General features: G+C 49.3%; 1 protein-coding gene across 1 annotated transcript; it reads left to right on the top strand.

Annotated features, from left to right (window-relative positions):
* Positions 1-23,476: 23,476 nt before the first annotated feature.
* IQSEC3 (IQ motif and Sec7 domain ArfGEF 3) lies at positions 23,477-59,978 on the top strand. The gene is made up of 14 exons (XM_074983779.1): positions 23,477-23,607; positions 33,419-34,180; positions 34,253-34,512; positions 39,167-39,328; positions 48,586-48,708; positions 49,863-50,029; positions 51,075-51,214; positions 52,093-52,218; positions 53,808-53,907; positions 55,630-55,791; positions 56,448-56,540; positions 57,498-57,541; positions 57,625-57,704; positions 59,859-59,978. The coding sequence occupies exons 2-13, from the start codon at positions 33,425-33,427 to the stop codon at positions 57,697-57,699; spliced, it is 2,208 nt and encodes a 735-aa protein (XP_074839880.1). The 5' UTR covers positions 23,477-23,607; positions 33,419-33,424; the 3' UTR covers positions 57,700-57,704; positions 59,859-59,978.
* The last annotated feature ends 11,207 nt before the right edge of the window (positions 59,979-71,185 follow it).

The following is a 71,185-nucleotide window of genomic DNA, read 5'->3' as shown; positions in this document are numbered from 1 at the left end:
TACCCAGCAGGGACCATCTTTTGTTCTGTGACTGTGCAGTGCCTAGCACAAAGGGATTCTGGTCCCTGCCTGGGACTCCTCAGCACACTTGAAAGACAATAATAATGATGATAAAGTACACTTCCTGGGGGAGACCTGAGCTGACAGCCCTGCCGTCATAATAGGTCTGCACTTGGGCTAGCCAAGGCCAGGCCCTAGAGCATAGGGGAGTTCATGAGACGGTACTGAAAACCTGCGCTGCTCTTTTGCTGAGTGCTGCTTAGACTCTGATTTGACCAACCCCCCAGTTTCACGAGGCCACTGCTCATTTTGTGCTGGCTTCTGCTGTTAACAACTGCGCTTCATTCTCCAGATTTGAATAGCCCGGTAATTGCGTTCCTGCTTATCCCAGTCTCACACAGTGGAGTCTGGTGTCCCAGAACAATGACCTTAAAACGGGTCCAGGAGCAGCCCCTTCCTAATGGGATTACACACCATTTGCCTTTGTGAGAGGTAATGGGACTGAGATGAGAAAGATTTGTTTCTATTAGAGTAATGAGGGGAAATGCTGGAATCACTTCTGGAGGGAAAAGCAAGTTCATTCAGTTGCCTTTCCAGGGCTTTTTGGAGGCTGTCCAGTGCTTCCCTACAGAGCAAATGGGCAGAAAAATCAGCTGCATCAGTAATGAGAAAAGTTCTACAAACCGCATTAAGAAACTCCAGTGGAATTGCTGTTGTAATGAACTTTGAGCTTGTGCTGGAGATAGGAGCAACCCTGTCCCTAAGCAGAATGGAGAGAATCACATGTATCTTTGGGTTGGTGGGAGGGTCTGAGATCTTGGCTGGGTTAATAGGTAAGGGAGGCATTTCCTAGCTGTCTATGGGGTGTGGGGAGAGGAGATGGGATCTGAGTTGGTTTTGGAAGGCAACGTGGCAGTGGGATATGGAGGTCTCTCTTGGGACATGGAGGGGCTGGGCTCTGAGCTACCTCTAGGAAGGGTAGGTGTGCTGTGGCTACAGGATCCACATGTTCTGTAGTGGTTTTCTTCTGAGATTTAATGTTCTCTGTATAAAGTGCTGCTAAGAGCTGGGATGAAACATGAGCAGTGCGACTGGCAAGTGTATACTTCTCAATTACAAGAGCAATTAAATCCTAACTCAATACAGCTGAGACTTCAAACAGCTGCATACCCATTCCTAAAGTGCCTGGCAGATTAGTCACTGCTACAGCCTGGCCACTGCCTGGCATCTCAGCACCAATTACTAGGGAGGAAATGAGCCTAAGGTGACACCTCCAGGTCAGCCTCCCCTGCGACCAGGGTGCAATTCCTTCTTGCCACCTCTCTGAATTGCAAAGTGTTCAACATATGGGAACAATCCATGTGCATGGCACCCTGTGACCACACCCAGAGGGGTAGCAAGTGGGTGGATAGGCTATGGGCAAGGTCCTTTCAAAAACCACAGAGTCTCAGGCTTTTGGCCCGCAGACACATGGCCTGTCATGCAGCAATGCACTTTTCTAGGCTGTCTGAATGGATGTGGCAATGGAGGGGATGGGTCTTTTGTGCAGTGGTTCTGTAACTCTGATTTCCTTTTGTCCTGGAAGCTTGTTTGTCCTCATCTCTTTTTGTGTCTTCACCTGACCTGTTTGTATTTCTTCTCTCCCTGGGAAGAAACAGCCAGCTGTAAGCATTTGTAATGCCAACAGCCCCTGGATGTCTGCAGGCAGAATTGAACTGGTGATCTCTGGTGCTTACTGCGTGAACCTCTACAACAAGAGCTGAAAGCTGGCTACCTGATGCTAACATTGTAGAGCACACTCATTATTTGTTCTGTAAGTGGTCTTGGTGCCACCATGTATGGCAGTAGAGCACATCAGAGAGGTGTGTGTGGGTTACACAGAGAGAGACATTAACACCAGAGAACTGTGAATGCTGACTGTGGAATTGTCTGCCAGGTTTTTGGCTTATGGGATTGATAATAGGGTATGGAGCCTGGTACCTTGAGAGCACAGATCCTGCCAGCGTGGGTTTGCTGTGAGCAATGGTGGTTATCTTCTGGGGGTTGTTCTCTTCCTTCTTTGCTTTCTACCCTCCATCAACTCTGCCCCCTTCCTGAACTAACCCCCCCTACCCTACCAGTCCTTGAGCTGCACAGCTGCTCAAAGTGGCCACTAGGTCCCTGCAGCCGCTAAGTGCCCGGGTGTTTAGGGAGGTGATGTATGCTGCCCCCTCAAGTGGAGGCTCTGCAGCTCCCATTGGCCAAGAATCACGACCAATGGAAGCGGTGGGGGGAGTGCCTGCAGGCACGAGGGCAGCATGTGAATCCTCCTTGTGCTTAAAGGCCACAGGGACCTGGCACCTGCTCTCTGGGGGCCATGGTAAGTGCTGCTGGGACCCTGCACCCCAAACCTTCCCTTCATCCCAAAACCCTCATCCCTGACTCTACTCCAGAGTCTGCGCTCCCAGCTGGAGCCTGCGCACTCCCACCTCTGCCCCAGCCCAGAGTCCCCTCCCATACCCAAAACACTCCACCACACCTACCCCCAGCCCCAGCTTGGGGTCCTCCTCCTGCACTCCAAACCCCTCTTCCCCCACCCCACCCCAGAGCCCACGCTCCCAGCTAGAGACCTCGCCCCTCTCCTGCACTGCAGCCCCCTGCCCCAGTTCAGTGACAGTGAGTGAGGGTGGGGAAGAGCGAGCAGGGATGGGGTCTGGGAAAAGGGGTGGGGCACGGTAGTGGCCTCAGTGAAAGGCAGGGTGGGGGTCCCCAAAATTTTTAAATTAAAATGGGGGCTTTTGGATTGCTACAGTTTGAGAATTGCTGCTCTGGCCTATGCAGTAGTGGTCCCCAGTCTGCAATCTAGAGGATCTAGTGCCTGCCCACCAGCCCCACAGCTGTCACTAATGGGCCATGTCAACAGGAGCTTTGAGATTGCATGGATCATGGAGGATAATGCACAGAGTTTGGCCCCTCCAGGTCAGGGTGGAAGCACATTGGCAGGGCAGCATGGAGAAAGTTTGCATGGCCACTGCCCACATTATAGCCCTGAGGACTGGGAATGTCAGTCTCCAAGGCTGTTAATCTGGCTCATTGCCCCACAACTAAATTTAGATGCAACGTTGTTTTCCAAAAGAAATAAGATACGTTTCCTCAACAGTTTTACCTCACTAGCACATCTTGTTCGCACTGTTTTCTCCTCCTTCCTTTCCCTGACTGAGGTCACCAACATGAAGATGGGATTTTTGTTTCTGAGCAGCTCATCTATTTCTTATTTTTATCTCCCTTTAGACCTAATAATCTTCTGTTTGAGGCACAATAGTTGCTGCTGTGGAGATGCCCCAGACAGAGAGGGATGAATCTGCAGAGTACAGCCATAGAGCAAAATGTTCTCCAGCTCGGTGATGCACGAAGGTTGACTCCAGCCCATTGCAGAGATATGAGCTAGGTGTGGTGTTTGGATCCAGCTTTGAATCACACAGAATTTGGGGGAGTTCAGATACTGGCTTTTTGAATTTACTTGGCAGTGATAGAGACACAGGCTGGCCTTGAGATTCTGATCATAGCAAGATTCAGATCTGTGCCATGGCAAAACTTTGGGTGTGCTCTAACCTAGGGTTTGGGCCCATCTCTGTAAGCACAGAAGCTGTGTCTACACTGCAGATTTTTGTTGACAGAGGTCACTGTCGACACATCTTTCCTGACAGAACCCCTGTCTATAGAACATGTCCACACCTAATACAGGCTCCCCCTGTCAACACCCGCTGTCAACAGAGAGGAGCCAGACTGCCCAGCCCTCTGTCAACGGAACAGTCAACCAGAAGGTCGGCAAACAGGGCAGCCTGGTGAACCGGAAGCCCTCTCTGTCAACAGAGGCCCCCCAGAGCGTCCACACTATTTTTTTGTCGACAGAGGGGCTATGCCTCGTACGGAAGAAACAGAACTCTGCCGGGAAAACTGCTGTGTTCTGTCAACAGATTCTCGACAAAATGCATTTGTAATGTGGATGCTCCCCATTTCTGTTGACAGAAGGCCTCTTGTGTTGACAGAACTCTGTAGTGCCAACCCAGCTGCAATGATCATGATTATACCAGAAAGGCAGCAAGGTGGAGCATATAAACGCCTGAGGAACAGAGACCTTGTTTTAACGCTAATGTTCTTAATAATACAGATCTTTAACTAGGTAGCTGCTGAACATCTGTAATGCTCGTTGAAATCAATGAGCGTGACTGTAGTTCACAGATGGATATTCTATAGCTCCTCCAAAGAGGAATTATTTCTATAAGGAACAAATTTAACATTGTTTCCCACCGGACACTGGCATCTCTTTGGAGTTTTTTGTAGGGAGTTACTGTTATTCATTAGAACATTGTCCAGAAAATTGCAGCTGATAGCTTTGAAGGCAGTAACAAAAAACACCAGGTGAGTTCTAAACACAAACACACAGTGGCTCTCTGTTAATGGGGGCTTGGTGGGACTGAATGGTTGACTGAAGCCCAAAAGTGGGCAGCTTCCTGTCCCTGTGTCCCAGCAGCAAATGCAGCCATTTGCATCCCTGTCAACTTGGGAATCGGCACCCAACCTTCAGGTGAGGGGAGGGAACTGCAGAAGTGCCAGCCTTTGAACAGAGAATAATCTCTGGCAGCAGCTGTAGTTCTGCTTGTCACATCCCCCTTAGGTTTGCCCTTCATCCACTCCTTCCAGTGGGAAGAAGACAGGAGTCAGGGTCCAAAGGAAACCACACCTAAGCCTCACACTGTAGATTCTGAAAAATACACATCAGACAAGGTCTGCATTTTGCAGCCAGCTCGCTCGGGGAACCTGAGGCTGGGAAAGTCACAAACAGCATCGTGGCTTGTCAGTTCAGCCAGGTTTCTCTTTCCTGTTCTTTCTCTGTGTTTTCTTTGCTGCATATCCAGGGCCTTCCATAGGAAAGCCCACACACAGGGGATGAGTGGCACATGCTGATAGTCTCCTACACGCAAGCTGTGAGTGTACCACGGATTTGTACAGAGGCAGTATGATATTTGCTATCTCATTAGCTGTTCCTTCTCAATTCCGTTTGCTTTTTTGACTGCTGCTGCACACTGAATGGTTGTTTCCACAGTGACCCCCAAGATCTCATTCCTGATTGGTAATAGTTAATTTAGGGAGAAATGGAAAGCTCAGGCCTGACAGCCTAAAAGGGGAGCATACTACAGGGCAAATAAGAGCTGTCTCTTCAGCCTCTTTAAATAGCCAGCTGAGAGTGGGAGGGTTTGCCTGGCACAAGTGCCTGTCTGCCACCATGCCAGTCTATGAGCAGCAGGTGAGTGGGGAGCCATCCTGTCTCTCTGGCAGTGCGCCCCCTGACCAGGGGAGATTTGCAAAGGCACAAATGGGAGTTCAAATTCAGTTGGATTTGGGCACCCAACTCCCTTTGAAATGCCTCAGCCCTAGTGCCCATACAGTCCTCACTATGAAAAGTGCTGCTGGACTGGAGGAAGCGGGTGGTGATGGGACAAAGATGGTAGCCAGCTGTGGTAGTAGGCAGCATGGAAAAGAGGAGGGTGGAGATGTCACAGACAATGACCATATCAAGGTCATTGCAAGCAAGCATCCCACAGGGGTGATGTAGATGCTGCCTTGCCCTGCCGTGAGGGGGCAAGGGACTGGACGTGATAAACTCTGTGCCTGCCTGTGTGACTGGGTTGACTGGTCCTTCTCCCACCCTTCTGCCTCTGGGGCTGGATACCCTGGAGAGCACTGCTGCACGTATTGCTGGTGCTGCTTTGTGTACACAGACATCCTCTGGGCAATGTGGCCGTAGGGGGCAGCAGCCTGCAGTCTCCCAGGAGGCACCAATGTCACAGTGTGCGCAAAAGTGGTTGGCACATGACTCTTGTGAAAAATGCTCACATCTCATTGGGATTGGATGAGCATGTTATGAGCTGGGTTTTAGAGCATAGTTGTGCTGACAGGGCTAGGTCCTCCCCCGGTGACAATTAGCAAATGCCCAGTGAAAGCTATGCCAATTTACACTGGCAACGGCTCTGACGCTTCGGGAGGCAGAGCCACTGGCCCTGTGCCTTCAGTCCAGAACCCTGTCTTCTTACAGTCTCATCGGGAAGATCTCTGTGCGACACTGTAGGATGGGTTTATGTGCCTCAGAAAGATGAAAGATTGAGGTAATATTGAATCTACAGGTCCTGCATGCCTACAGGTGTAGGCCACTGAGCCACCTCATCCACCGCTCTAGTGAAGAAAGCGAGAGTAGGGGATAAAGACTCAGTAAAGGGCAGTGAAGCAGGTCTGGGGGGAATATGTTCAGGCTGGTGATGGTGACAGTGATGGAGAAGATGAGGTGTGGAAGTTCTAATCTGAAAGCTTCTCTCGTGGTCACTTTGTACAATGGGCCAACCCAAAATGCTGAATCTGAACTTTGTAGAATGTTGGGTAAATTCATCTCTGGATCTGACCTTCATCTCTCAGGCAGGTTTCCAGTGATAGGGATACATTTGTTGGGGAAAGTGAATTGAGATCCCATTGCTGCTGCTGTTGAGGGTATTTGAGCTTCATTCTCTTGAGATTAACACAAAGGACAGTTAGTCACCCGGGATTGCTGTCACGGCCGTATGGGTAGTGCTGCATTGACTACAGTGAATTAAATATGTTAGGCCAGAATCAAAACTTATGTGTTTTCCTATCTCAGACACTTGAGGCATTCTGTGAGGTAGTTCTTTCAGTGCTAACCGATAGATGTTTTCTAAGGGTATGTCTATACATCACCCTTATGCTGAAATAAGCTATTTCAAAGTAGCTTACTTTGAAATCTTGCTGCTACACACAAAAATGCATTTCAAAATAGCACTTAGCTATTACAGCCTGTTTCAAAATAGAACCATTGGACGCACTGTGGCTTATAGCAATAGGCTCTATTCTCTGTCTTAACAGTATCTATTCTGAAGTAGCTTTTTCGAAATACAGAAAGCCACCATGATACACACAAAAGAGTTGTGCGTGTCTTGGGTTAACACAACTGCCACCCCTGACAGGAGTGCGGAAACCGCTCCTGTTGGGGTGGCAGCTGATAGTCAGGCTGCCGTCCCTGAAAGGATTGGGGAAACTGGTCCTGTCAGGTGCGGCAGCCAGGCTCTTGGCTCCCCTCTGCTGGAAGGACCCAGGAAACTGACCTTCATGTCACTGGTGAGTTTCCTGGATCCCACCAGGGGAGGGGAGCCAGGACAATGACCAGCGATGTGCTGGTCAGTTTCCCAGGTCCCGCCAACAGAAGGGAGCTGGGAGCCAGGTTGTCGCCTGGTTTCTGGCTCCCTGCCGCTCAAGGATAAATCACTGAATTATCCAAAAATTCAACTTACGCGGGGTTGCAAAGAACGCAACCTTTGTGTAAGCCGGGGTCCTACTGTAGGCACTATTCCTCGTGAAATGAGTTGTGCCAATTAGAAATTTTGAAATAAGTCAACCACTAAATTGAATTTATTTTGAAATAGCAGTTGTATCGTGTAGATGCTAATTTATTTATTTAAAAATAACTTTGCTGTGTAGACTTACCCTAAGAGTCATGCCATAGTCTCTTGGAAGCCATAGTCAATATCAAAGCTTGTGCAACAGGCTGGAAAGGGAACAGGCCCCAAAATGAATCCTGCTATGGTATATCATTCGCTTGGCAGTGGCCAGCTCCACACAAACCAAGTCTTTCTGATGCAGTTTGTGGAGAGATGAGATTTGGAGCAACACAGGTGTTTCTTCTCCATGAAGGCCCTGCTGCTTCCCAGGCCTGAACTCATCTTAACAGCGAAATTCTATCTTCCACCTGATTGCATAGGCAGGCTTTTGTCAGCAGATTCAGTGACGTTCATACCTGCCTTAGGGACAAGGATTCAAGAGATCTGAATCAAAGTGGCAGAAAGACTGCTGCTGAGAAGCCAAGTTTCCCTTTCCTGGGGCGCTAAGCGGGCAGTTATGCTAATACAAGCTGCTATCTGTTTTTCCTCCTCTAAAAGGTCGTGTTTACCAAACATAGCAGAGGCAAGAGAGGTCTGGGGTTAAAGTAAAAGTAATTAAACCCTGCAGAGAATGAGACTCCCTCCTCCTCAAGGTCCACTTGGCATTTTTCACACCTCATTGGTATGTGCAGGTGGCATGCAAGATGTAGCCATGCATAATCCGCTCTTCAGTGACAAGTGGCAGGATCTCCTCCTGCATCTAACCCACAAAGACAGGGCGGAAATGCAGAGACTGTGGCAGCCAGGGCATAAACACAGTAGAAGGTTGAAAGAGAAGCTGCCATTCCACAGGCTGAGCCCTATGTTCCAGGGGTGGTAAAGCTGGAGTCACTGAGGGAAGAAGGAAAGAGAAAGAACCTAGGCAGTGGTCATCCAGAAATACCAGTGAACACATATAAGAACACCAATGAAAATTCCTGAGTAACGATCCATGTGACTTTGCCACCCATGTGCAAATATCCAGACACACATGTGACCTATTCCCATCATCGCTTTAGTTACTGGGTGAGAGCCACCCTCTGAAGCTGGTGGTTTTGCGACTCTTTTGAATTTATTAATCTAGCCTGGGCTGTAAGCTTTTTACGCACCATTTTTTACGGGCAGTGCAGTTCTTTTTGAAAAAAAGGAAAGCACATGTCCTATTTATATATGGGAGAGAAGAAGTGCACAGAACTGAGGCTGGCAGAAGTGAGTGGGCTCTACAGCAGACTAGTACTGGACCAAATTCAGGCAAGTCTAAGGGAGTCTAGCAGGAGTCCAAAGCCTAATCTGTTTTGGGCTTTCAGTGAGAAATGTAGCAGCACTGCTACATAGCCTAGTGTAAACATAGTATTACCATCATGGGCGGTGGTATAAAATTGTATGATAAACGAATAGGTGATTTACATTGGTGCAGGGTTATTTGCACTGGTGGTTTTAGCTCAGCTTTTGTTATGTTCGCAGCAGAGAGAAGATTAGACACAGAGAGAAGGGAAATAAAAACATAAACATAACAACCTTGCTGGAAAGGTGCAACATAACATTACTTATTACTTAAAATTCACAATGGTAACATGGCAGGAACTCCACAACAAAGAGAGAAAACAGCCTACCCCCTAAAACAGAGAAATACAACTCAGCCTTCTTTGCTTTAAGCTGGCTTTTTCCAGACTGTCTGTCTGCTGACTTACTCTGATGACCCACACCACATGACTTCCCTTAGAGCCCCTTAGGCGACAAGCTGGACCAGGAAATCCCTCACACTTAAAGTGATAGGTTGTCATTTTTAATTCGTTTTCAGTACACAACAGTTTTATGACAGAATAGCCATGTCTACACGAGCCGGCTACTTCGAAGTAGCCGTGCCAACTTCAAAATAGTGCCTGCCACGTCTACACGTGGCGAACGCTATTTCAAAGTGGAAATCGACGTTAGGCAGCGAGACATCGAAGTTGCTATCCCCAACAGGAGATGGGAATAGCGCCCTACTTTGACGTTGAACGTCGAAGTAGGGCACGTGTAGACGATCCGTGTCCCGCAACATCGAAATAGCGGGGTCCGCCATGGCGGCCATCAGCTGAGGGGTTCAGAGACACTCTCTCCAGCCCCTGTGGGGCTCTATGGTCACTGTGTGCAGCAGCCCTCAGCCCAGGGCTTCTTGCTGCTGCTGCTGCAGCTGGGGATCCATGCTGCATGCATAGGGTCTGGAACCAGTTGTCGGCTCTGTGGATCTTGTGCTGTTTAGTGCAAGTGTGTCTGGGAGGGGCCCTTTAAGGGAGCGGCTAGCTGTTGCCCGGGAAGTGCTAGTCCGCCCTGTGACCCTGTCTGCAGCTGTTCCTGGCACCCTTATTTCGATGTGGGCCGCTTTGGCATGTAGGCACTCCCCTACAGTGCCTACTTCGACGTAGTGCCGCCCATCGTCGATGTTGAACGTCGACGGCACCAGCCCTGGAGGACGTGTAGATGCTATTCATCGAAATAGCTTATTTCGATTTCACTACATCAAAATAAGCTATTTCAATGTAGCATCCCCATGTAGACGTAGCTCATAAGTTGCACCAGTGCAGTAACAGCTTTGCCTCAGTAGACTAAGGGTTTGCATTGACAAGTCATGTCAAGCCAACCTGATAGCTTTCTTTGATTGGATAACACCCCTTGTGGACAAAGGGGAATATGGTTTACCTGGACTTTGATAAGGCATTTGATACAGTATCACATGACCTTCTTATCAGTAAACTCAGGAAATGCAGTCTAGATGGGGCTACTATCAGGTGGATTGGCAACTGGTTGGATAGCCATTCCCAGAGAGTAGTTTTTAACAAAGGGCAACAAGGAATTAGTTTTAGGGCCAGTTCTGTTCAATATCTTCATCAGTGATTTAGATGGTGGCATAGAGGGTACACCTTTCATGTTCGCAGATGATACCAAGCTGGGAGAGGCTGCACGTGCTTTGGAGGAGAGGGTCATAATTCAAAATTATTTGGACAAGCTGCGTAAATGGTCAGAAGCAAATAGGTTGAAGTTCAATAAGGACAAATGCACATTAGGAAAAATTTCCTGTCAGTGTGGTTAAAATTGCCTAGAGTGGTTGTGGAATCTCCATTGCTAGAGATATTTAAGAATAGGTTGGATGAGTATCTAAAATGGGTGATATAGATGGGTTTTGGTCCTGCCATGAAGGCAGATGTCTGGATTTGACATTCTCTTGAAGTCCTTTCCAGTTCTAATATTCTGTGATTCTATGATTGCTTCAACTATACAAATGTCTGAATCTTTGTAGGCAAAGACTAAGTTCCTGTCACTTAAACATATTTTACAGCCCCCTTCACCTGTTCTCACATCAGTTCCCTTTAAGCGTAAAGCTGACGTGAGAAGAGAAACAGCATCAAAGTGCAAACTTTGGGATGAGTTTAAGTTACATGTTAGCTAAGTGGCTGTGAGATCAGAATCAGAGTTCTGTTTTTCTGATGTAACCACTGGCTGTTGAATGATTTTAAAGAATGTGGATGAGCTCAGCAAAAAAACCTGACAGCCTAAGTAGTGGAAACCCAAAGAGGGAAATCTAGGCCAAACTCAGCAGAGACATAGACTGAGTATGTTCACCAATGTATGTTCTCCAGGTGGTGAGAAAATGTGAGTTAGGGTTAATATGGAGTAATGTAGTGAGCAGGTGTGCTCTGGTGGGATGGTACTGAGATTATCTAATTCAGGACAAATTGCTTAGAGACAGGGCTGCCACAGCCCAAGACTGGGGGCCTTCCACTATAAGGTCGACCAAACCAGTCACAAAGAGAACATCTGTTTCGCTACACTGACTAATAAGAAACCACGTAAGCAATTCCCTCAGATGCTCCAGTTCTCTTGTATCATCACCATTAACTCTCCTTATATGGATGAATAGTTATGACAACCAGTCTCATCAACTACAAGGTTCTTCTGATCCCAAAGGAGCAGCCACACATGCAGGTCAATATGTAACTCAGCTCTTACCTAAAAATCACACTGTTGCCAATCCTTCAATATCTAAAATCTGAGGGCTTATTCAAAAAAAGGAAGAAATGGAGGTCAGATATAACATTGTGAAAGGGATCAGATATCTATAACATTTACCAAGTTTTTGTTTCAGGCTTGTATCATTGATAAAATAAACTGCTGGTTCAAGTCAAGTCTCTGGTTACTTCTGAAACAGTGGAAGTAACAATCCCTTTGTTAAAATGCTCCCATTGGTATGAGTCCATAGTCCAGAGGCTTGACCAACAGAGAAGCTGGAGCAGGAAAGAAGTAAAATGGTGGCATTCCCATACCTTTCATATTTATTCTCATGTGGAGGGACTCCCATTGTTTCTGCTTTGGGAAAGTACAGTAACAAGATGCAGTTTGTCACATGAGCCGTCACATGGGGAAATGACCTGTTCGTGCATGACTCAGTTCTTTGCAGGTGGATGTCATTCCCCAAATGCTAGTCTGAATGTTCACAGGAAGGCTCATCAGATGTGAACTGGCATCTCACAAGACCTGTTGTCAGTCCGGTACCTCTTGCGCCTCCAATCAACTTGAATAGTCCCTTTATGATACGTTGGCCAAACCTCCGGTTGAGGTGCCCCAGAAGCAAACATCTACTATATATTTTAGAGTTTGTTTGTTTGTCTCTTTGATCAGTAACACCTCCAAAATTATAAGAGCTAGTGCCACCAAATTTGGTGTGCAGCTTCTTCTTATCGTACCTTAAAGCAAGGTCTGGGTTTTGTTGTGCCAGGAAAACAGGATGTGCCTGGAATGGGATCGCTTCTCATAAAACAAAAACAAAATCATCAAATGAAGTACAGTCCTTAAAATTGACATAACTGTGTGAATGTTGAAAGAAACCGAACCAAGCTTAGCCAGAAAAATAGGATGAACTTGGAACAGGATTGCTTCCCAATAAACCTTACAGACAAAAAGATAAAAGAGAAATTTGGAGTAGTGCTTTATTTTAGCACAACTAAATCAATCCTTAATGTTTGAAAACTAGAAGAAAATGTTATTTGAAACCAAATTGAAGATATCCCTTTTTCTGTTAAAACATAACAAATGATAAGAACTTATAGGGAAGAAGAAAAAATACACTCATCCCTTGCTATATGAGCTTTCATACGTGAAAACTCGTAAGAGAGATGCTAAATTACCATTAAAATACATGTAAAAGTCTCTGATTGGTGTCTAGTGCTCCTAACTCGGGGAAGGAATGGCAGTGTGTGGCGCTGCTTTTGGAAGGTAAGTGAACGTTGGGTTGGTGGGGGGATTGGAGAGAGTTAAAGGCTGGGGGCAGTTTGGGGCCATGAGCAGGAGGGAGGGTTAAAACCTGGTGGCAGCTCCAGTGGAGGAGGTGGCGGCTCGTTCCTCTGGGCTGCAGCAGCGATACCTGTGGGGGTGCAGTGGGCTGGGGGATTCGGGGACTGGCTGGGCTGGGTGTTGGGAGCAGGCGAGGCTGGGCTGGGGAGGTGCGCGGGGAGCTACAGGCTGGGCAAGGGTTGGGATCGGGCCAGGCGGGTAGGGGGTGCATGGGGAGTTGTCGCAGGTGGAGTGTTGACAGCAGTGGGGCTGGGGCTGTGGATCTCCCTGTCACCCAGCAGGGACCTGGGGACTGGCTCATATAAGTGGGAGAAGTTTACTCGCACAGTGAACAAAGGTAAGTGTGTGTCCCCCTCGTTTTAGTGAATACTTGTAAGTAAAGTACTCGTTAAATGAGGGATGAGTGTATACTGGATGGAATTTACATTTGAAAATATACGAAAATAAAAGGAAATATTTTAGTAAAAAAATATTAATACTTTCTTTTTTAAGAAATCCAAAATAAAAATTAATCAAAATCAGACTGTATTTTTGAAAAAACATAATCATTTAAACAAAGCTTATACATTTTTCTTTTATTCCCCCCATCACAAAAAAAAAAAAAAAAAAAAAGAGTTAAGGACCTGAGCAGGAATGGGCAAATCTGCTAGTTTGAAATATTAAGTATGGAACCAAAACATTTATTGTATTTGATACAAGATTTGAGAGATTTGAAATACAGACCAGTAGTTGCAACAGTGATCTTTATCTTCATTTTTCAATTCAGTAACAGCATAAATGTGCATTGAGTTAACATTCAGTGAATGTACAAAATAGTGTATGGCTTACATGCCAAGAAGGTAGAATGAGGTAGGGGAATAAAAGCTATTAACAGGAGAAAGTGAGTCTAAGAAACCACCATCTTAACTTACATGCCCATCTCCATTACTGCATCATCTCCAACAACCTGGCATAAAATTCAGCCTAAGCATAAACCAGTGCCACTCTCACTGGACTGAATGCATGAGTGGGCGCAACTCCCTTTTAACCTCAGCTCAGATTATCTTTACGCACCAATTTTGTGTGTGTATGTGTGGTATGCAAGTTTTACCTCATTACAACTTCTACTCATTTTGTGATTGTCTTGCACTCAAGATATAGCCCACCATTTAAATCTCCCCTGAATTGGCCCTAAATTTGCTTCTGACTGTGCCAAATCCAATCAGTCTTTTCCCCCTAACAGCAAGCAGTAGGTTCCCAACCTGGATGGTCTAGAATATTATGGGAGGGAGAGTTCAGAGTCTGTGCCTGCTTGGTTCCAGGAACTGGATCTAAATTAGGGGAGTAGTCTCTCTCCTTAGAACAGGCCAAAGCCAAATCCTGGACACATTTCACCATATTCCCCAAAGTAAAAATGTGCAGGGCTGGCCTGAACCACCTGCGTGATGCTGCTCACCTGAGCTGACCGCCCATCGCAGGTTGTCTGGGGCTGACAGTCCAAACCTCCCCACCTAGTGCCACCACTTGCATCCCCAGATATTCCTCTGTGTCCCCAAAGGCATAGCTACTGGCACTAGGGTGCTGCTGCCCCCTGGCTTGAAGTGGTTTCCATCCTATGGGAGGTGCAATGCAAATTGCATAAATTATCTTGAAATACATTATTTTGAACTTGGTGCTGTCCAAATGGCACCAAAGTTTGAAATAAGGGGTATTCTGAAAGTTCTGTTCCCCCCCTCACGATCCAGGGGTTGGGGAACCAGAATACCATGCTCGAAATAGCAGCGCTTTTTCAAGCACATGAAAAAGCCGCGGTGTTGCTATTTCTGGATATTGCTGTATCCCGAAATAGCACACGCAATCTAAACATAGTCTTACACCTGTTCAAAATGAGTGTAAATCATTCCCATTCTGAGCAACAAGCTTTTTACACCTACTTTGAAATGGCATAAATCACTGCAGTAAGTTCAGGGCAACAGAGAACTAGGTCTGGAGCCTCTGCTAAAAATTGCCATGTAATGTATCGAGTGTAGAGTGTCAATGGCTATGTTCCACCTCACTGGTGGCTGTATTTTGGTTTACCAAGTGATTTTGACATACTGTGTGGAGATCCCTGTGATAGCACTGAAGCATTTAAGGAAGGGTGTCTGATTTAGCATCTGTGCTCAGTCAGGCATTTAGCATAGGTCCATGTTTGGAAGATTATCTTTGCAACCATAAGAGCGAGAAATTGTCTTTAAAAATACCAAAAGTTTAGCTTATGGAGTACTGTTCACAGCAATGGGGTGGATAGTGCAACAGCTTCAGAAATGCATAGTACGTGGTGCCCTGTTTAAGTCCAACTTCAATACCAAACTGTGGAACTTGGATGACTTAACGTGGGTAAGCTGCAATCCCACAGGATGAGAGGCACCACAGAAAGTTGTGAGGTTCTTCAGCTGTATCACAAAGCCCCCTTCTGATAACATTTAAGTGATGCTGCCCAGTTCAGTCCATTTTAAAGGATGGGAAATGTGGTGAATTTCAACTATATTTGCTGTATTGTTAAATATATTTGACAGATATGTGTTGTGGATTTTGGTAAAGCATAACACAAATGAGAAGGTAGTTCCGATCTCCGTTACTGTGCTATAAACCAAGAGGGATGCCCCTGATGTAAAACAGGTGTGAGAAGAGAATTGCAATCCATAGACTTGAATAGGACTGTGGAGATGTAAATGAGATCAGAATTTGCCTTCTATTTTTGTCTCTGTTGGAGGAGAATATCTAAGTTGGGTAAAAAATCTGTTTGCACGGGAAATATTATTAACCTGCCAAGAGGATGAATTCTTGCCTAACTAGCTGGCTCTTTGTTGTACGTCATTGTCTATGTGTTCTGGGAGAAATGTGTTCGGCGACATCCCCAAACCTCAGCTTATGAATTCTGCTGAGCTCAGGCACACAATACTCCATCTCAGCACAACAGGAGTCCCTGAACCCTGAAAAAACAACCCCTATAATATGTCACCAATCTTGCCTGAGCCATTTTTCACTTAGTTTTGATCAACATGTTCACCATATGCCAGGGATGTCCTCAGGGAAGACTGAAATGGAAGAAACTGAAAAAAGCACTTTGGACTGTGCTCAACTCAGCAGTTGTTTTCAGGAAGGAGAGAGGAGGCAGTGGAAAGTGCTGATGTGTCTTGGGAAAGAGGGTAGATTCTTGCAGACATAGGGTCCATGTTCCCTGCTCCTGGCTCTTGCTAGCAACATATTTTTTTATAGTTCTGCATATGGCACTTCCTAAGGGTGTTTATTCTGTCATGTTTGCAGGGTTTGAAATCTTACAAATGCCTCAGACCATATTAATACCTAATGCTTACAGCACTTCCAAGCTCTGTATAACGAGTAACTAATCAATCCTTGTGAGAGCTTTGTGAGGTAGGTTCCAAAAGGAGCATGGTCACTGAAGCAGCCTTGTCGTCTTGACTAGTCTTCGCTTGAGCATACAGCATAACCCTACGATACTGAGCTTTCATATCTTGAAGGAAGCTTTGTGAGTCACACATCCAAGAACAGCCATCTAGTCTCATTAGTGGGGCGACAGGAAGCCACAAAAAGAAGCGTGTTCCAGTTCTTTCCCCTCCAGTACTCCATCCTCCCCATGCGGTTATGGGGTGTGTATTTATCTCTACCACTCTCTTCGGCTTTGGTAATTTCTTTTCTGTAATTTATCGTAGGAAAGCCTTGAAAAAGAGGTTGACCTGCAGTGAGCTATGTAGTCATGGGATAGTGGTTAAAGAGACCTAACTTTTTCGGAGAGCTGCATCATTCCAGAGATGGGTAGGTCTCATGGATAAGCCTTGGCCCTGACGGTCATTCACTTACCTTATAATCAATTCTTCGTAAGCTTCGAAGATTAGCATTGTAACCTTGATCTGGATCTGGTTTTCACCAAGCAACCAGAGTAGTTTCTGGAGAGCCCAGGTTGTATGCTCCCACCTGCTGGTGTAGTTTACCTGCATTTGTATATATTTCATGGGTTTTCTGCTCCTTTCCAAATAATAAGGCATCACATTGATCCATGAAAACATGGATCACCATGGTAGGGTCTATAGTTGTCAGTATTAGGCACAGTCTCCTGACTAGCAGCAAACAGAAGAACATAGTTCTGTCAGCATTGGCCGTCAGTGCAAGTGCAAGAGGACCTGGAAGCAGTGTGCCATTTTGACAATCTGAGTACTAAACAGAAATGGAAGTTGTTCCAATCCCTGGACAGCAGAGCGCACTCTGGAACATTGACATGGCAGTTCCGTACAACCCTGAAAGGAAGGTGCCCCTGTGATGTGTTGGCTACCTGTTTCCATTGGAGGAATTTTGGAGTCACTAGCCTGCATTTATCATTTCCCAATTTCTGGTTTCCATTGGACCGTTAGTAGCAAGAGAGCAAAGGAAGTCTAAAAAAAACCTGAGCAGTTCTCCTTGTCCTCTGTCACCTCCTTCCAGCCCTCCCTCATTTTTTCCCCTTCACAGAAAATCTTCAAGGGAACACCCAGAAAAGCATATGTATTTCTCCATAGCAGAAGTTGAAGACTGGAGACTACAGTTGTTTATGCAGCACATTGAGTGGAAAGTTTATTAGTGCATCAAAGAGATAGATCCAAATGAGATGGTAGCACTGTCCTGCTCTCGCCAAACAATCACCTCCATTCAGTTCTAGAACACTGATGTTCCCTCTTAGCAACATGCCTCATGCTAAAGCAGCAATAGTGTTTACTCTAAACAATTGAAGTAATTTTCTGTGGCCATCAACTTCATCAGAAATCTTAATTCTAGGGCAACTTCAACAAATGACTTCTGTCCACAACAATGGGTACATGGTTAATAGCATAATAGGAGGCAGGAACTATCTGAAACAGTCTGTGGATGTCTGCTCTGTATAATAACCAAATTCTGTTACAGGTTGAACCTCATTAGTCTGGCACCCTTGGGGCCTGTCTGGTGCCAAACCAGAGAATTTGCTGGACCATGGGAGGTCAATATTGTCTAGCAGCATTACCAACACTTCCACTGTTTTCTGGGCTCTTAGAAGACATTGAGAGGTTAATTAGATCTATATAACAGCAGAGAACACTGAGAGCCAGGACTGGTGGCTGCAAGCAAACTTTATGGGACTGCAGAAAACTTGGTCACACCATGACAAGTTGACGCCTTGCTAACTAAAACATGCCAGAACATGGATGTTGCTGGGTCAGAGAATGCCAGACTAGAGAAGTTTGACCTGTAATAGTAAGTAGCCCAGCTGGTATTTTTAGATCTTAAAAGTCACATGGGAGCATCCCGAAATAATTAAAAAACTGAACTTGTTGCCTCAGTTTTACACCTGGATGCAAAATGATCATGCATTTAGCAAATGGATCCCAAAGCGCTCTGCAAAGTTTTCGTAACTGATTGTACAAGCCACATATAATACCTCCACCCATCATGCAAGGATATCATGGGGTTAACATACAGACCTTATTAATAGTGCATAACAATTTTAGCCAGCACTTTAGAACAGCAAGTAAAGAGTTCTGATTACAATTGAAATGATAGAGGCAATTTAGGGGTGCAGAACATAATTAACATAGTTGAAATTTCGCCAAGACACTAGGGTTTGCCCTTTGTCTCTACAAAGAATGCTTTATGATTATAAGGAGGTAGAAGAAAATGTGTTTCTGTCTCATCATAGAAACAGTACATTCAAGAACTCTGTATCCTCTTTTACCACAGGCATTGGTCCCATACTGACTTTTAGAACAAGATCACTAACTGAAACACCAAATACTAGGGGTGGGGGACCATTGGCCCTTTGGCTGGATGCGGTTCCTTAGTATAAGCTTCTAGCCAGACGTTTTGTTTACCTAAACGTTCACATACCTGGAGCTCCCACAGTTCCTAGTGGCTGCGGTTCATCATTCCTTGCCAAAGGGAGTTGCGGGAAGTAGTGGGTTGACCTGCACCATTTCCTGCAGCTCCTATTGTCTAGAAATTGCCAGCTGGGGCCACTGGGCACCTCAGAGCTCCATGTGTGCACACACTCAGGTAAATAAATCAGAGGCCTAACAGCAGCTTGCTCTGATGAACTGTGTGCAGCTGCTTCACCAGAAGTTCCCTACCCCTAATTTAATAAGAACATTACTTCCTGCAGCAAGTCTAGAGATCTTCCATACAGTACTGTCTGGCCCTAGCCCTGTTTAGCTTAGGAAGACAAAAGATCGTGCCTTGAGATAGCATGCCTGTAGGTCAGACCACCCTGAAGCTGGAAAGCACTGTTCTTTTTCCACCGGTTTCAAATGCTTTCTGGGTGAAACTCCAGTCTGCACCCAGCCAGATCTCAAGGATAGAGGCTAAGGATCAGGAACAACGTAGGGGGTATTTGTTTCTTTTTCATGTCAATATGTGCTTGAATCATAAGAAGTGTATTAGGTTTCTCATGTGGGAAGTTAATCTGTTTCCATTTAGGAAGGACTGGGAACAGCTACCCACCCCTATGTCATTACTTTACAAGGGAGCAAACTGAAAGAAAATGTTATAGCAGGAGCAGCTGCAACATAAATGCTGCAGGTGAGGTTGCATAACAAGCACCATTCCAGTCACCATTTTCTATTTCTCCTACCTCTCTGAAGTTGGCATAGTCCACTGAAATTCCACAAGGCTGGTCTCTTGCCTAAAGGTGGAGTATGTTTTTTGGTTTGTTTTTTACATCTGAGTTAAAACAGTTCAGACTTTTTCTCATAAAGAGAATGTAAAAAAAAGATATGACTCCCACTGCAGCAGGAAGATTTACAACCATTTTCTGAACAGCTTGACAACCAGCACAATAGGGGGTTGCAAAGTGTATATTTAGCGTGGAAATAGCTCTCACTGAGAAAAGCCTTTGAGTGCTCCACTGAAATTTGGGTTTGATTTGATCAAGCTATGACCCTTAGAAAATTTCATGCTGCATGTGCACATTGCATCTTGTCAAGGAGTTTTCATTAAGTCAGAAAGTGTGCCAGTAAAGGGAATGTTGCATGGGCAGGTGCGGTGAGGCGAGGCCCTGATCCTGCAGAGAGTTCGTGTGTGCTTAACTCTACACATGAGAGCCGTGTCTACACGTGCACGCTCCTTTGAAGTAGCTGCACTAACTTCGAAATAGCGCCCGTCACAGCTACACGTGCCAGGCGCTATTTCGAAGTTAACTTCGACGTTAGGCGGCGAGACGTCGAAGTCGCTAACCCCATGAGGGGATGGGAATAGCGCCCTACTTTGACGTTCAACGTCGAAGTAGGGACCGTGTAGTCGTTGCGCGTCCCGCAACTTCGAAATAGTGGGGTCCGCCATGGCGACCATCAGCTGAGGGGTTGAGAGACGCTCTCTCTCAAGCCCCTGCGGGGCTCTATAGTCACCGTGTGCAGCAGCCCTTAGCCCAGGGCTTCTGGCTGCTGCTGCGGCAGCTGGGGATCCATGCTGCAGGCACAGGGTCTGCAACCAGTTGTCAGCTCTGTGTATTTTGTGTTGTTTAGTGCAGCTGTGTCTGGGAGGGGCCCTTTAAGGGAGCGGCTTGCTGTTGAGTCCTCCCTGTGACCCTGTCTGCAGCTGTGCCTGGCACCCTTATTTCGATGTGTGCTACTTTGGCATGTAGACGTTCCCTCACAGCGCCTATTTCAATGTGGTGCCGCGCAATGTCGAAGTTGAACATCGACGTTGCCAGCCCTGGAGGACGTGTAGACGTTACTCATCGAAATAGCCTATTTCGATGTTGCTACATCGAAATAAGCTATTTCGATGTAGGCTTCACGTGTAGACGTAGCCATTGAGTGGCGCCAATTGAAATTAATGGTGCACGTCACATATGCCAAGTTAAGCATGTGCATGAGCTTTTGCAGACACTAGCCCTTAGTTATGGAGTGAGCAGTGTATTGAAAGTGTGATCATGTTGAAGAAGGCTGCTGAACACTTGGAGTCTGACCCAACGTTCACTTGCCTAAGAGGAATCCTTCCTCTGAGTTTGAGATCTGGTCCCTTGCAAGCTTGGCAAGTAGGAGCCCCAGTCCTGATGCACTGTAGCTGTTGTGCAGATCTAGGAGACAGCTATCTCCTATGGTCCTCCTCTGGGAGAAGGAAGGGGTGTTCTTCTGGGGACTAGCCAAAGTGTTCCTTTGTGAAATTTAACACTGTTGCCAATTAGTATAATGCCAGCAGAGCTTCAGAGACCTGAAAAGTGAAGTCCCTTCATTTCATTGTCTTTTAACCACCCATCAAACAGAAAACACCTCTAGGAAATTCCAGACTTTAAGCTACATGACCAGACCAAGGATGTTCATGTTGTTTGGATTAGCACTCCAAATCACTTCAAGTTGCACACAAGGTCTTAACTCTACCCATTTATAGCATAGTTAATTCATTTATGTTTGTACAAAAAAGTGACTGTCCAGGACAATTTTGACTTTGAAAAAGATTTATAATGTCTTACTCCCTCCAATATCCTCCTAACAAATAATAGCTCAGCCAAACATGAGATCTTTGTAGCACTGTGTTTTGTTCTCTCATTCATATATCAGACTCTCCCAGAGAGTGGCAGCCATTCATTTGAGAAGTGCCCACAAAACAAAAGTTGTGCAACATATTACAGATTAAGTAAAACCACAGAGAGTGATAGGTCCTGATCCTGAAAACACTGACACACATGCTCAAGTTTTTTACTGTGGACAGTCCTGTTGAAATCAGTAGAATTCTTCATGTTACTAAAGTGTAGCACATGGTTAGTGTGCGGAGGGTCGGGGCCATAACCAGTGTTCCTTCTAATTTTTTTTCAATCCATTGATGGAATAAATTTTGTTATGTGCACCAAAGGCATGAGTGAGTGTGCACCACCATAGAAAGGCATGCTGCAGGCTGTGGGTAGCTGCGGGTGCTCTGCTAATCAGTTGGGAGGCACCTGATTCTCTCCTGGGTGGCCACCCAAAGGCTGAGCTTACAGGGAACAGTGGCCACAATGAATATTTTCTGGGACCCAGAGGCCAGCTGTGCTTCTAGGAAAGTCAATGTTCTAGTCAATTGTCTAGGGTCGGAACTGCAGGAAGGGACATCTGCACTGCAGTGATCTTGCTTTTGCAAAGTACTTAGGTACGTGTTTAAATGACCTGCTGAATTGGAGCCTAGTTACACAGCTAAGATTGCTTTGTAGGACCCAGTCCTGCTCCCATTGAAAGAAAAGGGAAATTTAATCCATAGCCACCTGGGCTTCCCCAGAATTGTACAGCTGAAAAGAAGTGACTTTGTTAACAAGTCTGACATTATAGAGGCCCTGGACATATATTACAACTCAAGTATCAGAGGTGTTCAAGAAGCAAGTCAAGTAGTAGAAAATACTGTACATGCATGTCAAGGGGTGCTGAGAAAATAACATCCCAGGGACAGATTCTTATCTCAGTTAGCTCCAAAGAGTTCCATTGCAGTCAGTGGACTTACAGCCTGTTTACATCAGTGCAGCAGGGCTCAGGCCGTGATCAGGTTAGTCTATACAGTCCTGTAAATCGTAACTCCATTGTCCACAGTGGAGTGGCACCAAGGTAGTACTGAAGTGGAGAATCAGCCTTTGTAAATCACAAACTTCACCGGAGAATCAATGTGTCTGATTTCAGAAAACACTTAGCAAGTGAGGTCAGCAGCTGAATTCCCAGCATGTCCCATGGCTGAAACACACAGAGACCCCAAAGTGTCCCACAGCACCTTTCAGCTGCATTAGAATGCATTGTTAATGGGCACTGATTTTATGCCATTATCCCTGGGTCCATAAGAGGCAGCTGTAAGGGAAGAACGATGTGATCCTCTCACCATTGAGAACCATCTGTGTTGGATTCTGCTCTGTGGGCTAGGATGGAATAGTTTCCCACATGGAAGACCTGGAGGTCACTGAAGAATGTTTTGTTCTATAGGTTTATTTTAGTGTTTTTGGAGCCTAGGGCTTCCAGCGTGTCTTGCTTCCTCCTGATGGTCTGTGGCTCTGGCAGTGAAGCCAATGGCTGCTCCATGAGATTCAGCTGTCTGTGTTTCGTTTCCTTGTGCCCTTAAAAACTCCAGGGGGAAGTTAAAACAAGTTCCTTGGTTCTTTGTGATCCAGTCTCCATAATCACAGGGGTCCCCAAACATAGCAGACAATTGGTTAGTAAGCAGTAGGCACATAAATGATGTCTGTTGGCTGACCACCTGTTGCTAGGACAAGATACATAGAGGAAAGAGATGAATTCTGCTCCCAGGGCAGTGCTCAGTCCCTGAGGTTATATCACAGTATGGTCTGGGGAGGCAGAGAAGCTGCAGCTGGGAGTCACATGACTCTGGCTTAGCTGGTGTATGTAGCACACCCTACTGGCTTGTTGGGTGGGATGGGCCAGTGTTTTTGCTAGTTCAGAGTATGGTCTTGATTCGCTCCCTGCTCCCACCTGCAGCCCAGGCTCCCTGGACATTTGACGTGAAGATCAGTTAATGAGGGTAGAAAATCCAAAAACCAAATAAAAAAAGCAAAACGTTGCATTTTGTTCACAGTGACGATTCCTGCGGTTCCACCAGCAAGAAACCCGGGTATGAAACGGAGGATCCGAAGGAGGCCGGCAGACACAGTGGCCAGGAAGGCAGGTCCGACACCCTGACGCTAAAATCCCAGCATGCAGAGCGGCAGGAGGAGCAGGCAGCGGGGTGCTCCCCTCTGGTGCAGAAGCCCAGCCTCCACCACACGGGTTCCCCAGTGAGAGTGCAGCACAGCAAAGGGACGGCCACGTGTTCCCATGCAGCTGCCTCCGATTATGAACTCTCTCTTGATTTAAAGAATAAACAGGTACAGCAGCTTCCTCCTCAGGCTATGGGACAGAGGGATGGGGAGGGCGGGCCACGTTCACACCATGGTGGGCCATTTCCTTGTGAACATGCTAGCCTAGTTTTCGTCACCATCCTGTGCCTTCATCAGAGAGCAGGCCTGGGCCTACATGGTGCAGGGATCATGAAGGAAGGAACACGTGTGGGCCTCATCCAGCTTCCTCTGGCCTGGCCAGGACATCACCTCACCTCAACCCCGGTGCCCCTTGGAGCAAGTTACTCAAACTTGACTTTAGCTTGAGAAAGCCTTGCAGGCAGCGAAGGGCTGCAGAGCCCACAAGGAAAATGTCTGGTGATGAGCCCATGCTGCTACAGGTGTCCCAGAAGGCGAGGGTCCCTCAGTGTTGACGGAGAGAAGACAGGGAGTGCTCAGAGCATGCAGGTGCCCTTCATCCAAAGGAGCTACCAGAGCGTTGTGCCTTCACATAGAGCCTGCAGGTGGTTGGCTCCTTGGGGCAGGGGCTGCCTTTGTGTTCTGTACAGTGCCTAGCACGTTGTCAGTGTATCAGTAATAATAGGAGCAAAACTGCGACGGTGGCTCTTCAGATAGGCAGACTTACCAGACCGCTCTTTCAAATTATCATCCTTTTTGTCTTCACCCAAGGCACTAGCCTAGTTCAGCCCAGTCACATCTAGCCACATCTCATCTTCCTCTCAGCAGGGGATGTGAGGCTCCCACCTTATAACTGGCGAGAAGAAACTTCACCCCTCACAAACACTGTGTGGCTGGGGATTAAAACGCAGCAGATTTTCTATTCAAAAGCCTCACTCAAAGAGGAATGTTTCTATCCGTTTTGTTGGATGCGGCTCAACTGGAGGCTGCTTCATAGGCAGGTCCTGCAGACCAGGAGGCTGAGAGACTAAACAGGCAGCAGTGACACACTCTGCCTGGCTTATGATCAGTGGTAGAGAGATGTTTTTTTAAGCAGTGATAGGTGAATTATTTCTGCTTCAGAAGCATTTGCAGAGGGCCCTTTCTCCCTCTCCTCCCAGGAGCCATTTAGAGGATGAAAGTTGAATCTGAGCGGTTTCACACCCATGGAACTGCTGCAGGGAGATCATCCTTACAATGCACACAACATGCCCTAAACCAGAAAGGTCTAATTAATGACCCTAAATAATGAGCAGCAAAAATGACTTGGCTCTCTGGGCCTGAATGGTGCACTGTATATATAACTCTAGCTGGTCAGAAATCAGTTTCACAGAAAGTGAGAGCGAAAGCGAGATGATAACTTACAAGCTTCACCACAAATGGCACATGGTTATGGTGGCCCAGTTCCTCAGCTTGTGTAGACTGGCATAGCCCTGTTCAAGTCCTGAGACTTCATTGATTTATACCAGTTGAGGATCTGACCCACGGTCTCTTCATTCTAAATCCATTGAAGCACAGGCGCCCCAAACTCGGCATTTCAGACATAGCTCAAACCTGCCCTGGGAGGATCTGAGACAGGGAGAGTCTATCCCCATGTTCATTCAATTCTGGCTCCTCTCATTACTGACCTTCCATGGACCTTGGCTCTGCCATAGGCAGAACCAACTTTCCTGTGGTCAGGGAGATTGCAGTGTCCATGTTCATTCCATTCTTGGCTTTCCTTGATGGACCCCAGACCTGCCCAGGAGGAGGTGCCTTTCCCGGAGTGGAGAAGAGACCAGGTCAAGCCAGATTCAGCCACTCTCACTCACCTGAGTAAGGCCTTACACCAGGAGTCGCCCCTCTTAAATGAGGTTTCCTGTCAGGAGTCATCCCATTTCCATGAGACTTTCTGTCTGGTAAGGTACTGCTCAGTACTAGAATCGGTGGCAGAACTGGGCCCTTAGGGCTTGATTTCCTCACACTGCCACTACAACCCACCTAATCATAAAAGCTGAATTCTCTGCTCTAGTTTGGTTAAAGTATTTATTTCGCCATGGAAGAGGGCAGGTGCCTCACAGTGCTTCAAGCCACTTTTGTGCACAAGTCACGAAGGGAAATGCCCGTTGGCAGGAAGGTGGAGATGCGGGAGATGGCACACGTCCAGGATATAAAGGAGAGCCTCTGCAGAAGCACTCTGCCTGCTAACATCATGCTGACATCTTGGCAAATGGATTGCGACCACCAATTAAGGCTGTCTGCCTCCATCCAAGGGTACAGCTCTCTGTACCGTGAGAAGTGGGAGCTGGTTCCATGCCTGGACAAGCAGGGCACAGCTCCATGCTCCTGGAGGGGGCAGGGCCAGGGTCTTGGGCAGAAGGGGTGGAGCAGGGGGCTTAACCTCCCACCTCCAACCTTTAAGCCTTTCAGTGCTACCTGGGGTGCACCACCTGGGACTCAGGCAGCAATTTGAAAGGACCAGGGCTCCAGCCGCAGCCACTGCTACAGTAACAATGGTACTCACTGGAGCCCTGGGCTCTTTGACCTGCTGGGCCCCAGGGCAGTTGACTCCTTTATCCCCCATCAGCAGGCCTGACCTTGAGATGGAGCCTGTCAGGTTATTCAGAGCAGCAGCAAGCCCCTTAAAACCACAACGGGACATTAGATGATGTAGTTAGTTGAGGTGCTGAACACGGTTCCCTCTGATTTTTTCCATCCACGGGTGGAGTAAATTTTGTGATGTGCACTGAGGCATGTGCAGATGTGCACCACCCACAGAAGTACAGGCTGACCACTGCGGGTAGCTGTGAACACTCTGCTAATCAGCTGGGTGGTACTTGAATCTCTTCTGGGCAGCCCCACAAGTGCTCAGCTGTTAGGGAACACTGCTGCGGAAGAGCTGTCCCGTCAGCTGGGTAATGGAGTATGTCCAAAGTATGAAAGGCAGCGTCTTCGCTAGCACATCACCACCTCTAATGCCACAGCGGCTATGGCAGATGGAGCACACCCTGTATACGAGGGACATCGCCCCCTCACCATTGGCCCTTTTAATACAATGCTGCTCCATTCATTGTGTGGGGCTGTGGGTGCTTAGCAGAAAAGGCTCTGGGAGTGGGAGATGCAGGACGAACGTGCATAGGAAAAGTGCTGTCAGAGTTCTCAGTTTTCTTTCTTTCTTACATCAGACAAATTAGCCTGCACTGGGCAGCTTGGATCCAGTCACCCGGCCTGTTTTTCCTTCCACTATCACTGTTGTCAATAGGGGGTGACTACCTCAGCACCAGCGTAGAAAACTAGTGTAAGTGATATCAGCATCAGGCCCATTGCTTCTGGAGAGTGGAGCTGGGATATTTGTGTCAGTCTGCACATGCTGCGGGCAATGCTGCCGCAGGGATTGTGTCGCAAGTACATTCCCACCCAGGCTGGGTACTGGGGTTTGCCTGAGGCTGGGCTTGTAACAACTCCCTCTGCACTATCCCTCGTGGCTAGAGAAATTTCCCAGCTCTTCCTGCTTCAGCCACTGGGTGCTTGTCTTGAGGGCCAGGAACATGTCAAGCTAATTATTCTTTTTAATTCCTCCCTCCTGCTATTTCAGTTCCTTTGCCATTGGCTGCTGGATCACTCACTAGAGAAGAATAGTTCTGAACAGGCAATTACATGTGATTCTTAGGCTTTACTGAGACTGAGACTGAGACTGAGACAAGGCCAAGCCTGTGTGACTCTTCTCACCTCCGCAGGGGAAAGAAACGATTCCTCGAACAAGTCAGACACATTTCCGTAAGCTCCTGCTCTTCCACTCGCAGATGCGCCCGTGGCTGTGCTAAATCTTAAAATGGGGCCAGTAGCAAATGTGAATACAGGAGATCACTGAGCTGCCTGATCCTAAGGGGGCCAGAAGAGGGATTGGGGGGAGAGAGCTGGAGTGGGAGTTTTCAGGTTCTGCTCCTTAACTAGTGTGACCTTGACGAGTCTCCATGTCCCTGTTTCCCATGCTGCAAAATGGGGATCATGATACCGAGAATCCTTCGTAAAGCCTTTTGTGTTTCTGAGGTAGAAAGTTCTGTAAAAGTGCTACATTGTCTGATAGTTTGGCTGCCTTTGAGAGCTCTGAGCAGGGCTTTTAGAAAGCAGCACAGATTGGGAATACCTTTGGCATTAATTTCCCTAACAGCTTACAGTGCTTTAGCGAGTGCCAGGCATTGCAGTAACTGGGTGCCAGTGGGTTTTGGTCTGTTTTCTTAAACTCACAGGTGGCGCCTGCCTCTTCCCCTGAAAATCAATGCCGTCCACCTCTGCTGTTCAAAAACTGGCCTGTGCTTCAGATGAATCTGCCTTTTCTTTCAGGTCAGCCATTACGTCTTGTCCTGGACTCTGATAAGAATGGAGCAAATGTTTTACACTTCCCAAATGGCTGTCACCTGCTGGGAAAACTTGGATAACTACCAGGCTGCTGCTTCCCATAGTTCTGCTGGGTTTCGTGTCCTATTATTATCTCTTCTCTCAAATGGCTACTTCCCCATCTCCCCTCTCTCCCAACAGGATGGGCTTCCTTGTTTCCAATCGTGTGCGTGCGTGTGTGTGTGTGTGTGTGTGTGTGTATGTATGTATGTGTGCACACGTGTGCATATCTATATCAGGACTCCTGGGTTCTATCCCTGCCCTGGTGCAGGGAGTCTAGTATATGGTCTCGTCTGTATATATAGATGTGTGTATGCCTTGCTTATTAATCATAGAGCTGGAAGAGACCTGAAAAAGCCATCAAGTCCAGTCCCCTGCCCTAAGCAGGACCAAACCCATCAGATCAGCCCCATGAGGGCTTTGTCGAGGTGAGACTTAAACACCTCCAGGGATGGAGACTCCGCTACTTCCCTGGGTAGACCATTCCAATGCTTCACCACCCTCCTAGTGAAAAAGTTTTTCCTTATGTTCAACCTGGACCTTCCGAACCGCAACTTGAGACAATTGTTCCCTGTTCTGCCATCCGTGACCACTGTGAACAGCCTTTCTCCTGCCTCTTTGCAACCTCCCTTCAGTAAGTTGAAGGCTGTTATCAAGTCCCCTCTCAGTCTTCTCTTCTGCAGACTAAGCAGTCCCAATTCCCTCAACCTTTCTTCATAAGTCGTGTGCTCCAGCCCCCTAATTATTTTGGTCGCCCTTCGCTGGACCCTCTCCAGTGTATCCACATCCTTTCTATGACTGGGGGCCCAGAACTGGACATAGTACTCCAGATGCGGCCTCACTAAAGCCGAATAAAGAGGAACAATCACTTCTCTGGATCTACTGGCAATGCTGCTCTTGATGCAGCCTAATATGCCATTAGCCTTCTTGGCTACAATGGCACGCCGTTGACTCATGTCCAGCTTCTCGTCCACTACAACTCCCAGGTCCTTTTCTGCAGAACTACTACCGAGCCAGTCGGACCCCAGCCTGTAACAATGCTTGGGATTCTTCTGGCCCAAGTGCAGGACTCTGCACTTGTCCTTATTGAACCTCATCAGATTTCTTGCAGCCCAGTATTGCAGTTTGTCTAACTCACTCTGGACCCTATCCCTACCCTCCAGCATGTCTACCTCTCCTCCTAGCTTAGTGTCATCCGCAAACTTGCTGAGGGTGCAATCCAACTCCTCATCCAGGTCATTGATAAATATGTTGAACAGAACAGGACCCAGAACTGAACCTTGGGGCACTCCACTAGAAACCGACTGCCATCCCGACATCGAGCTGTTGATCACTACCTGCTGGGCCCGACCTTCTAGTCAGCTTTCTATCCATCTTACCGTCCATTTATCCAATCCACATTCCTTTAACTTACTGACAAGAACATTGTGGGAGACTGTATCAAAAGCTTTGCTAAAGTCAAGAGAAATCACATCCATTGATTTTCCGCTATCCACAGAGCCAGTTATCTCATTGTAGAAACTAATCAGATTGGTCAGGCATGACTTTCCCTTCATGAATCCATGCTGACTATTCCTGATCACTCTCCCCTCCTCCAAGTGCCTCAAAATGACTTCCTTGAGGAGCCCCTCCATGATTTTTCTAGGGACTGATGTAAGACTGACTAGCCTATAGTTCCCTGGATCGTCCTTCTGTCCTTTTTTAAAGATGGGCACTACGTTTGCCTTTTTCCAATCATCCAGGATCTCTACCGATCTCCATGACTTTTCAAAGATAATGGCCAAGGGCTCGTCAATGACATACGCCAACTCCCTCAGAACCCCCAGATGAATTAGGTCCAGGCCCATGGATTTATGTATGTTTAGCTTTTTTAGATAGCTCCTAACCTGTTCTTTCCCCACCAAAGGCTGTCCACCTTCATCCCACAGTGCATCACTTATCGCATTAGTCTGGGAGCTGTCCTTGTCCTTGAAGACAGAGGCAAAGAAAGCATTAAGTACTTCAGCTTTCCCTACATCATCTGTCACTGGGCTACCTCCCTCATCCAGTAGAGGCCCCACGCCCTCTCTGATCACCTTCTTCTTGCTAACATGCCTGTAGGAACTTTTCTTGTTATCCTTCACATTCCTCGCAAGTTGCAATTCCAGTTGCGCTTTCGCCTTCCTGATAACTGCCCTACATTCTCGAGCTATACTTTTATATCCCTCCCTAGGCATCTGTCCAAGTTTCCACTTTTTGTAAGCTCCCTTTTGGTGCCTAAGTTTTCCAGTGATTTCCCCAATAAGCCAGTCTGGTTTCCTACCATATTTACTTCTCTTGCTGCGCATTGGGACGGTTTCTTTCTGTGCCTTCAATAGGGCTTCCTTAAAATACTGCCAGTTTTTGTGGACTTCTTTCCCTTCGTGGTAGCATCCCAGGGGATTCTGCCCATCAGGTTCCTGAAGGAGTCAAAGTCTGCTTTTCTGAAGTCCAAGGTGTGTAATTTGCTGCTCTCTTTCCTTCCTTTGATCAGGATCCTGCAGTCTACCATTTCACGATCATGGCTTCCCAGGTTGTTAGCCACTTATACCTTCCCAATCAGTTACTCCCTGTTTGTAAGCAGGAGGTTGAGCTGTGCACGACCTCTGGTGGGGTCCTTTAGCACTTGTAGCAAGAAGTGATCTCCAACATTCTCCAGAAATTTCCTGGAAGAGGATAGGCCCTACTTGCTCATGGCGGTGGGACAGAGCAGTGACTGGGTCTGTTTGTGAGGGGACTGTGCCGCTTTGACAATGTGGACTGGAAAGCTCTGATGATATGCTGAGTTAAAGTGGGGTGGGGCCAAGGGGTAAGCTCAGGATGTGATAAGTCTCAGAAAGTGTTTCCTCCCTCCCACCAACCCTCTGCTCTTTCCTGCACCCTAGGCCAGCCCCAGCATCATTACAACTAGCCCCGCTATTATTGTGGGGGGGGGGCAGGTGGGAGTGGAGTAAATGGCATGGAGATGCTTCGACTTTGGTTCTGCAGTGCTACATGGTGAGTAGCTGGATGTGCGAAGCAGGTGTGCTCCAGGGCAAGTCTGAGTGATGGCTCAGGGCTAGATCCACCGCTGCACTTCACCTGGGGCAGCTGCTGACACCAGTGTTAGGCGAGCCCACGTGGTTCCCACTCTGCTCTGGCCCCCACATCACATTCGTGTAAATGACTGTCCAAGGCAGAGGAGAATCTGGCCCTTGTGGGTAGGCGCCAGCTGTCATTCTCTGCAGTCAAGGCTGCGTGGGACAATCCAGGGCCCTGAGACATGCTTTGCCCCTGCAATGTGGACCCCACCTCCCACTCGGAGTGGCACGGTCTTCCTTCTGTTTGGAAGCAGCAGTGGGGTGCTCACTCCCTTACGGACAGTGTGCTTTCTCCCCTGGTGAAGTGAAGGGTGTCAGTAATTGGGACTATAGGCCTTAACCCAGCAGCTGGAGTATATCTGTAGGGGTGGAAGGCTGAGTCCAGAGCATTTTTCACCTACCACGCAGAGTTATTTCCTGGGCTGGCATCCACCAAAGCCTCCTCACTCCTGCTGCTGTAGCTCTTGGAGTTATAGCTTATTGAGATGTCTGGGGCATTTCTAAAGCTATTGTTCTAAGCTCTCTGCAGATGCAGGCAGACACTCTGTTCACTTTCTGAAGGTTGGCTTTGCAGCGGTGAGGTCTGGAAGCCTGCTGAAAAAGAAAAAGAAAGCTGAGAGTTTGATGCAATCACATGACTCCAGGAGCTGGGCCCCTAGATGCGGATGTAGCCTGCCTATGGCTTGAACCTGGTCCTGTCCACAGTGCGTGTGTAAAAAACCCCTTGCACACAGCCCCCTGGAGACTGTAGGACCAGAAAGGCAGACAGTGCGGGAGGACAGATGGTGACTCTCTTTGGGATACTAGGCACTTAGCCACGTACTCCCTTCTTTGCCCTTGTTCTTTTTAGTAGAGAGAAGTAAGTGGTGGTTGCACAACTGCTTAAATGTTAATGCAGAATTGAGCCTCCCTGTGCTGGCTGTTCTGTGTTCACAGTGTCCCTTGCATTCTCACTCTATCTCACACACACACTCTGCTGTGTACCTGTGCTGGCTGTTCTGTGTTCACAGTGTCCCTTGCATTCTCACTCTATCTCACACACACACTCTGCTGTGTACCTGTGCTGGCCAGAACAAAGACACCAAAGGGGACCTGCCAGGCTCAGCAGTTTAGACTCAGTCTCAGTAGGAATAATTAGGGCTTGTTCTTTCTGCTTCCCTCAGCAGCATCATCCGTCATCTTCATCCCCTTCCCTCCCCATGCTCCCATGTTGTCCTCTACTGATCACACCCCAGGACTAAGGCTGGGGTGATGGATGAAGCAGACAGATAGCATCCTCTTCTGGTACATGTCTTGGGCTTCACTTGCAGAGCAAAACTGAAGTCAAGACTGGGAAAAGGAAATAGCGTTTGGATTTCTGTGGGAAACTGGCCAGATGGTAGCACAGAAATGGCAGCAATGAAGTGCACAGGGTAGGCCTAGTGGCTGGTTTGTTCTGACTAATGTTGTCATGTCTCCTAACTCTGTGTGTGTGTGCGCACGCACAGGGGGAGGGGAGTTAGCAGCTCAGGAGGTAGTTCATAGTCTAGAGCCTCTTGACATTTATCCTTAATAATTTTTCTCATCCTTTAATGTCTCTCACATTCCGACCACTTTCCTTTTCCTCCCTGAGTTGTTTCCGTCTGGGGAGCTAGTACCTGAACAACACAAAGTGCTCTGGGGCAAAGAGTGGAGCTTAGTTAGGAGCGTGACTCTGAGAGAGATAGACTGCATCGTGTCATATGCCGAGCAACTGCAATGCCTGTTGACTGCTGTGGAAGTTGAGGACACTTGTTCATGGGCCTGGCTCCATTGGCTTTAATCTCAGCCCTACTTTCATGGTTAAAATTCCTTAGCTTTTTCTTGTTCACAGTGACATCCTGTTTTTCCGGAGGCACTTGGCTGAGGGGCAGAGATGTGTTAATGGAGCTTTGGGAGAGGGGATGGGCTGGGCCCTTTCAGACTGCTGCCGAGTGGAGGGTTACACTGCAGGAGTTCTGTGCTTGTGTTGACAAGACTCTTCTCTGAGTAATTTCACAGGCTGGTGTCCCATTGCCAGGACAGCACCGTATTACAGTTCACAGTGCCAGTGTCTCCGCTGGCTTTGCCAGGCTACTGCCGTGAGGATGCTCGCACTGCTGGTGTTTTGTCAGGGATCAGCTGGGAGGAAGCTTACACAGTGGATACTCCAGCTGGCATTTCCAAAGCACAGCTTTGAGGGCCCCCGTACCATCAATGCTCCAGCAGTCATGGCCTGGGCACTGCTGTGAGGGACCTCATTCTGCCGCAATCTCAGCAGGTGTGCTCAGGACACCGCAGTGTAGAGAAGGGCTAATGGAGTATTGGAGGTCTCGCTGAGTGTCATTGCTAACTAATCAGTGTTTCCATTGGGGTCATGGCCAGCCTTCAAAAGTCGATTAAAAATCTTGTTGGTGTGTGTGTTTCAGATCGAAATGCTAGAGCACAAGTATGGAGGACACCTGGTCTCTCGCAGGGCAGCCTGCACCATCCAGACTGCCTTCCGCCAGTACCAACTCAGCAAAAACTTTGAGAAGATCCGGAATTCCCTGCTGGAGAGCCGCATGCCCCGCCGAATCTCACTGAGAAAAGTCCGGGTCCAGAACTCTGAAAGCTTCTCTGCTGAGAAAGCCCTGGTGGAAGGATACAACTTTGTGGGCATCCCCTTGGTGAGATCCCCATCTTTACCAGTTACCATCAGCGGGGCACTGACTGAACTGGAGGACTCTTTCACAGAACAGGTTCAGTCCCTGGCCAAGTCTATTGATGATGCTCTCAGTACATGGAGCCTCAAGACGATGTGTTCCCTTCAAGATGGCAGCTCATACCAGATCAGAGAGACCTTCAGCGCCAGCTCAATGCAGCCGAACCAGGATTTGGAAGTTGAACTGAAGGAGCAAGAGAAGGAGGAAGGACTGCTGACTGATACTTTGCCCAAGAGCAGCAGCACCCTCATGATGGCCTTCCGGGATGTCACGGTCCAGATTGACAACAAGAATATCTCGGTCTCATCATCTACCTCGGTGTCCATGGCGAACTGTCTTGGCAGCAGTGCCCAGGCTGGGCTCTCCCAAGCTGCCAGAATTGAAGAAAGCCCAGGGGATGGGGAAAAGGAAGACAAAAAGGCCCAGGCTGCCCTGGAAGGGCTGCCAGACTCCAGGGTCCTCCAGAACAGTCACACCTTCACCGAGGTGAATGTTAACACCAATGGTTTGGGGGGAGGGGCGATTGAGCCAGGACAAATGGTGATACAGAAACTCCAGTTTGACTCAAACAATGAGACTGGGCAGAGCAAGGGCTCCGAGTCTGAAATCGCTGACAACTCTGAACAGCTGAGCAGCAGCAGCACCTCCACGTCAGCCAAGTCAGCCTCTGAGGTGTCTTCGAAGGAAGCGCTGCAGGCCATGATTCTAAGCCTCCCGCGGTACCACTGTGAGAATCCAGCCAGCTGCAAATCTCCCACACTCTCCACAGACACCATGAGGAAGCGGCTCTACCGCATTGGGCTGAACCTCTTCAATATGTAAGTGGCTAATTGGACTAAATCCTTTAATCTCACACAGCTTTCTCCATTAATGCCAATAAGAAGCTATAAAATGGTATTGGGCTAGATTCATCCCTAGCTGCAAATCTTCGTGTTCTAGACTGAAACCAGGTAGCACCTGAAATCAGGTCCCCAATCCACAGTGCAGGGCTTTGCCCTACAAGTACAGGTTGAACCTCTCTAATCCAGCACCCTTGGGACCTGACCGGTACCAGACAAGAGAATTTGCCAGACCACAGGCGGTCATCTTGTTTAGCGCGTTGCCAACATTTCCACTGCTTACTGGGCTCTTAGAAGACATTTGGGGTAAATTAGAGCTAAATAATAGCACAGAACAGGGAGAGCCAGGACTGGTGGTTGTAAAGAAACTCTGTGGGACCACAGGAAACTTGGCCACACCCATGATAAATGTTCATCCAGCTAACTAAAATCATGCTGGATTAGAGATGTTGCTGGGTCAGAGTGCCGGATTAGAGAGATTCAACTTGTAATGAACTTAGGTTCTCTAATTGCTGTCCTGATACTCCATCATAGCTGGGGAGTGAACCTCACACTCCAGGGTTACTATCCAGAATGCTGAAGGTGGAAACCTGGTCACGGGTTTGCCCAGCTGGGGTAGGGACGCACGACCCCCTTCATTAGTGACAACGGGGCACTCTTGGATGGAAGTTGTCCCCAAGCTGTGGTTTCTGTGGGGCTTTGTTGAATGAGAGCTGAACCGAGGACTTGTGTTTAGAGTGCTGAGAACTTAACTAGCTGAGAGAGAGGACCCTGGCTGCTGTTTTCCTTTCAGTAGTTTGGGGAGAATTCTTCACCTGACAGACCCAATTTAGTCATCGCAATCTATTGCACAGCTCAGAATGATGTCCTGTGAAAAACGCTGTCAGTGTGAAAGCAAAGGCAGAGCTGCCTAGAGATTAGAGTCAGAGGAGGTAACATGGAAGGTCACGTACCTTCGGTTCATGGAAGGCAGTTGAGACTCTGTGAGGAACTTTGGGTTGCCTCATTGCTTCTAAGTGAGACTCTGTTGATTGCCTTGAACCCCTGGGAAATACAGTTCTTTGCCCTTTTATAATTTGATCATGTCACTCTTCACTTTGGTATTCATCCAGTCCCTGGATGGCAACGTTAGAAGAATGATTTCCGAGAGCCCAGACTGTATTCTAGGGAGAAATTTTGCACGTGTGCATTAAGAGGGGTCTTTTTATGGAGCATGGATAGGAGCCAGGAGAGTGATTCCCTATGGATGGATTGCACTGTGAATTGTGGAGTGAATGATATGAAGACACAGGGTTCTGAATGGGTGCTCTGGTCCCAGAGCAACCCTTATATTAGGTGTTTACCAGATAGCCTTGGGGCACATGGTTGTGAGACACTTTTGGGGCACACACAGATCTGGATGGGAGATGGGAATGGAACATGGACAAGTCTGAGCATAATCTGCCAGAAAGAGGCTTGGAACGTCCTCAGGTCTGGCTGGGAGTCATGTGGAGACTGTAACACAGGGGATGCGAGAGTTGGATTTGGGGCACATGGGTCTGGTTACATAGAAGACAGGGTCAGGTCTGCCTGACTGTTTTCAGAGACAGGTCTCAGGCCAGTTTGTATCTGAATGGGGATGTTATTGAGATGGACTCAGAACTCAGTTCTGTGTGAGCTAAATGCTTACATATTCATAGACATGCCTGACAACTGTGCTGGCACCAATCTGTTTTTGTCTGGCTCCCATTATGTGTATAGCTGACACGAGCACTGAGCTGATGGGAAGGCAGAGGGGTGAATGTTTTTTTCCTTGCTACTCCTGCAGTCAAGTTGGCCGAGGCACACATGATGAATCAGCAGCTTCTTGGCTGCATTTTGTCTTACTCCACTCACTGACCCAGGCCCACCACAGCTCCTTGGTCTCTGTGTGACTGGAGTCCTATGAAATGCACATTGTTCAGAACCACATTCTCCTGGTCACCCTTTTCTACCCTCTTGTGACCAGTCTCATGCCTCTCACCCATTAGGGTTGGTTTTCTCTGACATGTATTTGAGAGGGAAAGGGACCAACTCATCAGTCCTGGACAGATAATTCTCCTGTAGATCCTCATCACTTCCCAGCAAGGGCAGCAGCAGGACAAGCTTCTCTTGAGGAGACACACCCATGCGCCCCAAAGAGGACCCCCTCTGGGGCTGAGAAGGTGACTCAGTCCATGTGGCCCATGCATTCCTTATCTCCCCCTCCCACCCCCCAAGGTTTCCAGCAAAGAGGCCACTTGATTGGTGGTTACAGTGATGTGGACACACTAGAAACTAGACCGGGACCAGGAAACCCATTTCATGTATTGCCATCAAACGGTATTGATTTTCGGCTCCCTCTGGCCTGACCAAAAAGCGAAAGGCTCTGTGGTTTATTAACAATCTCACTGTGCTCTGTGGTCCCCCGGCAGAGTTTTCAGCAAGTGATATTCTGGATTGGAACTGGCCCCCTGGGAATGTATTGATTGCATTTATGCTGCAGCATTTTCCCCTGTCCCCACTCTGCACGGCGAGGGGGTGGAGTTCCTGGACCGGAGAGCTCCTTATGATGCAGTGCTGCTCTAATAACTGTTAGTGCGTGGGCAGCAGGCTGTGTGGGTGGAGGGAAAGCCAGCAGGGCTGTAGGATCCCTGCAGCACATACTGGCTATGCTTAGCTTCTGAGCAACAGAGGGAAACGCCAGGGGCCAAATTCAGAAGTGAGGTAAGTAGAGATGTAAGATATGCCACTTGGATACAAGAAGGGAAGGAAAGCGGCACCGAGACACTCAGTATTTTGGTGTGTGGCATTCAGTCACAGTGCTGCTTGAGAGTGCCTGGTGCCTTTTAGGCCTTTTTTGGGGAACAAATGCCACCCCGACAATAACAGGTGGAAAACTCCCTTTAGTTCAGGGCAGTTTGGAGCACTTAGAGCATATTATGTTCTGGCTGCAGCTAAGGAAGAGCTGGGAATGAAGAAGTGTTGGGGCTGAGGGGAGCCACTTTATTTCACATTGTCCTGTGTCTTACTTTTTCTGCATGGTCCTTCCTCAACCCATCCATCCGTCCCCATGGCCAGACAGTTCCATTGTCTGGCCACAGTCTGCTCTCGGCCACAATGGGCTAAAGCCAGAGGAGAGCCACTGGCTTCGGTAGAATTACTCTGGATTCGCACGAGTAGCAGAGGCCAGCCCTTGGCATTTGGACATTGTGTTGTCCTCTGCTGAGATGCCCCAGCAGTGCTCTTTCCCAGCACTTCTGTGGCTGAATTTGAATCTAACACCCATGCACGAACAACCCCTTGGCAGTGCTTGTTGCACTGACACTTGAGAGGCGATGTACAAGTCTTGTGGGGCAGCAGGCAAGCGCCTTCTGCCCCATGCACACGGTGTGTTGAGGAGGTATTCACCCGTGGGGTACTGGATGAAACTCCCATGTGCATACTGCGTGGGTTGAATTGCTGTTTTTCTACAAGGATTATCAAGTCATCGGTTTCAGTTCATGCTGTTCCATGGTACTAGGTATAATACCGGCACATGCACTCTTGTCTGTCCTAGGGGGCCTTCCCACAGGGGTGGGTGGTGCACTCTCTGGTGCGCAGTTCCGTCCTGGGTACAGATGAGTCGTGTGCTCAGTCCCTGATCACCAGGAAGCTCTAAGCAGTAGAAGTCAGGGAGGAATCAGGCACTTGGTACTATTCTGTTTGCCCCAGGAAGCCACTTGTGCAAATTCATTCACTGAGCCCTTTAAACTTTCCCCAGCACCGGGGCTAACTACAGAAATGGGACCCTCCTGCCTCCCTTGTGAGGAAGCACCTGCCACCCTGGGTCAGAGAATGACAAGAGCTTTGGAGACCATCTCAGTGTGCACTGATGCCCCGGTGCATCTGCCAGCCAGCCAGCCAGCCAGAGTGCTACCGGCTGCAGTGCATGAGGCGTGATGGCCTGCCAGAGGGGCGGGGGAGCAGGGGCAAAAGAGATGCATGCAAACCTCAAGTACGTCCCTCTGTGCCAGACCCAGACATTCACACTCTCACACAGGAAGACACAGGCACTCCCAGGGATACAGAAATAACAGCACCCAGAGGCAAACGCGTGTGGGTGACCCACACCCACACTTTTATGCCCAGAAACACCCATGATCTCAGAGACGCTCCTGCCCACAACAGTGCATGTGCACAACATGCATTCAGGCCCAGCCGCTTGCAGAACAACAAGCACTTGCACAGTCACACACGTGGAACTCTCATAGAGCTACAGCAGCAGACAGACAGACGGACGGACGGACTCAAACATACTACCATGGCACGCCGAACCGCTTGGGGGTGGGGGCTGCAGGGAAGGCTGTGCCCTCATCTCCCTGTTCTCAGTGCACTTGCAAGCGCCTGTAGAGAGGTGCCACAGGGGCTTCTGTCTTTGTAGTCAGAACCATTTTTATCCCCTGAATGTGTGACGCAGCAGGGGCAGAGTGAAGCCAGATGGATCTCCTGCTGGCCGTGCCCTGTCCCAGGCCTGTCTCCAGCATGCGCGTTGATGGCAGGAGTGTGGGAGAGGACTGGCCAAGGGGACTGCTGCCAGAGACAGCAGTGCCCCAAAGGGAGTGTCTAGCTCACCGTCCCCACCCTTCTCTTCCAGAAATCCAGACAAAGGGATCCAGTTCCTGATCTCCCGGGGCTTCATCCCTGACACGCCCATCGGGGTGGCACATTTCCTGCTCCAGCGCAAGGGCCTCAGCCGCCAGATGATCGGGGAGTTCTTGGGCAACAGCAAGAAACAGTTCAACAGAGACGTCCTGGAGTAAGTGCGGCGCATCCACCCCTCACCCCTTCTGAGTGTGCCCGGCCCCCTTCCCAGCCCCCTTTCAATAGGCGTGCTCCCACCCCATCTCCGCCCTCCCCACTCTGGGGATGTGCCCCCACGGGCCCTGCATGGCCCCTCCAACGCCGAGTGAGTGTGCCTGCCCTTCCCCTCCTCCCCGCCCCTCCCCCAGTGAGTGTGCTCCAGAGGGACAACCAGAAAGAGTGAGAGGGTCGCACGAGTGGCCCTCCTTCATCTCAGTGGGCTGCAGAAGCCTGTAGCCCACTGGGATTCCACTTGTGGTGCTGTGCACCCTCTGTCAGCCCCCCTCCTCCCCTAGGCCTCTGACGCATTGGGGCACAAGAGCCCCTCCCTTCCTACTCCTCCCCCTCCTTCTCAGCACTTTCTGAGCACCACAGATTGCCTGATCCATGCTCCACCCCAGCCTTCTCCCTCCCTCCCTCCCAGAGCTGGAACAGTTGTGAGCGGCTGACTTGGGGTGTTCCAGCTCCGGGAGGGAGGGGAAGAAGTGGGACTGGAGCATGGATCAGTGGATTTGGGGTGCTCGGAAAGCGCTGGGAGGGAGGGGCAGAAGGAAGTGCAGGGCTCCGGTGCCTCAGCGCGAGAGGTGTGTTTGGGAGAGAAACAGAGAAGGGGTGCATGGGCCACAGGGGGATCCCCAGAGGGCTGCATGTAGCCTGTGAGTCACAGGTTGCCCACTGCTGCCTTACATGCATGCCTTCCTGCCTCCCAAGGAGCTGTTGCGTGTCTGCTTTCTTTGGAGCTGCTGCAGCAGTTGTTCTGGCCTTTCAGCGTCTCTTCCCCCAGAGCTCCTGCAGCCAGCTAGGGTTAAGGTTATAACCTCCGACCTGAGTGAGCTCACGCTGGTAACGCTGAGCTGAGTGAGTGGGAGATGAAGCCACACAGCTTCCTCGGGGGTTAGTTAAAGATCCTGTGGTGTTCTATGGGGTGATGGGGGTAACAAGGGGAAGAGAGGTGCTGCCTCGTGGTTGGGAGACAGGCTTGGGAGTCAGGAGAGCTGGTTCCATCCCCACCTCTGTCACAGACCTGTAAAATGGGGCTGAGAAATGGGGGGAGGTCAAGCTATGGGGATTTGTGAAGTGCTTGGAAAACCTTGGCTAACAGACACCCCAGTAAGGAATTGTGATGACCTTTGCCATCCCCGAAGGCTGGCCAACAGTCCCATTTCACCTGCTTCCGTGGGCTGAGGTTGTCTTTCCCCACAGCTTCCTCCAGCACTGTTTCTGTGGGGTCCCCCAGCCTCCTTAGTCTGCCTCAGACCCCCTTCTGCTCTGGTGCAGCTGCTGCCCTTGGTGGGTCATTCCACTAGCCTCTGCTCACGCTGGTTCTTCTCTGGTCCTGCAGGTCGTATGGCTCTCTGAGCCCCTTCCATAAGCCCTGCATTTCAGGCTGGAGACTGCTAGTTGCTTTTTCAGGTCCTTATCTGCTTCCCCAGCACCTGCCTCCAGCCAGTTCAACCCTCCTCCCCACCATGGTCTGCAGGGCACGGCCCAGCTGCTGCCTCCTGACTTTGGGATGGAGCAGGGGGACAGGATGAGTCTTACCTGGTCTTCTGGCCCACACATGAGAGGTCAGGCTTTCCTCCAAGACCAGTTCTCCAAAGGTCCCAGGCTGTGTGCTGGTCTCCCTCACTACTGGCCCAGGTGACTGGCCTGGGTTTTCTTTATTGCCTGGCCCTGAAGAATCTATTCCCCTTCAGCTCACTCATATAGGGGAGGGGCAGGGGCACTCTCAGAAGGGGCAGGGGAGGGTGGTAGAAGGAGTGGAACCCCTCCCACTCTGCTCTCGGACCACAGCAAACACCACCACTAGGGACAGACCCAGAGACAAACTCTCCTGAGAACAGCAAGAGCAGCGAGGGTTTGAGCCTGTGTGTGGGCTAAGTCCCGCTCCTCAGCAGCAGGGATAGCTCCCTTTCTTGGGACCTGATCCTGTGAGATTGTTTCTAAAGTCACTGGAAGACAACAAAACCGCTCAGCACCAGCCCTCCAGAGAAGCTCAGCATGGGCCCTAAGGTTATTTCTGTTAGCATGTGTCCTAGCTCTCAGCTAGATCCTTCTTTCCTTAGGGGTGGAAGGTTTGTACTAAATACCTTGTTATAAAGCACAGATGGACCTGAACAAGGTGCCCGTCCTCTCCCTGTTTTCCCTAACGTTGACACCCAGATTCCACAGCTAGGACCTCTGATGAACAGAGCTGAATTTAGACCCTCAAATCCCGCTTCCACTCCCGACTCCCACAAACCTGGGAAAGAAAGAGATGTCAAACCAGGAGCAAGGCTTGGATCCTGCTTTCAAGGCCCATCTCTGCCATAAATGCCATGTTACATCTCAGGGTTATTTTACTGTCACAGGTACCTGGCCATGTACCCTGCCCTCCTTCTTCATACTCTGTGTGCGAATGGATCCAGCCGTAATTGAGATACGCGGTCTCTCAAATCATTTCATGCTGAGTGCCACAATTAAAAGTAATTGCTTTTTTCTCCAGCAGGCAATGTGTGGGCTGCATCTCCAGACAGAGCCTCTTAAAATCCAAACCCATTCTCAGTGCAGAGAGGGCTGTTGCAATAGCAGTAGGTGGATAATTCCTGCTAGCCTAGGGTTGTGCATCAGCCCCCACTGGCAATGGTCTTACCTGTCTCCTGGGTAAACAACTGATGTGCGAGGGCTCTGTAAGAAACATTCCTACCCTAGAGCCTGCCTGCGCCATGCATCCCTGTGCAAATACAGCGTAGACGCTGTGTGATTATTACACAGCACGCTGGGCATGTCAGGAGAGCTGTGAGTGTGTGTGCATTGTGGTGGGCTAATGTATCTGGCTACTGTCCTCCTCTCACGTAGCATTTAGCAAAGGCAAAGGAGAATCAATGGGTCCCTTTTATAGAGGGATGTAAAAGTTCTGTGACTTGTTGTCATGGGACAAGTGCACCCCCTTTTTACCCTTTTGGGGCTGGGGCAGAGCACAGTGGCCCCACACTTACATCCAGCCAGCTGTCCTTCTGCTCAGGGCAGTAACAGCTAATGGCCAACGCCTAGATGGTTGGTCTTCTTCACAGGGCCATGTGACCTAGTGGCCAGCGTCAGCAACCTGTCCAGGTGTGCTCCATCTGTGGTGTTCAGTGCTATCACCAATGCTCTCCTTCCTTCTTTCAGCGGCACAAGGAGTCACATTCTCACAAGTGCTCCGCTGGCAGCTCTGTGTACCCCAGAGAGAGCATCTGAGCGAGTGACAGACCTACCCTGGGATCATGATGGAGTGCACGGCTGTGACATCTGTGTGTGCAAATTACACACGGCAGCCTGAGAACCCTGCCCTGCGTTGTTGCTGCCATTTTAATTATTCATGAGATTTACTGTGTTAATTTAGCTGTAGTGTCATATGAAGAGCAACAAAACAGTCGTGTTGGAAATGGGAGCTGCAAGCATTCTTCCTATCAGAGCCAGGTTCAATTAACCAAACCAAATTAATAAATAATAGGACAGGCTTTAAAACAGCTGTGAAAGTCTCCAGCCTCCCTCCTGCATGCAAGAGCTGAGCAGCGCGGCACAGGCCACAAAGGACTGGCTCAGCATTCGTAGCTTCTCAGGAGATGCTCCTTGGATTCCGCGGGCATTTGGGGCTGTTCAAGACCTCCATTCAGGCAGACGGGCAAGTGGCCTTCCATCTGTTCATTGTGTCATTAACAGAATTACTAATTGCGCATATATTTTTGTGCCGCCCTTTAAAAATTTGACCTCTTTAATTTATGCTCAGAGGCAGACAACAGGAATATACTCTGTAGGTCACACTGTATTCTAAATAGCCAGGGGTGTAAAGATCTTTTACTAGCAAAAGATTTTGCCACTTTGGTAAATTATTCCCTCCCTTTCCCCTGCCCCTTCCCCCATTTAGGACTTTTAAGCCTCTACAAGCCTTGAAATAATACTTTCCCTTCCAACTACCTGGCCTCCTTGTCTCATCTAATTCCATCTCACCCAATCACATCTACTATCATCAGCATGGGAGCAGCGTGCTCTGTGGTGTTTGAACGCACTATGGGTCATATTTTCAAAAGTGGCTAGTGACAGAAGAGTCCAGGTTCCACCAAAAGTCACTAGGACTGCGCTTCTAAGGGCTTTTCTGCGCAGGGGTGTCTGCCAGCATCTTGTGCACTTTTGCAAATCCCATCCTGTTCCTTTGTTCCATGCTCAATCAATAAGCCATTCCAGTGCAAGAACCTGCCCTCTGACTGAAGAGGGCCATCACGTGTCCTGCTGGATCCCAGTCCCGCTGCTTCCGCAGGAAGCTAGACAGACTTAGTTTTTGAGAGCTGGCATCTGGGCCAGGGTCACTGCCCCTGCCTCCAGGAGCTGCACAGAGCCAGAGCACATGTGGACCAAGGCAAGCCCCCAGCCCTTTTTTCTGGCTGGAGTGCTGGCCAGAGTGGGGCACATCCACAACCCTTCTCCCCAGCGGGTGCTTGAGGCCTGGAGTAAAAGGTCTGAGAAGCTGGACTCAGCCTATGAGCTATAGTATGCCCAACCCAGTCTAGAGATGCAGCCCCAGTGTATGTGGCCACTGCACCACTGATCTTATTGCAAAGTGATTTTTAAGATGTCTGCATAGCCTGTATTCCGCACAATCTATCAGACTGCTCACGTAGCCACATGGGAAGTGAGAACTGACAGCAGTCCCAGTGTTTTGTACCATGAGCAATGTTCTCATTCGTGCCCTCAACTCTTTCTCCAGCCATTCTTTCTTCCGTGCTTCTTTAGTCTGAGGCTTGATTGCTTTTGTTTTCATTCACGTATTCATTCTTTCACTCTTTCTTTCTCTCTGGTACTTTCTCTCTTGCCTTTGTTGCTGTTCATCGGTTCACATTGGCTCTTTGTTTGCCTTTGTTCAGTTCTTTTGGGTACTCTTTCTTCCATCCCCTCTGCTTTTGTCTGAGGAATTTCATGTTCTTGATTCATTCATGAGCTGGTTCATGTGACGCGTGCCATGAATGAAGCTGGCAGCGTCACGGAGCTGGAGTGCTTCTGCTTTGGGTCACAGGATCCCAGAAAGGTCCACGCAGCTGTCCTGATTCATTTGTTCCTGGAGGAGGGCTGTTTTTGACCCGAGGAGATGTTGCAGTGAATAGGGGCAGGTCACTGTGAGAATGTGAGTGCTGAGTTTGTTCTGACGCATTCTCCTTCTGGGCATGCTGCTCGCCTCACTGCCAGACACACGTTGCCTTCCCTTTCTCTAATGGGCAGTGAGGCAGAAAGGGGCTCCTCTTGGGAGATGGAAATGCACAGCTAGAAGCACGAGGAGGCAGCTCTCAGCAAAGGAAGCCAGTTTGCTCTTTCACCCATTAAACTGGCATTGGATTGGCACAGGAGGCCTCTGGCTAACCCCAAAACAAATGCACTCGCCAAGGAGTTGAGAGATCCCAGGAGAACTGCTTTGCACAAGGATTTGAGCAGGGGCTGTGCAAAAGCTTCTGCACTGATACCCTGGATTTAGTTCATCTACAAGCTGAGAGTGAGAGGAGGCAATGTGCGCAGTTAAATCTGAGTTACATAGGTGGGAGCTGTGCATTCCACTGCCTCCTGAGTGCAAGGAGCACCAGGTGCACAATACACCTTTGGGAGGACCTGGAGACACAAACACAATGCAAGTCACATGTGATGGAACTGTGCACAGCCCAGAATCTGCTACTGCTAGGGCACTGAGGATAGGACGATTGTGCAACAACTTCACTCTTGTGTCATGAGGTCCATAAGCCTGGCAGAGCACTCCTCAAGTAAACAGAGCACACCTGTGTTTGTAGTCCCCCTGGCGTGAGCAGAGCAACCTGCACTGGGGAGTCTGTTCTGTGCAAAAAGGACTGAATAGCCCAGGGGTCAACAGCCCCGCCCCCCCAGCATGGTTGCCAAGAGTGACATATAAGCTGATTTTCATCGGCACTGCACTCCGGGCAGGAGCTCAGCAGTGGGGAGCTTGCTGAAAGCCATGCCACCTCTGGAGTAACAGAAGACCACCTAATGCTACCAACCACCACCTAAACAGTAAAGCTCTGCATCTTAATGTATTTATTAAGGAAGCTGTTGTTAAGTAGGACTGACTACTGGTGACATTATCACTGACCCTTGGACCATACATAAAGGTCAAGAGTTCAAATTTCCGCACTCCTCCTCGGAAAGGTTGCTGACCCCTGGTATAACCCGTGCAGCTTCTCCTGTAGGGAATGGGCTGGTGGATCCCCTTGTAGGGTAGAAAAGCTGGTCGGCTATGCCATGCACTTCTCATACCTTGAAGGCTAGTGTGTATGCAGTAGTGTCTCCTTACTAAGCGAGTTGGCACACATGCTACAGCCACTTGTGCCCTCAGAGAGCCAGTGTGCCTGGCACAGTCTGCCTTGTGCAAGGCGAGCTGTGCATGCAGTGCCATGTTCCCAGCTGGAGCTGCTGGCATGTGTGGGGTGAGTTGAACCCTTCTCTTCCAGTTTGCCCTGAAGTTCTGATTCTTTATTTGGGCAGGCAGAGAAGAATGTTATTTATTAATACATTCGAGTCTTGTGGTTTTAAGAGTTTCCACCTGGCTGCCTCTCCTCTGCTCCTTCCCTGAGCCCGGGCTGTGAGTTCATTACAAACGCTTTTAGTTGCAGCCTGGCTCCCACTGCATTGTCACCTGAGCGGAAAAGCTTAAAAATAGGTCATTGCGCTTGGCTGCGCCGATTCGAGCCCCTCACGGTACATCTGCTTCTTGCCTTCTCGGAACTCTTTCACCACGAGTCTCCATTGCCAGGGCCTCTGTGCTAAATGCCTCCTGGGGCTCATCACTGACATGCTGCCTCCACGTACGTTTCGCTATCGATGAGCAAAGTGCCTCTGGGCATGCTACCTGTGCACAAGGCCCAAGGAGAAGCAGCTAGAAATGGAATAACAGTAAAAGTGACCCCTGGGAGTGCCAAACCCTGGTTCCTAGCCCCAGGGAACATGAGGCATCTGGATTATGATCTTCAGCGGTTGCCAGGTGCCTGTATTTTGAGCTCTCTTACATGCCAGCTTTGGGATGTAATCAAAATCAAAATACTAATCCTTGTTTTTTTGAGGCACTCAGCTAACAACTCAGCCACTCATGTCCGCACTCAGCAGTGACGAGACACTCAAAGACCTGTCCCACAGTGCACTGGGCTCACTGCTAAGCTGGGTGGACTCAGGATGGTCTTTTGTCACTTGTTCCAGCACCAGCCATGGGATCCCCAGCCACGTGCAGGGAGGGGATCCCCTGACTCCTGCTGGCTGCTCAGGAATCTGGAGGGGACTGGCTGAGCCAGGCAGTTACAAGCAGCTCTGCTTCTCCATGTCTCGATCTTTTTAATTGCACTGACGTAGCAATTTCTGAGACATGGGGGTGGGGGCGGAGTGTTTGTATGGAAAAATGGACCAGCCTTCAGTTACAGCACATGGAAGAGCTGCATGATCCTTGACATGAGTGCAGGAATCCACCCTCATTCAGCCTCACCCCCATTTTACTGCTGCCAGTACAGCCAGCTCTCAGGAGAGGCAGTTTCAGGAGGTTGGAAACTGAACTGCTTTTGCACCTAGGGACTGGAGGCCAATGAAACCGTGACTTACAGTGCTTGTGGCTACTGACCCACTGGCCTAGGCAGTTCCAGCTCAGCTTCCACAGTCTCTGTGTCTTTTGCAAAGAAGTGAACCTCCTTTCTGAAGTGTCATGGAAAAGACTGTAGAGTGGAGTTGAGTGGCTGTGAACAAGTACCCCAGTGCTGCAGTTTGTACTCCATAAAGACCACAGAGAACCTTTTGAGGGAGTCAACAATCCTGTGGACAAGGGGGATCCACTGAATGCAGTGTACTTAGATTTCCCTCACCAAAGGTTTTTAAGTAAAGTGAGATGCCATGGGACAGAAGGGGAGATCGTCTCATGGCTGGGTAACTGGTTACAAGAGCAGGAAAACAAAGAGTAGGAATAAATGGTCAGTTTTCAGACTGGAGAGAGCTAACTAGTGCTGTCCCGAAGGATCCAAACGGGAACCAATCCTATTCAACTTGTTCATAAATCAGATAGAGAAAGGAGTAAGGTTCCAAAATTTGCAGTTGATGCAAATTTGCTCAAGATGGTTAAAGTTCTCAGCAGACAGCAAAGAGCTTCAAGAGGATCTCACAAGACTGGGGGAGTAGGCAACAAAATGGCAGATGAAATTCAGTGTAGATAGATGGAAAGCAATGCATATTGGAAAACATAATCCCAATTACACATATAGAATGATGGGTTTGAAATTAGCTCTTACCACTCAAGAGGGAGATCTTGGAGTCTGGATATTTCTCTGAACACATCCAAACACTGTGCAGAGCAGTCAAAAAAGCAAACAGCATATTAGGATCCTTAGGCAAGGGATAAGACAGAATATATTATTGCCTCTGTGTAAATCCACAGTACGTCCACATCTTGAATATTGCATACAGATGTGGCCGTCCCATCTCAAAATGATATCTTGGAATTTGAAAAGGTTCAGAAAAGGGCAACAAAAATGGTTAGGGGGTTGGAATGGCTGCTGTATAAGGACAGATTAATAAGACTGGGACTTTTCAGTTTGGAAAAGAGATGACTAAGCATGGACATGGAGTGGAGAAAGTGAACAAAGAGAAGTTATTTACTTGTTCCCATAACACAAGAACTAGGGGACATCAAATGAAATTAGTAGGGAGCAGGTTTAGATTCAACAAAAGGAAGTACTTCTCCACACAGCACACTGTCAGCATTTGAAACTCTTTGCCAGAGGATGGCAAGAAGGAGGAATGCATGAGTGAATGGTGATAGATGTGCGCGCTGGGACAACAGGATGAATTCCTGGTGTATAGGAGAGTGATGGATGACTGGACAATTTGTGGATGAATTGGGTGGGGGAAGAATGGCAATGAGTGAATGTTTGGGGTCAGTGCGTGAGTAAGGGACAGACAATAGGAAATGGATGTAGAAATAAATACATGGCTGTTCATGGGACTGACTCATTGCAGAATCCATAGGAAGCTCTGCTGGTTTCACTGTTGTGCCCTTTAAGGCGTGTGGTAGTCAGATATGAGTGTCTCTTACAGTAAATTAGTGCAATTCTCTTAGTGACTCTCAGCCCTGGTCGGTTGCGTAATGAGCCCATCCTGTGTCCCTTTGGAAAGACTGTTATTGCAGGCTTGGTGCTGAAAGAGTCTGTGTTCCTTTTCCCTTAGCTGTGTGGTGGATGAGATGGACTTCTCCGGCATGGAGCTGGATGAAGCTTTACGGAAATTCCAAGCCCACATCCGTGTGCAGGGAGAGGCCCAGAAGGTGGAACGGCTAATCGAGGCTTTCAGGTAGGAGAGCTGTTGCTGCAGAGTACCGGGGGCCCTGCTGGGTGTTTGACACCAACTATTTACACTGAGGAAAAGAAGAGTGAGGAAGTGGGAGTGGCAGGAAATGGGTGGAATAAAGGCCTGACTGGAGCTAGAGTGTTAATTGCTGTGTTGCTGTAGCTGTGCTGGTCCCAGGATACTAGAGAGATAAGTATGGGAGGGGTAGCCGTGTTAGTGACCCTTCCTTGCTGTTAGAGAGATAAGGTGGCTGAGATAATGCCTTCTATTGTACTAGCTTCTCTTGGTGAGAGAGACAAGCTAGTGAGCTGTACAGAGCTCCTCTTCAGGCCTGGGAAAGGTACTCAGAGTGTTACAGCTAAATACCAGGTGGAACCCATGTTTAGCATAAGGAGTTAACGAGCTAGCAGAGGCCCTTCAAGGTGAAGTGGGTGGCCATCAGCTCTGCAGCTGTAGGACAAAGAAAAGAGAGCAAGATAGAGCCAAAACTCCTTTTGAAGGAAGGTGAATCCAGTAGCCACCTAACGGATAAATCCCTCTGTCCTGCAAGCACAGAGATGTTTGTCTCACAGGAGCTCCGTGGCATTCATGGTGCGGAGTAGGAAATCCCTTGGACGACTGAGGCAATAATAATGTTTCTAGGACTGCTCAGCAGCCTGGGGCCAGAATGAGATGGTCCCTTGCGTGCTGTACAGGGGGAAGAGCATATGGGCACCTCCCACTTCCTGGGTGAGTGACTCACACAGAGAACAGCCATAATTGTGCTGGGGCTGCTCCTTCAGTGCATTCCTGTGGGTACACTGCCCCAAAACAGGGAAGCAGAGGGAGGCCCAGGGCCTTACCCCACACAAGCCATGCTTAGGGGAACAAGGTACACCAGCCTGTGGGTACCTTCTGGTACACAGTTGTTCCATAAGCTCCCTGTGGGAGAAGTTGCCATTGGTGAGTAAGCTGGGTCTTGGGTGAACAGCCAGATACTCCCAGTTAGTGTGAGATGAAGGCAAGTGTGATTGTAAAGGAGGGATTTGCTGCTGTGTATTGAGGATCGGGTAAGGGGGAGCAGTTTGGGCCCTGTGACATGCACATCTGGGGCAGGCTGGCCTTTGGTTTCCAGTCTTGGGTCTCCATGGCATTTGTGGACATCCCTCCCCTTACAGCCAGCGCTACTGTATGTGTAACCCCGACGTGGTCCAGCAGTTCCATAACCCAGACACCATTTTCATCCTGGCCTTTGCGATCATCCTCCTTAACACAGACATGTACAGCCCTAACATCAAACCCGACAGGAAGATGATGTTGGAGGACTTCATCCGGAACCTGAGAGGTAAGGGTGTTGCCCCAGGTAGGTATAACTCCTGCCACTCCTGGGGTGTGTGTGTGTGTGTGCCGAAGGCAAACTGAAGTTTTTTTAACTGAATCAGAGTGGCGGAAGCTGGAGAGGGAAAAGACTGGGTCCTAGGTCCCAGCTAGTCCATCACCTTGTGGATCAGGGAATAATTGTCTTCTAGAGTCTATTCTCCAGCACTGTGTCCCGCCCACTTTGAAAAGGCACAAGGAGTGGGGTCTTCAGCAGTCTTCTTGAAAGACCTGTGCACAGTTTAATTAATATCACAGCTCAGAAGTTTTCTCTGGTATTGCAATTTTCCTTTGCTTGATTTCATCCTGGTTACATCCTGTTGGATCTCCCAGAACACTTCCTGTCCCATCTTGGTGCTTCAAATATTTGTACAGTATTTCCTGATCCCCTAAATATTCCCTTCGTTAATTCCATGCTATTCCCCCAGACTGTGTAACTCAGCCCCCTCCTCCTTACTCTCCACACCCTCATTCTCTTATCTTGAGACTCGCTTTAGTTGATATCTAACCACTGTCCACATGCACCTCACCTATTAATCTTGAAGGGACGTAGTTGAAGCTCCACTGTTGGAGGACACTTGCAACTAGACTAGACCAAGCAACTAGTAAATGTGCAACTGAGCCGGGATCCTGGACTGGCAGGGAATTGGGCTGGATCTCCTAATGGGTCTCTTCCATCTTTAATGTCTATGCTTATGTGAAATCAATGCAGGGTTTATTGCTGAATGGCCCAAGATTTATAAATATGAAAGTGTGACTATAAAACTCCAGGGAGCACGTGGAAGGGAGCCAGCATGCGAGGCGATGGGATAATGATGTCCTTCGCATTGTCCTGATTACGTCATTATATCAGCCGAGAAGACAGTCTCTTATACCAAGAGATTATTGCACCCTCTCCATCTGCCCCACGCTGCCTGCACCTTGTGTCAGGAAGGCAGTCGGTCCTTGCTGAGGTCTGTCAGCTCTTTCCTTTCTCTCTGCCTACCCCACTCTCCATTCTCTATGCTTTGCAGGGGTGGATGATGGAGCTGACATTCCCCGGGAGCTGGTGGTGGGGATCTATGAGAGGATCCAACAGAAAGAGCTCAAATCCAATGAGGATCATGTGACGTATGTCACCAAGGTGGAAAAATCCATAGTAGGGATGAAAACAGTGAGTTCTGAACCTCTGCTCTGTTCTTCTCACCTCTGCTTCCCTCTCTCCTGAAGTCTCCTCTGTTGTCTCCCCCTCTGCCCCACCTTCTATTGCAGGTGCATCCTTGTGCTTTTTCTTCTCCATTCACCTCTTTCCCATAGTCCCGTCTTTCTCCCACTTCTATTCCCTTCCCTCCTTCAACCTTATCCTGGATTCCCCTCCATCTTGCAGTCTCGTTCCTAAAATGGTCGTGGACCGCCCTTGCCTAGAATTTGTCTTAACCAATGCACTAATCCTCTAGCCAAGAGTCTTATCACGGGCCCTGCCTGCTAACACCTTGGAGGTAGCACTGCTCTGTTTCAGACTCTCTCAGGGTTTGTTTGGAGATAGACAAGGGAGAGAAGAGCGGATAGAAAGCGTTCTCAGCCAGCTGTCCCATTAGCTCCTTGAGGAGTGCCCCAGTTATGAGAACCCCACCGGTTTCCTTCGCAGGGACTGAGAGTCAGTAATGCAAAAAGAGAAACAAAGGACAACAAACCCTTTACCTGAACTGCGGGGAAGGGTCAGAAAGTTACTCACAGTGAGGCTGATGGCAGGTTGCTGAAAAGGGTAAATGGTCAACCACAGTCCTTGTTAGCCAGACGGGTGGTGATCTGATTCAACAACAACAGGTGGGCTCCCCATGCCTGCCTGCCTCACCACTCCCTTGGGACCAGTTTTTGCTGTGGCAGGTGGCAAAAGTGATGGGGAGGAGAAGGAGGCAGGTGGGCAGGGCTGGCCCGTACCACTGCTGTCAGGATACGTGAAGGTTTGGGTTGTGAGAGGTGTTACAGAATCAAATGGGTTCGGAGGTAGTGAGGACATTTCCTACTTAACTTCTCTCTTGGGCCCGGCAGGTTCTTTCTGTGCCCCACCGCCGGCTGGTCTGCTGCAGCCGCCTGTATGAGGTGACAGATGTGAACAAAGTGCAGAAGCAGGCTGCTCATCAGAGGGAAGTGTTCCTCTTCAATGACCTGTTAGTGGTGAGTGTGCTCTGAGATATGAGGCAGGAGAGTGGCACCAAAGGAGGAGGAAAGCAAGAGGAAGATTTCCTGGGGATGCTGTGAGAGTCCAAAGGATAACGGGGCCCAAAAAGAAGCTAGACAACTTGGTGGATGACAGGTGCATCAAGAGTGATTAGCCACAAGAATCAGGGACACAACCCCATGTCTGTGAGCGCCCGATGCTGGGAGTGGACCTCAGGAGATAGATCACGTGATAATTATCCTGTTCTGGTTATTCCCTCTTGAAGTATCTGGCTTTGCCCTCTGTTGGAAGATGGGTTACTGGGCTAGATGGACCACTGGTCTTACCCAGCCTGGCCATTTCTACATAAAGAAGCTTGCCAGTCTTGTGGGGGACACAGTTAAAATAGTAGACCAGGAAGAGAAACAGGCTGGTGGCAAAACTAGGCCTTAGCGTACCCCACCCCCCATGTCACATCACAAGAATAAGCCACAGAGTCCCCTCTCCGATGGTAAGAAGAGGCCCTGGCGTCCTCTGGGGTGGAACCTAAAGGAATTTCCAACCGTTCAATACACCATGTCCCATGACAGTTCTGTGTCCCATTAACAAGCAAAGCAAGGTCAGTACTTTCCACAGTGACTCCATTCCTTGCAGAGAAGTTCAGTTCTTTATCTGTCGGTCCCATGGCAGGCAGAGCTTCCCAGCTGTATATATCCTGTCTGTTGGACACTGCCAAGCCACTGCCTTCTCCCACTGCTGCTTTCAGCGTAGGGTATTCCTTATCCACATAGACACCCACAGATTTCCACGGCACTTAAAAAACCCATCCCCTGCCCCCAAGGAGCTTGAAGTCTATCTTAAGCAAACACTGACTTACCAGGAGCCAGATTGAGCAGACAGAATGGGAGAAAAGTTCAGCACTAGAAGCCTCATGGTAAGCAATGAGTTTTGGGGAGTGATTTGGAGGTGGATTGGGAAAATGGCTGGTCCAGTATTGACTCAGGCTGTGCCTGTCCCTTGCATAGGCCCACAGTGGGGATAGCTCCTTGTATGCTCACCATGCAAGAGCTTGAGTGTTGGACCTGCTTCCCACTAATGTCCCCTGAGGCACTAGCCAACCAAAAGGGGCAGGGAGGGGATGCAAGACAATGGCCACATGGGCAGGGGAGAAGGGGCTACACTCTCCTAAGGGATAGTGTGACATGCACCATTATCCTATACCCCAGGCACTCTGGAAGGCATGTTGTATATGGCTCTAGGACACCCTCAGTGCCAGCCCATGCCTTAAAGGTGTACTCTGGCCCACAACGGGGGATTGGCTAAAAGTCCTCTTGCAAAGTTGGAAATGCGAGAGTGTAAAAGAGAGGGCAGGTGAGGAGCGAGGAGAGTGGGATCTGGGCTCTGTGTGCGTGGACAGTCTCGGGTTGCTGTGAGTGCAGAGTGGTCCAGCCGGAGAATCGTTAGACAAAGAGCCCCTGGGTTAGCAGTCGTTACTCTGATGTGGCAGTAGCTGAGCACCTCTGAAGTCACGCTGTGCATTTTTTATTGCTTGTGCCTCGTTCTTTCCCAGCGCCCTGAGCTGCTGCTGTCGTTCTCTTTGTGACAGATCCTCAAGCTCTGCCCCAAGAAGAAAAGCTCCTCGACCTACACGTTTTGCAAGTCAGTTGGCCTGTTGGGGATGCAGTTCCACCTCTTTGAGAATGAGTGTAAGTCTGCTGCGGGCTGTCACCTGGGAGGGGTGGAGCTGGAGGGAATCGAGTGTGCTGAGTGGCTCCTCTGTGGGGGCAGTGCATGGGGGAGGTGTTGCTCCTACCCGCTAACCTCTGTGTTGCACCTGTGCAAGAAGCAGCTGGAATGAGTCTGCTTGCTCCCCCTGCTCACAGAAGAGGAAAGGCTCACGCTGCAGCAGAGGGGGTGCCACTGGCTGGACTGGCAGCGTGGCCAGGACCCCGCACATAGCCAGCACCCACTGGAGATTGAACCAAATGGAGTGTGCTCTTAGCAAGTGCAGTTGCAGGGCTTGTCCCCCCAGTAGGTGTTACGGGTCCATCTCTGCCTCCCCATACCGCTCCTATTCAGGTGCTGCCCCTCCTGCCCTCCTCCTCCTGCCTACTGGAACAGGGCCCACAAAAGTGTGGCACGAGGCCAACCCTCGGCAGCTTGACCTTGATGACCTGGGAATGCTGCCATTATTTGTCATTCTTCAGACAGGTTAGGGTAACTGATGGGGCCGGCCTTGGAGCAGGAGGAGATGGCAGCATTTGCACAAGCTGCTACGGCTGCTCATTGGCACTTACGGTCGCCTGTGTGGCGCATGCCAGGGAGAAGGGACAATGATGATCGTACGTCACCCGTGCAGATTCCTGGCCACCCTCAGCACCCTTTGCAGATAAGCTTTTTCACCTGCACAAGCCCACCTGCAAGATCGGTACAGGCACTGTGCCTTACATCCCCCTTGGCAGAGAGGCTGGTGGAGGCTGAGAGGATAAGGGCCCAAGCTCGCAGAGGGGGGTCACTGTCAGAGCTGGGATTAGGCTTTGGGCGTGTTGTTATTAATGTGTTTTATCGTAGTGGCCAGGTGCCACCCAAGAGAAAATCCCCACCTTGCCAGGCTGCACACACACCAAGCAGACAGTTGCTGCCCCAGGGAACTTACAGTCTCAATAGACGAGACGGACACAGGGAGGGGGGAGGGCTGGAACACAGAAGCAGAGTGAATTCCTGGCCCTACAGGATTCAGTGTGAATCTTGCAGTTGACTTCAATGGTACCAGGACTTGTTCTGTCCCCTGGTGGGTGAGGGAAAGATCTGTTGCCTGAATGTAAGTGCTTTGCTCCTATTCCATCCGAGTGCCCTGTCTCAGCAGTTCCCAGAAGACATGGAACGTATCGCAAGCGTAGCAGTTATTATTGTCAGCGCTGAAGTTCCGTGCATGCTGTGCTGTTATTTAGTGGAGTTATTGCAGTGGTGTGTCAGGGCTGGAGGTTGCTGGCCTCTGCACTCTGTGGTAGTGTTGGTGCCTGCAGCATCTAGGGCAGAGTTCCTTTCCCCTATGCTGTAATCTAGCAGAGGAGATGGACTCACCGGGTGAGAGTGGCAAATACCAGTTACAGAGTACCATCAGTGACTGCAACGGAGGTGTGACAGCTGTGCCTCGGTGCTTCCGGTGACTGGCCCTGAGCTGCACTGTGAAATGGTCACCTGTACAGTCACAGCTCCGACCCTATAGGGCAGCATAGGAGCTGTGACCTGAACAGTGCAGGTTCCCAGATGCTGCCCTGGCCTACCATGGAATTGCACTCCTCAGCTTTGCGTCACTGCGAGGGGTTCTTGTTGGTTGTGCGGTTGTGGGAGTGATCTCAAGTGACGGCTGGTGCTGTTGGGCATGGGGTGTTCGTTCTGTCCATGTCTTGTTGTCTCCTTCTCAGATTACCCCCATGGCATCACCCTGGTGACTCCAGTTTCGGGCTCAGACAAGAAACAGGTACTCCACTTCTGTGCTCTGGGTGCAGAGGAAATGCAGAAATTTGTGGAAGATCTAAAAGAGTCGATAGCAGAGGTGATGGAGCTAGAACAGATACGCATTGAATGTAAGGCTTCCAGCGTGGTCCAGACTCCATGCAATCATGCTGTATGTATGTCTGTGTGTTTTGGGGTGTGGGGGTGTTGAAGATCCCTTCCGTGGGGCTGTGTGTTTGTGTAATTGTTCCTATGCAGAAATGAGCTGGCATTAGTAACAGGTTCTCATAACCTTCATCACATTGTGCTATTTTACTCCATGAGAGGCAGCGTGGCCCAGCAGACGGTGTACTGGACTGGGATTAGGCAATCTGGGCTCTGTTCACAGCTTGCTGGTGACCTGGGGCCAGTCACTTCACCACCTCCTGTATTTTGCTAGGTAAAATTTTATGGCCTGTGCTCTTCAGGTCTGACTAGATCAGGAGGTTCCCTGCTGTCCTTAATGTCTCTGAATGGATGAGTATTCCTATCAGAGGCAACTGTTCTCTCTCTGGAGTGAGGTGCCACTCACTGTGGACGAGAGCGTTGGAGTCTTTCCCTCTGGAGTGGTTACACCCTTGTGCGTACGCAGCATCTTTAATTCCTAGCTCTCTCCTGTCTTTCTTTGCCCCTCTCTCCCTTCTTGTTCACACATCTGCTCCACTGGTTGACTTTCTCTTCTGTTTCTGTTTCACCTTCACTCTTGTCCTTGTCTGTCCCCATTCACCTGTGTCCTTCTGACTCTCAGGGGAGCTGGAGAAGCAGCAGGGGGCAAAGACTCTTACGTTAAAGACCAGCGGGGCTCAGATGGAACCACAGTCCAAGCAAGCATCTCCGACAGGTTAGACGTCACTCTCCTTGGGGAGCTGGCTGTATCGCTCTTACTCAGCCCCTCAAGCAAGTACTCTCATTGACTTCAGTGGGAGCTAGTGCTCGGCTCCCCGAGTAAGGGCTGGGCCCTCAGCAACTAGTGGAAGTGAGTTGAGCATAAGTGCTCAGCAGGTAACTAAGAAGTCCCTTTAAAGGCCACGTGGATGGCAGAATGGCCACTGAGAATCCTCTGATTGCTCACAGACCAAAGTCTTCTGTTTATCCCAAGAATGGACAATGGTACTATAAGTTCTCCTCTCGCCATCCCACCAGCCTGCCTCATCCACCACTTCTAAGTAGCACAGGCTTTGTGTTCATTCTTTCACGACTGCCAGTTATGGCCAGAGACAGTGGAGATTTGGGTGCTAGTCCACAAGAAATGGAGCTAGAATCAGCAGCTTATTTAATCTACCCCAGCAAGTGGTTATTGTGTGACGACAGCAATCAGGTGCCATCAGCCTGGGTTGGAGTTGAACCTGGAGGCTTGATAGCCCCTCACCAGTCCTCTAAGCTGCCACATCTTCATGCTGTGCTGCAGGTCTGCCCAAAGGGGTGGGCAAAGGGGGCAGCTTCCCCGGGCCCTGGCTATTCAAAAGGACCTGGGGCTCTTGGCCATCACCGCCACTACTGCAGCAGCAGCACCTGGAGCCCTGAGCCCTTTAAATTGCTGCCAGAGACCTGGCCACATAGTCTGGGTGGCACTAGGGACTGGCAAGGCAAGGATGTGATGCAGGCTGGGCAGCGTTGAGGACTGGCTGCCCAGCCCTGCCCCCCTTCCACTTGAGGCTCTGTCCCTTCTGGGAGCACAGAGCTGCACCCCCAGCCTTGACCAGAAGCCTGGTAATTCTGTTGCCCCCGCCCCCGCTGTTCTCCTTCTGACGTGATGAGGTAAAGGCTTCCTCGCTGATCGGTCTGTTTTATTTCAAAGGCAAGAAGGAGTTGGGGGAGAAGGTCTCAGATAGCGCAGTGGAGGTAAGTAGAACACAGAGCAGCTGAGGTAAGTAATGCTCTCTCACTTCAGCTCTTCTCACCTTCTCTGTTGTTTCTTTTCTCAGGTTTTAATCAATGCCTCCCCAGCCAGACTGACAATTTTACCAATTTCCAGAGATACAATTAAAAGTTACTGCTAGGACGGGTAATACAACTTTCAAATCCAAACTAAACTTCAAAGCATTTTCAATCCGTTTTTATAACTGCAACATCCCTCATGGGCCGAGCTCCCCAGTGCCATAGACTAACCCGCGCTGCTATTTCAGGGAAGACCGAGAACCCAGCTAAAAGCTCGCCTTGGCAAGCCACTGACATTGCTAATGCCATGCAGCTACTGGTATGAACTTACCCGCAGTAACTGTCCCCGTGAGCCTTGCCCCATGGAGTCTCCCTCTTATGCAGGGAGCTCCAGTGTCCTGTCTGCACGTCTTTCCGCAAGGATCGCCAGTCCCTAGCGGATCCGCTTGCCTATCTAGAGATTCCCGGTGCTGCCCAGATCCTTGTTCTCCCAGCGCAGCAGTATCACCTGGGAGCTCTCCCCCACGTGTCTTTTAGCGGCCCTGAACTTGGCCTTTCCCAAGACAGCTCTGTCTCCTGGCAGATGCCTGTTGCCACAGTGCACTCCATCCCCCTGCAGCTCTCAGTCCCCTTGGAGGGCAGAGGAAGCTGCATTTACCTGCAGATTGCCATTGCCTGAGGGAGGTGCTTTCAGTCCTCAGCTTCCAGTTCCTGCCGGGGCCCATGTTTCCCTGCAGATCATTGTCACATCGCGTTTGGGTGCCGCTAGCACTTCCGGCCATGCAGCCACTTATTCCAGGGGAGGCTCCACCACCTCAGAGATACCCATGGCCGAGGGAAGCTCAGTTATCCTGCCACTTCCCACACCCACTGAGAGCCCCTCACTGCATAGGAGCTGATTCCCAGTGAGTCGTGGCAGCAGCCGACAGACGTACGTTCCACCACCGGCCCCCACACGCCTACCCTCGTGTGGAACCACTTGCACCCCGCAGACACTTTGCACCGCGCCAGAATCTGTCCCCCCAGAGTGACCCAGTTCTGGAGGGAGCTTCACTTCTTATGGCCATTCATTGTCCCGGGGGAATCTGGCTGCCACCTTTCCCCTGGGGGGAGCATTGTTACCTGCAGCCATCCATTGGTGGGGGCACTGTGCTTCCATCCAGTCCACCTGAGGGAGTCTTGTGATCTCCCTGCTACCCTGTCCCCTGGTGAGAGTCCTGCCTTTCTCCCTGCTGTCTGCCAGCCGGACACTCACCGCCTCCTGGGGATCTCTGAGACCTGGCAGACACCCATGGGCAAGGAGAGCTCTGCTATCAGTTAGTTCTCCCAAGAAAGCCCCACTTGCTTCATCTGCCCTGCAGCCATCAGCTGTGTGGGGCTGGCCTGACCCAGGTGCCCAGGGAAGCTCTATTACACTGAAGCTGTCTGCCCATTTTCACTCTGGAATCAGGGGGTGCCCATATGTGGGGGGCTCTTATCAGGTCCGTAGAGACCCCTAAAGCCTCTCTTCCTTTCCCCTCATCCTTCCAATGGCCCAGTAACTCGCCTCAGCGGAAGAGCATCTCCATTTTCTGAGATTATCTAATCTGCTGCCATTTCATCATGACTTTCTGTTCTCATTGTACTGGCTAGATGGGTGATTTTTTTTAACTCATTTCCATTCACTTACAAACCATCAAACGGATCAGCGGGAGCTGCAATTTGCTGGAATCCAACAGATTTCTGCTTTTTTTTTTTTTTTTCCTTTTGTAAACAGCTTAGCCAGTCATGTTATGGACCTTCCTGCTTAGGGAGACGGGGCAGCAGGACGGGCTCGAATCTTGCTCCGAGTCCTAGCCAGTGTCATTTTGTGGACTGGCACAACCTTGATTATCTGACACTCTGCTAACCAACCCCCCCACCCTGCTGCCTGGAGCAAGGCCACAGCCTCCCAGGCCCACTCGTTTCACTGAGAATTCTCACGCGCCTGCCCTCTCAGAACTCGTCCGCGCCCCTCAGGAGGTTTGCATAATCAAGGTTCGCCTTGTGTTTGGGAAGGCTGGCCCTGCCTGTAAAGGGCTGGCAGCAAGAGGGGCCCTTAGCTCTAGCTGGGCGTGAGACGGGAGAGAGCTGTTGTGGGGGGCAGGGGAGCTGCAGCTGTGGTTGTGCTTTGGGTGGGTTAGGGCTGATGTGAATGAGAGATTGTGGGGCTCAGGGCAGTCAGTTGTAGCAGATGGGCAAAAGTCTTGTAACATTTAATGCTTCTTTGACTGTTTCTAAACTAGGTGTCAATTCACAACAGGCTTCAAACGTACCAGCACAACTCTGTCCTGGGGCCCGAGAGTGGAGCACAGGCCAGCACGCGGCCTAACACGCCCCCCCGGGAAAGGCTGGAGACAGCACTGGTACCCTCCTATCCCGCCTCGGCAGGGACACTTGTACAGTGCCAGCAGATTGTCAAAGTCATTGTCTTGGACAAGCCCTGCCTCGCTCGTATGGAGCCGGCCCTCAACCAGACTCTGACCCGCTATGTCTCCTCCGATTCCTGCAGCTCCACCCCCTCGCGCAGTGCCAGCAGAGGGCTCCAAGGGACCCCAATGAAGATCATCCATCAGCCCCCACTTCCGCCTCCGCCACCACCCTACCACCACCCACACCAGTACTGCCCCCCCAGCTCCCTGCTTCAGAGGCGGAGGTACTCCAGTGGCTCCCGCAGCCTCGTGTAGCCGCGCCACCACAGCTCCAGGCAGCAGGGATTTCCCTCCAGGACCCCACCTGTCTCCAGGGAGGTCTAGTTTGGGATTTATTTTTTTAGTAAAAGAGAAATAAAGACAAACCCGGACAGGCCTCAGTTCTCCCCGTTTATGCCGTGGCGACGGACATTGTGAAGAGCCCGTTATAGATACTGCCGGCTTCCACACGTGCCTCCCACCCTGCCGCGCGCTCCTGCTCATGCCTCCCCCATGGGCATCGCTGCCAACCCGCGCCTTCTGGTTCTCTGCTTAGTCGCTCCGTGTCCTCAGTTTGCTATTTCTGCCTCTTTCTCCTCCCCGCCCCCTCCTCCACCTCACCTGTCCCCTGCCACAGATTTTACCCCACACAACTTCACTGGGCTCTGGCAGGAACAGACTCACCATTCAAGGCACCGGCCTGAGCCAGGGGACGGGTGGAGAGAGGAGGAGTCGCTGCTGCCACGACCACCACCACGTCCACCACAGCTGCCTGCTAAGATGGAGCTGAGCACATGTGAGATTCATCACACGCTTCCGCCTCACCACCCTGGGGCGTCCTTTCCTCTCGCAGCAGCCAGTCCCAGAGAGCATGAGCTGGAGAAGGCCAGAGCAGCCCGAGCTGTGGTGGAGCCCAGTGATGACTTCACTTTGAACCCCAAAACTCTGTCTGTTGTTCATTTGGGACACTGTACCAAGAGAGCTTTACTGAGACCCTGCAGAGCTCATCGCGTGTAAATACACCTGTGCGGTTGAGTACGCTCGGCGCATGCATACAAAAGAAAACACCAGTCTGTTCTGGGGCAGCAGAAGGGAGAAATTAGACCTGCTTTGCCCCTGTCCAAAGCCCTTCCTGGGCTGCTTTCTCAGACAGCTGGTGATGTCGAGTTTCCTGTCACGTGCGCGCGCGCACACACACACACACACACACACACACACACACACACACACACACACACACACACACACACACACACACACACACACGAGAGAGAGAGAACAGGACTAGTCTTCTCTGGTACACTGGACTATGTTCCTACCCTGGTAAACTCCCCTCCCTAACTGTGCCCATGTCCTCTCCCAGATGATTTTTGTGTTTCCGTCTCACTGGAATTTGTGCTCTTGAGAGAAAGCCAAATATGAAGTTCCCTGTGTGGGATGGAAAATCCCTTCACTTAGTCCTCTTCATTTTGCACACCGGGAGCTGTTTGGAGCCCACCCTCCGGATGGCCTCTGGGAATCATGCTTGGATGCACTATTGCCCTGGATTATATAAATATATATCCCTGTTCGGAATTTGGTCCTGTCCCCACACTCACACCCCTTGCACACACAGCTGCTGGGATCCCAGGCCTCCCCCTCCAAGCCAACTTTTAGCATGACTGGAGGAGATGCTCCAGAAGGAGGAGATGCTAGCTCAGCTCCTCGTGCTTATCAGAAGCTCTGATGTGCAGAAAGCCTGCAATAAAATGCGTATGTCTGTATTTTTAGAAAAAAAAATCTCCCCATGCAGTGGAGAGAGGAGCAGGTATTAATTAGCTTAAAGGCTTTGGTCTGACTCGCTGTATCTCCCTGCGAGGCTTAAGCAAAGCGACTTTAGAATTTGAAAATAGGGCAGAACAAGTTTCAGGTCCTTATTTTAGATTAAAAAAAAAAGAAAGCCGGAGAGAGATTATTTTTCCTCTCATGCGCGGCTGACACGGGAGCCAGGTGCGGGCTGGTGACACAGCAGTTCTATTGCCAGGCACCTGAAGGCTGGGGGGGAGTGTGGACGATTCATCAGGGAAGGTGGTGCTCCGTTAGACGCAGGAGAGCTTTTACCTCAGTGGACCCCATCCCTGGACGTCAGCGAGGCTATTTGCAGGCGCAAAAGCTGTGCTCGGTCTGACCCTGCCTGTTAGGCTCCCCCACATCCTTTCAGGTCAGTGGGCTTGGCTAAGACACAGCATGAAGGGCTTATGGTCAGCCAGGATGTGAGTGGGATGCAGATGAAGCCATTTTGGGCTCAGGTCTTGTAGGCTACGCACCAGGGTGTCAGCTTGACTCCCGGGCAGGGTTTAGAGGGATTGTGGAGGTTTGGCAAAATGCTGGTAACAGGGCCAGCTCTTGATGCTCTAAGGGGCTGTTTGGAACACACATACACCCTCTTCAGTGGCTGCCCTGTGTGTACATATGTGGGAGGTGCTTTCTTGGCTTGGTTTTTCTAGCTGAAGCAAGAAGTAATGTCAGCTTTTATATGGAGTGCCAAATATGAACTAAAGGGACCCAAACAGGTAGTGGGAGGACACTTCCGATGAGCCCTTCCACTGAGGGGGCAAGCCAGGGGCTTGGGAGCTGGTAAGGGAAGCATTTGCCCCTGAAAAATTGCCCCTGTAGCGTTAGGGGGACCAGGTTTAAGGCCTGATCCTGTGCAGTGCTGAGCTCTCACTGCAGCCAGGGGGAGTTGAGGTGCTCTGCACCTTATGGGGTCAGACCCAGAGAAAGGCCCTCTCCCTCCAGTTCAGCACGTAGCAACAACTTGTGCTCCATGTTACAGGGCCTAGCTTTCAGCAACACTCTCCCCCAGTGAGCTCTGAGATGCAGGCTGGCTCCCATGACAGCTGGCTTTATAGCAGGGCTTGGGGGAGTCCTTCTGTCTTATCTGCAGTCAGGATCTCATTTGACTGGGCCAGAGCTTCCTGGGACAGCCTACAGGTGGCAGTTGCCATCTTGCTGCCAGTGAGCAGTTGGTGGCATTTTATATTTACCCGCTTCTGATGTGGAGATGACAGCGTCCAAGCATCTCTGGCAGTTTTTGTCCTTCTCCAGGCTTATTTCTTCCGCCTTGAAGGAAGGCTGATTTTGCCCATAGTACATTAAGCCTGTGAAGGTTCGTGGGTGTGTGTTTTTAAATGAATAAATTAGATTTTACTTGACATTTAACACAAAGTGACAAGAAAACACCTTAAAGTATTTGATTAAATAATTATTTTAGATAAAATATTTATAACAATGTGACTTCCTAGAAGGAAGAGTTGCATTATTAATAATTGCTCAGTGAAGTTAAGACAACATAAAAACAAGGAAGCTTTCCTGAGTGTCCTCCCCACTTAACACTGGATAAAGGACTCCTCAGTTCATAGACTTCAAGGTCTGAAGGGACCATTACAATCCTGCACATCACAAGCCGCAGAGCCTCACCCACCTCCCTGCCAGCAACCTCTGTCTGGGTTACAGAGCACTTCTAATGTTGATGTAAAGGGTTCAAGTTACAGGAACTCCAGGGCCAATATAACAGGAGTGCTAGGATTCAGCAATACAACTGGGTACAGTGGAGAAGGGAGCTCCACTTCCCTGACCTCCCAAAGGCTGCTCCTGGCATGGAGATTTGATGAGGGGAGCAAGCATAGCAATCACATACTACACTGTGCCAACTGCCCTCGCGGTGCTCCAGCCTGTTGGACACCAACCTGTTTCCATAAATGTTTGGATTAGGATTTTTCTGGAGTAGAGAGGGTTGCTGTAAAACTCACGGTGTAGCTGAGCCCTCTGGAACTGTGACGAGAAACCTGCTGATTTTCCTTTGGGTTTGTCCGAGGGAGTTGCAAGTGGAGCCCTGCACAGATACAAAATTTGTATTTGGAAAAATGAGTCGCGGATATTCACACTGAGCTCCACAGATGCGGATACCCACGGATATAAAGCAGATCTCCGCAGATCTGCAGGGCTCTGGTTATAAGCATTTTAAAATGTGTGTGTGTACCATCTGGCTTGTACCCCCACTATGCCCCACCTGGATGGATGCACACACACATCTTCAAAGCAGCATACTTCTAATTCTGCTAGTAGATGGCACTGCACATAACCTGATCGCTGGCAAGGTGCTATTAGACAGAGATTGAACCAGCATTTCAGTGCAAGGCCTGGTGAAAAGCAAGAGACAATCCCCCCCCATTGCTGTGAGAAACATGGCCCAAGGAAAATCACTAGCCCCACACTGTTTTTTCTGACTGTGAGACTGTCAGGAGAGTTTGGATTGTGAGCTCAGGCAGGAGCCTGCTGCAGACATTAGATAAGCTAAATTGAAGTGATGCTGCTGCATTCAGATCATTGCTTATTAAACAACCAAGCAACAGTATTGTACAGTGACAGTGCAGCACACAAAGAGCAAACCCTCCTCTGGGGTAAAACAGAGCAAGAGCTCTGTCGCTTTACATCAGCCCTGAAGATGTCTGTCTGGTCCTCATTCCTTTCTTACTCCTATACATGCACTAAAGCAACTTTGGGAGTTACCCCAGGGCAACATTGGTATGAGTGGGAGGGAGAATTACAGCACTCTTTGAGCCAGGGCTGTGCAAAACTGTGGCATTTTTAATATGGATTTTCATAAATCCCCAAAGGAATTCCACAGCACCCATTGTTACCTTATATGTGCTGGGTTGTAAGTGGATTCTGATTGACTCCAAATCCCCATATTCAAAAACTCTACCATGTTCTGCGATGTTTGGGGTTTATGGGGCGATAATACCAGAGTATTTTTACAAGGCACAACCTGGAATTATTGTTCTGTGTTTGTGAGTGTTGCAAAAGTGCATCTAGTCTCACGAGGCCTCAGATTGTTGCTTGGAACAATTCCCTGCTTTGAAATGGGGACTGCAACCCAGACTTTGCTGAGTTAGCTTATGCTGCACCTGCTGCTCGAGCAGCCTATATGAAGGACAGGAGTGCGGCTGCCAAAGGTGTTTCTTAATGTCTAAGTGTAATTCTCCAAAGGCTCTAGCCCATTTTCTTCTGTCTGCTTTTCAACAGCGGCTCCTGCGGCATCCAGATCTCACTCCTTCACCACCTGGTGTATCCTATCCAAATGGTTCTTTTTCCAGACACATGATGTTACTTATGTGTAGCTTTTGAGAGCACCTGTCTGTCTGTACCTGTTTCCTGCTGTAAATACCCTTCTGAACAGCTTCCTTTGGGAACAGCGGTGTGGTCGCACCTAGCAAAGAATCCAAATGGCTAATATTTTGTAACAAAAATAGATCAGAAGTATTTTATCTGTTTAATTCATAGAGTTTTAGAAATTATATTGAGATATGTCACTTGTGCGCTAATGTCATCTTTGCCTCCACCAATTCACTGTGTCCTGAGACCTCGGGCTGGGTGGGCTAAGCACCAAGGACCTGATTTCTGCAGGAGGGTTGGGCAGCTTCAACTCCATGGATGTGAACAGGAGCTGACTGTTCATCTTCTCTGAGGCTCAAGCTCCAAGGCAGTCAGGAAGCAATGGTTCTCATCAGCGAGTAGCAAGCTCTAAGCGGGTTTGCTCTGGCGGTGCGATAGAATGGACAGGAATGCAAAACCACATGCTTGTGCCACTGGAGAATTTGCATAGCCAGTGAGAATTCATCTACCCATCCGTGTATGTGCACACCTTTGGAGGAAGAGGCTTGCACATAGATGCAAACAGCATGCAAATGTGTGACCACAGCAAATAATATCATATACACCTGCTGCATTTGCAAACACGGGTAGCATGCAGGTTGCAGATAAAGTCACACAGACACAAATATATGCATTATACATAAACACAACACAGCGCATGCAAACAGGCTGCACATGAAAGCACACAGTGCAGCTAATCTATTTGCACATGTACCAAACATAGTACAAAACCAAACACACTGTCTATACAACCCTACCATGTCCATATCATCTGTGAGTGAGATCTTACCGTATCTCCTAAACTAAGCAGACTCAGGGTTGGGTAATATTTAGATAGAAGACATATAAGGGAAAACTGGTCTTCCCATGCCAAATACACATACACACCTATTTATATGAAAGCATAACACTAATTTCAATTAACTGATCTATGTAAAACTGCATGGCCATGGGAGTAGAGACCTCATATATGTAGAAAAACAGGTATACCCGGAGTTTGGGCTCTCTGCTGATGGATGCATGTCACACCTTTTATCTCCTTAGAGAATAGTTTCTAACCTATACCAGGGCAGGTATCGATCCTTTGCTGACTCCAAAGCAAACCACAAACCCTCTGCAAAGGGATTGTACAGAAAAAAAATCCTATTTCAGTTTAAGACAGGCACGCGATTTCCCAGGAGGGTCACATTCATGTTCATGTGTGCAAAACATATATTACCCAGAGATAGTGAGGCTTACCAAACCCACCCCCAGCTAATGCATTTTCTATGGTGTCCTTAAATAGGAGCTGATCTGGAGATTTTTTTGCCTGATGGCTGGAAAGAGGAAAGCAGTAAAAATAGATTCTCTGCCTGCGATATGCTCACGCCCTACTTCCCCCTGCTCTGACTCACAAATATTCATTGTATTAACACTGTAGTTCCCAAGGGCTGGCCCCATTGTGCAGGGCCCTGTACCAACAAAGACCTAATCCCTGCCTGAAGGGCTTTTATTCTAAAAGATTTGCAACCCCTTTGTACATATGGATGTTTGGGGTGTAAATTCTCCGTATTACCCAGAGGCCCTCCTCCTCACCAGGAGGTGCCAGAGGTCAGGGTTTCAGCCTCATGGGGCATACCAGTGCTCAGGGCTTCTGCCCCACAGGACACAGCAGGGATTGGGACATCCATCCCACTGGTTTGAAATAGTTATCTGTACTCTGTCCTGGACAGCTCCAGCTGAATTTAAGCCCTGTGGGTATGTATTATGTAAGACTCTCATTAGAGCTAGTCAAAAATGCCAATTAATTTTCACAGGCAGTTTTGAGACAGTTGAGAAGCTTTAAGAATATGCTCAACGTTAAGCAGGCAATGCCATGCTTCCCGGAACTGGGGCACTAGAGCGCGGCCCCCAACAAACTACAAGACCGGTTAGGCTGTTACTGGTGATTTTGGAGAGAAACATTCAACCAGAGGCCAACACAACAGAGGCATCTGTAGCAGGTGAGTGCAGGCCCTGCCTACTGCAGTAGACACTCCCACAGCATAGATAAGCCACCCCTGTCAGAGGCAGTAGCAACGGCAAAGGAGGGATACGTCTGTCAACCTAGCCCCATCTACCTAAGGGGCCGGTCAGAGTAGCTACGTCTCTGTGGGTGTGAAATGGTCACACCTCTGAGAGACAAAGCTGTGCCAATGTAATGTCCCATCGCTGACCAGCCCAGCATGGGTTAAGGCCTGGGCCCTAGGGCTACGTCTACACGTGCCCCAAACTTCGAAATGGCCATGCAAATGGCCATTTCGAAGTTTACTAATGAAGCGCTGAAATGCATATTCAGCGCTTCATTAGCAAGCGGGCGGCAGCGGCGCTTTGAAATTGACGCGCCTTGCCGCCGCGCGGCACATCCAAACGGGGCTCCTTTTCGAAAGGGCCCCGCCTACTTCGAAGTCCCCTTATTCCCATGAGCTCATGGGAATAAGGGGACTTCGAAGAAGGTGGCGTCCTTTCGAAAAGGAGCCCCGTCTGGACGCGCCGCGCGGCGGCAAGGCGCATCAATTTCGAAGCGCCACTGCCGCCCGCATGCTAATGAAGTGCTGAATATGCATTTCAGCGCTTCATTAGTAAACTTCGAAATGGCCATTTGCATGGCCATTTCGAAGTTTGGGGCACATGTAGACATGGCCTAGGAAAGGTACACAGCTGTGCAGCACTCACTCCGTTGACAGGAAGGAACAAAAACTACCATCATCAGAGAGGTCGCGAGTTAGTCTGTATTTTCAAAAACAACAAGAAGTCCTGTGGCACCTTATAGACTAACAGACATTTCGGAGCACAAGCTTTCATGGGCAAAGACCCGCTTTGTCAGATGCATGAGTAGCGGGGGAAGAGTTTTCAGAGGAGGAAGCAGGTCTTTGCCCATGAAAGCTCATGCTCCCAAATATCTGTTAGTCTATAAGGTGCCGCAGGACGTCTTGCTGTTTTAAAAACTATCACGTACCATTCTATTGTCAATGGGCCTCATCAGACAGATACTGACTACAGTCTGACTGTAAAATAATTGTCCTTGGGGTGGCAGATGTGGTCTCCCTAAAGGGCTACTAAGGGTCCAATTCTCCTCTCATTTATTAGTAACAATAGTGTTGATCCAGAGTTACTCTGCTGAGAATCCATTGAATTACACTGGTGCAAGTGAGCATAGAGCCAGGTACAGAGTTGCCTTGGAGATTCTACTAGGGCACCCTTTCAAACTGTCCCACTAGAGCACCTCACTCTAGAGTCACAACAGCAGGCCATGGCCCAGACTCTTTAGTAATGTCAGTTAGCCTCACTGAAGCCAAGTGACCAGCTCAATTACTCAGGGTTGCTGGTTTGTTTGTGGGCTGGACTCTGACCTCAGTTACACTGGTGTAAGTCCAGAGCAACTTTACTGAAGTCTACACTATCGGTAAAAATCTGTACACTCACATATCTTTACAGTCTAAGCTTGTATCTCCCTCAAGAGGTCTAGTGACAACACTTCTGACCAGCTTAAGGGAACTCCCCGCAGAAAACATCTCCCCCAACCTCAGGGCAGAAAAACAGCCTGGGAATAGTAACAGGCTGAATGTATCCTACTGTGGCTTCACACAGACCACTGTGGTGGCACTTCCTGTCTCTCAATAGGTCCTACTCCCCCTTCCACTGTTTTTTCATTTAACCATTCAACTCAACGTATTATTCCAGCCAACGTGAGTCATTCAGGACAATGGTGAGGCATATTTTTTTACGCAGCTCTGGGTTCTAGAGTTCCCCATGTGATGTATTTAATTGCAGCACTCTAACAGAGCACTGCGGTCTGACAGCGGTGTACACCACAATGGCTGCAAGTGCACACCAATCCTTCAGCTCTGGCGTGTTCCTACACCAGCAGCCTTTCCCTTCTAAAACTCCAGCTCTGCAGAGGCGAAAGCCAGAGGAGAACACTGAGCGCCTGTAAAAAAAAATTACTTTTCACCTCCCACACATTTGCCCTGTGGGTAAGGAGGGAATTTAAAAGCCCAGGACAGTAGCTGTGACAGAAGTGGCGCACACAGTGATCAGACAGACAGATATTGACGTACTATTCACATGTTGGTCTTTTTTTAATCAGTATCTTTCAACTCTCTGTCTCCAGTCTCCACTCACAAAGCTTCAGACTCAGCGCCCACAGACGATCTGAGAACCCAAAGCCCATCCAGCACCAACGCCAGGCACAGTGCTCAGCCTCATGGGAATTCCTTAGTGGCCATGGGGTCGCCCATCCATGCTTCTGTGCATTCACAAAACTGCAGATTCTGTGCATCACTTGGCTGAGTGGCCTGTTAGTGTAACTTTTCTTATTTCCTAGAGAGCAGAAGAACTCACCTGCCACTTGCTAGGAAAAAAGTACCAGAATTTAAAATACCCCATTCCGCATAGGTCTAACCCTCTGCTTTCTCAACAGCTCTTTTGGATATATAGCATCAGAATAGCAGGACTCATAGAGTTGAAGGTCAGAAGGAACCATCAAGATCATCTAGTCTTCACCTCCTCCACATTGTGAGCCCTAGAACCTCACCTGCCCACTCCTGTCACAGACTCACAACCTCCGGCTGAGTTACTGAAGTTCTCAAATCATAGGCCATAGGAGAAGAATAGTGGATGTTTGGGACAGATGGCATGTGAACTACCAGCTTGGGGAGGCTAGTCCCCAGCTCTGCCTCTTCTCTCCCCACAAGCCCAGACACCCCCCCACATCATAAGCACTGGCCCCCACCTCAGTATCTGCCCCACCTCCGAAGCAATGGGAGGGTGGGCCCTATGGCCCCAGGTTCTGGAGCTGGGCCATGAAGTAGAAGAAGGGACCTGGTGGTGGAGTGTGGCCAGGCCACACCTGGCTGTTTGGGGTGGCACAGCCTTTCCCAGCCTATGATACCAGCCTCTGATAGGCATTGGAGAGACCACAGATGGTAACATCTGGTGATAAAAGTTACATCAAGCTGCACAAGGCACTTTCTGATTGTTCAGGGATGTCCAGCACCTCCCAAAAATGTAAGCACCAATTATCTGATTCTGCACTTGCTTCCAGGCCCATGACAGTTAATTTAGCATCTCCTCTCCCCATATCTACCTCTTGTTCACTAGCACATCTGCCCCCCTTGGGGGCTCTTCAGTACCCCACTTCCAAGACTGAAGTGAAGCACCACATGGAACTTCTTTGCCTCCCACCCCGCAGACCTGTGAATACAGGGGTGAGGAGGAGGAGGAGGAGGAGGCTGGTACACTGGATAGGAAAACTTGGGTTTGATTTCCTGCTGTAGCACAGACTTGCAAACTGCTTGGGGGTGTGTACCTATGTGCCTAGATAGGTCTGGTAGGTACTGTTCATTGATTTGAGAACACTTGCCTCTTCCCTTCATTTTTTTCAGCACACTGTACAGCCTTGATTTGTTCCAGTGCTGAAAAAAGGCATATAGCCAATGGCTGGCTTCTGAAATACGAAGAAACACAAAACGGTTTTCATTCTACTTCCCTATTGTTTTCTTTGTAACTTTCTGACACAGTTTCTGAGGCACCTGGCATCGGTCACTGTCGAAAGACAAGACTCTGGGCTAGATGGACCTTTGATCTGACCTAGTGTTGCTGTTCTTATGATAGGTTCCCTTTTGGGCTGAAAAATTACCAGACTCAGATGCTGCTTTGAAGTTAACATTTTTTAAAAAAGTTTGAGCAAAATTACTCTGAATTATTGGAAAGTGGGGAAATATTTTCCCAGTGGATGATGATGATGGTGATGATTGATGATGATGAAGAAGATGATAATGATGATATTACTACCCAGTTTTCTAGGGGGGGCGGCTACAGCCAAAACAGCTGAAGCCCAAAATGTGAACTATGACAGCAGCATAATAGTCAATGAGGTTGGGAAGCAGGGTAACAAAATTAATAAACAACTGAAAAATCCACTGCTGAGCAGTCAATGGGCATCTGCTGACAATTTTAAAGA

The sequence above is a fragment of the Carettochelys insculpta genome, chromosome 1, assembly GCF_033958435.1.
Source record: "Carettochelys insculpta isolate YL-2023 chromosome 1, ASM3395843v1, whole genome shotgun sequence".
In the NCBI taxonomy this organism is placed as follows: Eukaryota; Metazoa; Chordata; order Testudines; family Carettochelyidae; genus Carettochelys; species Carettochelys insculpta.
This window is presented reverse-complemented; position numbering and strand designations above follow the sequence as displayed.

Excerpts from the sequence above, each read along its gene's own strand:
- IQSEC3 (XM_074983779.1), top strand. The coding sequence starts at position 33,425 with ATGCTAGAGCACAAGTATGGAGGACACCTGGTCTCTCGCAGGGCAGCC. Across the intron at positions 34,513-39,166 it reads GGGCTGAACCTCTTCAATAT|AAATCCAGACAAAGGGATCC; the intron begins GTAAGTGGCTAA and ends CTTCTCTTCCAG. Across the intron at positions 56,541-57,497 it reads CAAGCAAGCATCTCCGACAG|GCAAGAAGGAGTTGGGGGAG; the intron begins GTTAGACGTCAC and ends TTTATTTCAAAG.